This window comes from Rhinopithecus roxellana, chromosome 12, assembly GCF_007565055.1.
Source record: "Rhinopithecus roxellana isolate Shanxi Qingling chromosome 12, ASM756505v1, whole genome shotgun sequence".
Taxonomy (NCBI): domain Eukaryota; kingdom Metazoa; phylum Chordata; class Mammalia; order Primates; family Cercopithecidae; genus Rhinopithecus; species Rhinopithecus roxellana.
The window spans coordinates 118,707,505-118,767,189 of record NC_044560.1 but is presented as its reverse complement, the minus strand read 5'-3'; the positions used below and the strand labels follow the sequence as shown (position 1 = coordinate 118,767,189).

General features: G+C 47.5%; 2 protein-coding genes across 4 annotated transcripts; both read left to right on the top strand.

Annotated features, from left to right (window-relative positions):
* Positions 1-10,854: 10,854 nt before the first annotated feature.
* On the top strand, positions 10,855-20,467 carry TARM1 (T cell-interacting, activating receptor on myeloid cells 1). The gene is given in 6 exon segments (XM_010380697.2): positions 10,855-10,992; positions 14,754-14,789; positions 15,288-15,578; positions 16,158-16,454; positions 20,162-20,298; positions 20,300-20,467. Coding segments are annotated over 6 exon segments (819 nt in total). The 5' UTR covers positions 10,855-10,958; the 3' UTR covers positions 20,324-20,467.
* A 1,722-nt stretch (positions 20,468-22,189) lies between these two features.
* Positions 22,190-45,029, top strand: VSTM1 (V-set and transmembrane domain containing 1). Of its 3 annotated transcripts, none has more exons than XM_010380699.2 (9): positions 22,197-22,648; positions 28,003-28,038; positions 28,148-28,432; positions 36,040-36,078; positions 43,570-43,662; positions 43,743-43,770; positions 43,979-44,016; positions 44,117-44,154; positions 44,772-45,029. In XM_010380699.2, the coding sequence occupies exons 1-9, from the start codon at positions 22,615-22,617 to the stop codon at positions 44,889-44,891; spliced, it is 711 nt and encodes a 236-aa protein (XP_010379001.1). In that variant the 5' UTR covers positions 22,197-22,614; the 3' UTR covers positions 44,892-45,029. The 3 variants fall into 3 exon arrangements, with proteins under 3 accessions (XP_030769695.1, XP_010379001.1, XP_030769694.1); XM_030913834.1 differs by lacking the exon at positions 22,197-22,648 and adding an exon at positions 27,610-27,753; XM_030913835.1 differs by lacking the exon at positions 36,040-36,078 and having other exon boundaries at positions 22,190-22,648.
* Positions 45,030-59,685: the final 14,656 nt, after the last annotated feature.

Genomic DNA, 59,685 nt, shown 5'->3' with positions numbered 1-59,685 from the left:
TCCCCAAGCAGCTGGGATTACAGGCGCCTGCCACCACGCCTGGCTAATTTTTTGTATTTTTAGTAAAGATGGGGTTTCACCATGCGGGCCAGGCTGGTCTGGAACTCCTAATCTCAACGGATCTGCCCGCCTCTGCCTCCCAAAGTGCTGGGACTACAGGCGTGAGCCACCGCACCCGGCCTGAAGCAATATTCACTTCTATGTGGTTGCACATTGATCTATTTTATCTTATTAAAAATGCTTGTCTTGACTCACTTCATTGATTTAATGATCTTTCTGCCTAACACACGTAAATGATTTGGGGAGGAATGAGCAGTATTTGTTGGTGTGCTCTTTTGTTTCAGAGACTAAACTAACTCAGATCTTTTTTTTTCTTTTGAGACAGAGTTTGCCTCTCGTTGCCCAGGCTGGAGTGCAATGGCACGATCTCGGCTCACCGCAACCTCTGCCTCCCAGGTTCAAGCGATTCTTCTGCCTCAGTCCCCCGAGTAGCTGGGATTACAGGCGTGCGCCACCATGCCCAGCTAATTTTGTATTTGTAGTAGAGACGGGGTTTCTCCATGTTGATCAGGCTGGTCTCGAACTCCCAACCTCAGGTGATCCACTCACCTTGACCTCCCAAAGTGCTAGGATTACAGGTGTGAGCCACTGCGCCCGGCCCTAACTCACATCTTATATAAAGATTAGGAAATTCATTAGGCTGGTGCAAAACTAATTGTGGTGGGACTTAGTCGCATGGCCAGGTCTAGCCACAAAAGTGGCTGATGTAAATGTGGTCTCTAGCCTGTGCCCTTCTAAAAATGAGGGTGGGAGGGGGTGGGATAGGTGCAGTGGCTCACTCTTACAATCCCAGCACTTTGGGAGGCTGAGGCAGGAGGATAGCTTGAGGCCAGGAGTTTGAGACTCCCTTCTCTATTAAAAGCAAAAATAGGCCGCCTGTAATCCCAGCACTTTGGGAGCCGAGGTGGGCGGATCACGAGGTCAGGAAATCGAGACCATCCTGGCTAACACAGTGAAACCCCATCTCTACTAAAAATACAAAAAAACTAGCCGGGCACGGTGGCGGGCGCCTGTAGTCCCAGCTACTCGGGAGGTTGAGGCAGGAGAATGGCGTGAACCCGGGAGGCAGAGCTTGCAGTGAGCCGAGATCGCGCCACTGCACTCCAGCCTGGGGGCAGAGCAAGACTCCGTCTAAAAAAAAAAAAAAAAAAAAGGCCAGGCCTGGTGGCTCATGCCTATAATCCCAGCACTTTGGGAGGCCAAGGCAGGCAGATCTCCTGAGGTCAGGAGTTGGAGACCAGCCTGGCCAATATAGTGAAACCCCAACTCTACTAAAAATGCAAAAATTTGCTGGGCATAGTAGTGGTTGCCTGTAATCCCAGCTACTCGGGAGGCTAAGGCAGGAGAATCACTTGAACCCAGGAGGCAGAGGTTGCAGTGAGCTGATATTGCGCCATTGCACTCCAGCCTGGGCGACAGAGTGAGACTCTGTCTAAAAAAACCCAAAAAGGAACGTTTAATGATTTTTCTTCTCTCCAGGGGAAAATATGGAAGTAAAATGTTCAGTTTGAACAGGACCCATCTGAAGATCGTGTGTCTTCTGCTGATTTTAAATAGCCATGGAAAGTTAATGTCACCGCAAGGGGGCAGCCCTGCCCTGGCACTCTGGAAACCTGGTATTTATCCACGCAATCAGAGGCTTGAACCACAGCTAAGCTGTCTTGGCCGGACCTCTTCTGATCCTCCGGGCACACAAGAGGATGGGGGGCTGGGGAGGAGTTGCTTCAAGGGCACCTCCCTTTTACCTCCTGTGATATCGTGATATAGTAAGAAATATGTATTTGGTCTTCAGCTCTGGTTCCAAAGACACCCTTCTCACCCCATCACTCTGGAATTTCCAAAAACTCTTGGTGAGAAGGGTGTATATTTTTGTATTCATAAGGACCTCTTTTCCCTTTTTCCTTCTTTCCTTCAGGACTCCTTCTTCCTTCCTTCCTTCCTTCTTCCTAAGACGGATTTCCTTTTCATTCCTCTTTTTCTCTCTCATTTCTTCTTTCTTTCTTTCTCTCTCTTTCTTTCTCTTTCTTTCTTTCTCTCTTTTCTTCTTTCTCTCACTATTCCCTTTCTCTCCCTTTCCTTTCCTTTCTCTCCCTTCCCCTCCCCTCCCCCTCCCTTTTCCTTTCCGTTCTTTTTTTTTTTTTTTTTTTTTTTTTTTTTTTTTTTTTTTTTTTTTTTTTTTTTTTTTTGAGGCAGAGTCTCACTCTTCGCCGGGGCTGGAGTGCAGTGGCCGGATCTCAGCTCACTGCAAGCTCCGCCTCCCGGGTTTTACGCCCTTCTCCTGCCTCAGCCTCCCGAGTAGCTGGGACTACAGGCGCCCGCCACTTCGCCTGGCTAGTTTTTTTGTATTTTTAGTAGAGACGGGGTTTCACCGTGTTAGCCAGGATGGTCTCGATCTCCTGACCTTGTGATCCACCCGTCTCGGCCTCCCAAAGTGCTGGGATTACAGGCTTGAGCCACCGCGCCCGGCCTCCTTTCCTTTCTTTTCCTTTCCTTCCCTTCCTTTCCTTCTTTCCTCTAATCCCAGCACTTTGGGAGGCCAAGGTGGGCGGATCACTTGAGGTCAGGAGTTTCAGACCAGTCTGGCCAACATGGCAAAACCTCGTCTCTACTAAAAATACAAAAATTAGTCGGGCATGGTGGCAGGCACCTGTAGTTCCAGCTACTCTGGAGGCTGAGGCAGGAGAATCGCTTGAACTAGGAGGCAGAGGTTGCAGTGAACCGAGATTGCACCACTGCACTCCAGCCTGGGCTACAGAGTGAGACTCCATCTCAAGGAAAAATAAATAAAATAAAATAAAATAAAATAAAAATCTCCCAAAGAGACAAGTCAGATTAGCCTAAACCCAGGAATAACTACAGGCAGCTTGAGGGTCAAAGGCAAGGTAGGGGCTGGCCAGATCCGATCTCCTGCACTGCCATTGTTTTTTCACTCTCATAGTTTTTGCAAAGGAGGTTTCAATTGCATGGTTGTCAGCTAACATCCTATTCATCCATTTCTTGCTTTCTACCAGTAAAATTGAACTTTATAGGCCTGCTTTGTGCTTTTAAGGCTAACTAGCAAAATTCCAGAGTTTAGCCTTAAAAATTATTTATAATTGGCCAGGTGCGGTGGCTCACGTCTGTAATACCAGCACTTTGGGAGGCTGAGGCGGGCAGATCATGAGGTCAGGAGATCATCCTGGCTAACACGATGAAACCCCATCTCTACTAAAAATACAAACAAACAAACAAACAAAAAAATCCAGGGATAGTGGCACACATCTGTAGTCCCAGCTACTCAGGAGGCTGAGGCAGGAGAATCACTTGAACCCGGGAGGCGGAGGTTGCAGTGAGCTGAGATTTTGCCGTTGCACTCCAGCCTGGGTGACAGAGGGAGACTCCATCTAAAAAAAAAAAAATATTTATAATTAATCAAAAGAAGTTTAAGAAATGGATTAAGAAGATCTCTTCTTTGCAGCTGTAGGGGAGGAAAGGGAGCTAGAGAGAGAGAGAGAGGATTGAGAGAGGAGAAAAAGATATTCCGTGCCGTAAAACTAATTCAAGAATGTAGTTTAGGCCAGACGTGGTAGTTCACACCTGTAATCCCAGAATTTTGGGAGGCCGAAGCGGGCGGATCACTTGAGCCCAGAAGTTTGCGACCAGCCTGGCCAACATGGTGAAATGTTGTCTCTACTAAAAATACAAAAATTAGCCAGGCATGGTGGCACAACCCCGTAATTCCAGGTACTTGAGGGGGCTGGGGCAGGAGAATCACTTGAACCCAGGAGGCAGAGGTTGCAGTGAGTCGAGATCACACCACTGCACTCCAGCCTGGGTGACAGAGTGAGATCGTCTTAAAAAAAAAAAAAAAAAAAAAAAACAGAGGGGCTGGGGGAGGGATAGCATTAGGAGAAATACCTAATGTAAATGATAAGTTGATGGGTGCAGCAAACCAGCATGGCACATGTATCAAACCTTCACGTTGTACACATGTACACTAGAACTTAAAGTAAAACAAACAAACAAAACAGAATGTGGTTTGATAAGGTCATAAACTGAGAATATTCAAAAGGCTCTAAATGTGTTTTATAGTCTTGTGTAGTATGGAGATCTATGGATATTTATTACAGCAGCCAGTGTTCCATTCTCTGGTTGCATAAATCTGTCCTTTGAAGTGTAATTTGCACAAAATAACCTTGTAGGAGTCCGAAGACATTAGAAATTATTGCCAGTATTGCAATCATTATTATGAAGGAGAAACCTTGGTGCTATTTGGTGGTCTTACTTAATATTTTGTTGCCCTAGCAACAATCTTATGATTGACATCTGAATTTCCAAGCAGAATAAATGCTTGTAAAACTGATTCTGTTAAATGAGAAGCTGTGCATTGGTGTGTGTGTCTTAGTCCGTGTTCCGTTGCTTAGAACACTTGAAACCTTATAAAGAAAAGGAATTTATTTCCTGTAGTTATGGAGGTTGGGAAGTCCAAGGTGGAAGGGCTGCATCTGGTGAGGGCCTTCTTGCTGTTGGGGCAAGAAGACTCGGGACTCTCTGGAGGATCCTGAGGTGGCACGGGGAATCACAGGGCAAAGGAACTGAGCGTGCTACTCAAGTCTCTCTTCCTCTTCTGATAAAGCCACCCCTCACTCCCAGGCTAACCCATTAATCCATTAACTCACTAATCCATTAATCCATGAATGGATTAGTTCATTCATGAGAAAAGAGTCCTCATGACCCAATCACCTCTTAAAGTCCCCACCTCTCAGTACTGCCACACTGGGGATTCAATTTCATCATAAGTTCATTTGTTTATGTATTTTTTGAGACAGGGTCTTGCTGTGTCACCCAGGCTGGAGAGCAGTGGCATGATCTCAGCTCACTGTAACCTCCACCTCCCAGGTTCAAGTGATTTTCCTGCCTCAGCCTCCTGAGTAGCTCGCATTACAGGCACATGCCACCATGCCCAGGTAATTTTTGTATTTTTAGTAGAGATGCGGTTCCATCATGTTGGCCAGTTGTTCTCAAACTCCTGACTTCATGTGATCTGCCCACTTTGGCCTCCCAAAGTGCTGAGATTACAGGTGTGAGCCACCGCACTCAGCTTATTTATCTATTTATTTTATTTTATTTTATTTTATTTTTTTTGAGACAGAGTCTTGCTCTGTTGCCCAGGCTGGAGTGCAGTGGCCGGATCTCAGCTCACTGCAAGCTCCGCCTCCCGGGTTCCTGCCATTCTCCTGTCTCAGCCTCCGGAGTAGCTAGGACTACAGGTGCCCGCCACCTCGCCTGGCTAGTTTTTTGTATTTTTTATTAGAGACGGGGTTTCACCGTGTTAGCCAGGATGGTCTCGATCTCCTGACCTCGTGATCCGCCCGTCTCGGCCTCCCAAAGTGCTGGGATTACAGGCTTGAGCCACCGCGCCCGGCCTATTTATTTTTTGAGACAAGGTCTCACTCTGTTGCACAGGCTGGAGTGCAGTGGTGCAGTCACAGCTCACTGCATCCTCAGCTTTCTGGGCTCAGGTGATCCTCCCACTTCAGCCTCCTGAGTAGCTGGGATCACAGGCATGTGCCACCTCACCTGGCTAATTTTTAAATTATTTGTAGAGACAGGTCTGATGTTGCCCAGGCTGGTTCAACATGAGTTTTCAAGGGAACAGATATTCAAACCTTAGCAGCAGGTTAAATTATCTTTATCCCACATTTATGATCGGAAAAAAAAAAAATTAAAGCCCGAGACTCTGCTAGACTTCTTACTTTAACAAGAGTCTGAGGGTCTTGTTTCATTTCCATTACAGTATCTATTAATAGTTCTGACTGAGAGAAGAGCCATCCTTTACTTTGACTATTATGAAGAAAAGGGGAAAAGACATTAAAAAGACACAATTACACAACTGATGATTTTGTTGCAGCTGAGATAAGTGCTGTTGAAGAACATGCAGGGAAGTCTGTGCTAAAGAAAGGATTCTGAAGCTGGTTTCTGAGGGAAGAGTCCAAGTTAGCCAAGTAAAAATGGGGGGAAAACTCCAGATACAGGAAATAGCATGTTTCAGGGCCTGAGATGGGAAGGAGGTTATGTGTTCCAACCGAGTGGTTCTCCAACTTGACTGCACATGAGAATCTCCCAGGAACATTTAAAACACAGAATGAGACACCCAGGCTTCATCCTATACCCATTATAAAAATTAAAATCGGCCAGGCGCAGTGGCTCACACCTGTAATCCCAGCACATTGGGAGGCTAACACAGGTGGATCACGTGAGGTCAGGAGTTCAAGACCAGCCTGACCAACATGGAGAAACCCCATCTCCACTAAAAAATACAAAATTAGCCGGCCGTGGTGGCGCACGCCTGTAGTCCCAGCTACTCGGGAGGCTGAGGCAGGAAAATCGCTTGAACCTGGGAGGCGGAGGTTGTGGTGAGCCGAGATCGAGCCATTGCACTCCAGCCTGGGCAACAAGAGCAAAACTCCATCTGAAAAAAAAAAAAAAATTTAAAACCTCTGGGGGTGGGACTCAGGCACTCAGTATATATACATATATCTATTTCCATTGACCATAACACATGGCAGACTAAAGATGGCCCCCAATTCTATCACTGTCCCTATAGAGAGGTAGAGTTTATTTTCCCTCCCCTTGAACCTGGCCTTTCCTTAAGACTGTAGAAGAAGAGACACTGTGTCAGTTCCAGGCCTAGTCTTTAAAGGGACGAACAACTTTTGCCTTCTTTCTCTCTCTTTTTTTGTTTTTTTTAGACAGAGTCTCTTTCTGTTGCCCAGGCTGGAGTGCAGTGGTGTTATCTTGGCTCACTGCAACCTCTGCCTCCCAGGTTTAAGCAATTCACCTGCCTCGGCCTCCCGAGTAGCTGGGATTACAGGTGTGCACCAACATGCCCAGCTAATTTTTATTTTTAATTTTAGTAGAGACGGGGTTCCGCCTGGCTAATTTTTTTTTTTTTTTTTTTAGTAGAGATGATGTTTCCTCATGTTGGCCAGGCTGATGTTGAACTCCTGACCTCAAGTGATCCACCCACCTTGGCCTCCCAAAGTGCTGGGATTACAGGCGTGAGCCACTGTGCCTGGCCGCCTTCTCTATTTTAGAAAGCTCTCTTGTGACATCCCCTCTTGAAACCCAGATGATACCCTCCAAGAAGGCTGAATCAAATGGAGAGGCCGTGTGCAGGTACATCATTCAACAGTCCTAGCCGAGCTCTTAACCAACATCCAGCCATCAACAGCCAGCCATTTGCAAGCACCATCTTGGAGATTCCAGCTCAGTTGAGCCCCACTGATGACTGAAGCCCAGGAAGATATCACATTGAGCCAAAGAACCGCTCAACTGAGCCCAGTCATCTCACCAGATCAGGAATGATTTAAAAAAAAAAAAAAGATTGTTACCCTAAGTCACTCAGTTTTGGGGTGGTTTGTTACACGGTAATTGATAATCCATACCCAAGAGAGAATTAAATAATGATGACTTAAAACCAATACCAATTGATTTCTCCCCTATGTAGAATAAATCTAGCGATCCAGGGCTGGCACAATGACTCCAAAAAGCATTATGGACCTAAGTTACTTGTGGCTCACCCTCCACCATCTTGAACCTCATCTTCATGGTCCAAGATCATGCTAGAGTATCAGTCATCACATCCGCATTTTAGGCAGTTAAGTGAAGGAAGGAAAGTGTACTTCATTGAAGAACCTTTTGGAAGCTATCTACAATATTTATGCTTATATATCATTGTCCTAGATGAAGACTTACAGCTACATCTACCTGTAAGTGACACTGAAGAAAGTAGCTTTTTTACCTTGGTAGCAATGGGCCCAGCTAAAAATCAGAATTCTCAACAGCAAAAGGATGGCTTTGAGATAATAATGTAGATTATGTGCAGATAACTACAAGTAAGTCCCCTCCCCCAAGTCTGTTTTAAATTTTCTGCTGGAGTATTTTAGAGTAAACCTCAGATATAATATGATTTCATCTACAAGACTTTTTATTTTAGCAAGATATTCTTTTTTTTTGAAACAGAGTCTCGCTCTGTTGCCCAGGCTGGAGTGCAGTGGCTGGATCTCAGCTCACTGCAAGCTCCACCTGCTGGGTTTATGCCATTCTCCTGCCTCAGCCTCCCGAGTAGCTGGGACTACAGGCGCCCGCCACCTCGCCCAGCTAGTTTTTGTATTTTTAGTAGAGACGGGGTTTCACTATGTTAGCCAGGATGGTCTAGTAAGATATTCTTAAGGTTAGGTGTGATAAACACCTAACAAAGTGAATGATTATTTATTTATTTATTTAATTATTATTATTATTTTTTGAGATGGAGTTTCACTCTTGTTGCCCAGGCTGGAGTGCAACGGTGCAATCTCGGCTCCCTGCAACCTCCACATCCCAGGTTCAAGCGATTCTCCCACCTCAGCCTCCTGAGTAGCTGGGATTACAGGTGTGCACCACCATGCCTGGCTAATTTTTGTATTTTTTGTAGAGATGGGGCTAGGCCGGCTGGGCGCGGTGGCTCAAGCCTGTAATCCCAGCACTTTGGGAGGCCGAGACGGGCAGATCACGAGGTCAGGAGATCGAGACCATCCTGGCTACCATGGTGAAATCCCATCTCTACTAAAAAATACAAAAAAAAAAAAAAAAAAAACTAGCTGGGCGAGGTGGCAGACGCCTGTAGTCCCAGCTACTCGGGAGGCTGAGGCAGGAGAATGGCATAAACCCGGGAGGCGGAGCTTGCAGTGAGTTGAGATCCGGCCACTGCACTCCAGCCTGGGTGACAGAGTGAGACTCCATCTCAAAAAAAAAAAAAAAAAAAAAAGAGATGGGGCTAGGCCATGTTGCCCAGGCTGGTGTTGAACTCCTGGGATCAAGCCATCCACCTACCTCACCTCCCAAAATGTTAGGATTACAGGTGTGATCCACTTTGCCTGGCCCTAAGCTATTCATTATTCTTTCTTTTTTTGTTTTTTGAATCAGGGTCTCCTTTCTTCATTTCTAGGTGGAATGGAACTTTACCAGATTTCTCCTGTTGACTGATAAAATTCCAGAGCCTAGTTTTAAAATACGCATCTTCGGCTGGGCGCGGTGGCTCAAGCCTGTCATCCCAGCACTTTGGGAGGCCGAGACGGGCGGATCACGAGGTCAGGAGATCGAGACCATCCTGGCTAACATGGTGAAACCCCGTCTCTACTAAAAAATACAAAAACTACCCGGGCGAGGTGGCGGCGCCTGTAGTCCCAGCTACTCGGGAGGCTGAGGCAGGAGAATGGCGGGAACCCGGGAGGCGGAGCTTGCAGTGAGCTGAGATCTGGCCACTCCACTCCAGCCTCGGCGACAGAGCGAGACTCCGTCTCAAAAAAAAAAAAAAAAAAACCAACTTGCTTGATTTCTTATTTTAACACATCAAAAATTTTGTCTGATTTAAAATAACATATCTTTTTTTTTTTTTTTTTTTTTTTTTTTTTTTTTTTGAGATGGAGTCTCGCTCTGGTGCGATCTCGGCTCACTGCAACCTTCGCCTCCCAGGTTCAAGCAGTTCTTCTGCCTCAGCCTCACGACTAGCTGGGATTACAGGTGTGCACCACCACGCCCAGCTAATTTTTGTATTTTTAGTAGAGACGAGGTTTCACCATGTTGGCCAGGCTGGTCTCAAACTTCTGACCTCAGGTGATCTACCTGCCTCGGTCTCCCAAAGTGTTGGGATTACAGGCATGAGCCACTGCCCCAGGCTAAATTAACATAATTATCAAATTTAATCTGCAGACTTTGATTCTGATTTATTTTTTAAAAACCTGATAGAAATGACATTTTTGAGACAATCAGAGAAATTTGAATACTGAATGGGTATTAGCTGGTATCAAGGAAGTACTCTTAACTTTCCTGATGTGACAGTGCTATGGTGTTTATATTATTTTTAAAATGGTTCTTATTTGATAAAGATATGTATGTACTGAAATATTCTGAACTTAAAAAAATAAGCTCATGACTGGCTGGGCACAGTGGCTCACGCCTGTAATCGCAACACTTTGGGAGGCTGAGGTGGGTGGATCACTTGAGGTCAGGAGTTTGAGACCACCCTGGCCAACATGGTGAAACCTCGTCTCTACTAAAAAATACAAAAATTAACTGGGCATGTTGGAGGGCACCTGTAATCCCAGCAACTCGGGAGGCTGAGACAGGAGAATTACTTGAACCCGGGGGTTGGAGGTTTCAGCGAGCTGAGATTATGCCACTTCACTCCAGCCTGGGCGAAAGAGTGGAACTCCATCTCAAAAAAAAAAAAAAAAGTGGTGATGAAGGCCTGGCGCGGTGGCTCACACCTGTAATCCCAGCAGTTGGGGAGGCCGAGGCAGGTGGATCACTTGAGGTCAGGAATTCGAGACCAGCCCGGCCAACTTGGTGAAACCTCATCTTAACTAAAAATACAAACAGCTGGGTGTGGTGGCATGCGCCTGTAATCCCAGCTCCTTGGGAGCCTGAGGCAGGAGAATCACTTGAACCCAGGAGGCTGAAGCTGCAATGAACCGAGATTGCACCACTGGACTCCAGTCCAGGTGACAGAACCAGACTCCATCTCAAAAAAAAAAAAAAAAAAAAAAGAGTGAAGTGCTTTCATCTCTTCAATACTAACCCTTCAGGGCCAAGTCTGAAGCATTTTCAGGGTTACCTGTTTGATGCCTGAAATCTGCCTGAGACAGAGGAGCATTTCCTGTGAGTCAAGTACTCAAACGCTGGTATGTGAAAGGAGCATGTTGCAATCAGCAACGTCAACACGTTTCCTGAATGTGGATATGGGAGGGGCTGAAAGGCTAGGATGAGGATGTTACTACTTCCACTCCAGGGTGGGAGAGAGGCAGCGGCGACTCCAGCTCCTCCCGTCTGTGGACTGCAGAACCCAAGATGGACCCTGGGAGGGCTGAGAAGTCATCATGATCTCTAAGCTGCTTTCCCTCCTCTGTTTCAGTAAGTCTCACAGGGCTATCCACTGGGACTGCAGAAAATCATGGAACTGGTGGGATAGTTGGGCTGAGGATGGAAAAAATAACATCAACTTTGGCTTACTGAGAACACGGGAGGAGTGAGATGTCCTGCTAAATGCACTGCAGATATTCCCTGGAAATAAGTGCTCTGCAAGCTTCAACTCCTCTGGTTTCAACTTCATGAGTTTTGCTGAATGCCTCCACCACCTGGCTTCATTGGCTCACCCCTTTTCTCAGGATCAACTCTGACTTTTTGTGTGTAAATAAAAGTATTCAGAATAGAAACCTTATCTTTTTTTTTTTTTTTTTGAGACAGGGTTTCACTCTTGTTGCCCAAGCTGGAGTGCAATGGCGTGATCTCGACTCACTGCAACCCCCACCTCCCGGGTTCAAGAGATTCTCCTGCTTCAGCCTCCTGAGTAACTGGATTAAAGGGGTGCGCCACCATGCCTGGTTAACTTTTGTATTTTTAGTAGAGATGGGGTTTCACCATGTTGGCCAGTCTGGTCTCGAACTCCTGACCTCAGGTGATCTGCCAGCCTCAGCCTCCCAAAGTACTGGGATTACAGGCGTGAGCCACTGTGCCCGGCCCAGAAACCTTAACACCATAAATAAAAATTTAGTGCCAAATAGATAACTATAAAGTACATTGAGGCTGTTGTGTAACCATCACCACTATCTACAGTAAAACCTTTTTCTTTTTTTTTTTCTTTCCTTCTTTCTTTCTTTTCTTTCTTCTTTTCTTTTTCTTCTTTTTTCTTTTTTTGTCTTTGATTTTGTGCTGGCCGGTGCATGTGGATCTTTCTGGGCTTTTATCTTAGCTTGGACTTCCTGCATCTTTAATTGTTTTCACTCACCCCTCTCTCTCTTCTTTCTTTTCCTGTTCCTTCCCTCCTCCCTCCCTCCCTCTCTACTTTCTTTCTTTCTTTCTTTCTCTGTTCCCTCCCTCCCTCCCTTCCTTCCTTCCCTTTCCTTTTCTTGAGACAAAGTCTCACTCTGTCACCCAGGCTAGAATGCAGTGGCATGACCACAGCTCACTGCAGCCTTCACCCCCCCGGGCTCAGGCAATCCTCCCGCCTCAGCCCCCGCTAAGTGGGTGGGGTTATAGGCACATGCTACCATGCCTGGCTAAGTTTGGTATTTTTTTCTTTGTAGAGACAGGGTCTTGCTATGTTGCCCAGGCTAGACTCAAACTCCTGGGCTTAAGTGATCCACCTGCCTCTGCCTCTCAAAGTGCTGGGATTACAGGTCCCCCATGCCCCACCAAAACATTTTTCTTCACCCACTATTAGTCACAATTCTCCAGAGAGACAGAACCGATACAATATGCATCTCTGTATCCATATGTGATAGATACAGATATATAAATGCAGATACAGATATAAATGCAGATACAGATCTAGATCTGAAATGAGATTTGTTCTAAGGAATTGGCTCACACAGTTACAGAGGTTGAAAACTGAGACTCTGCCGTCTGTAAGCAGGAGACCCAGGAAAGCCAGTGGTTATAAATTCCAGTTCAAGAGCAGAAGACCAATGACTCAGCTCAGACAATTAGGCAGAGATAAACAATTCAACCTTCTTCTATCTTTAAAAAAACATTTTTTTTTTTGAGACAGGATCTTGCTCTGTTGCCCAGGCTGGGAGTGCAGTGGCATGATCTCAGCTCACTGCAGCGTCCATCTTCCTGGCTCAAGTAGTTGTCCCACCTCAGCTTCCTAAATAGTTGAACTACAGGTGTCCACCACTACACCCAGCTAATGTAAATTTTTTTTGTAAACAAACAAAACGATATGGAGTCTCACTCTTGTTACCCAGGCTGGAGTGCAATGGCGCGATCTCGGCTCACTGCAGCCTCCACCTCCTGGGTTCAAGCGATTCTCCTGCCTCAGCCTCCTGGGTAGCTGGGATTACAGGTGCCCGCCACACACCTGGCTGATTTTTTGTACTTTTTAGTAGAGACCTGGCCATCATGTTGGCCAGGCTGGTCTCGGGCTTCCGACCTCGAGTGATCTGCCCGCTTCGGCCTCCCAAAGTGCTGGGATTACAGGCATGAGCCACCGTGCCCAGCGCCAGTTGACTTTGAATATATGTGTCGTAGCCTTGAGAAATGTTTGCCCAGGCTCTCTCAGAGCAGTGGTCCTCCACCTTGGCTGCATTCTTGTATTAGAACTCTGAAAAGGAATGACACCGGAGCCCTTCTGACTCAGTGCTTCAGTGCTTGGTTCTGTGAACTGAGCTTTTACCAGCTCTCCAGGGGAGCCCAGGGCATAGCCAAGGTTAACAACCACAGATTTCAGGCTGGGTGTCCTGGCTCACGCCTATAATCCTAGCACTTTGGGAGGCTGAGGTGGGTGGGTCACCTGAGGTCTGGAGTTTTTTTTTTTTTGAAACGAAGTCCTACTCTGTCGCTCAGGCTGGAGTGCAGTGGCACAATCTCGGCTCACTGCAGCCTCTGCCTCTTGGGTTCAAGCGGTTCTCCTGCCTCAGCCTCCCGAGTAGCTGGGACTATAGGCGTGCACTGCCACGCCCGGGTGATTTTTTGTATTTTTAGTAGAGATGGGGTTCCGCCATGTTGGCCAGGCTGGCCTCGAACTCCTGACCTGGGGTGACCCGCCCACCTGGGCCTCCCAAAGTGCTGGGATTACATGCGTGAGCCACCATGCCTGGCATGGTCAAGAGTTCTTAACCAGCCTGGCCCTGTCTCTATCAAAAAAAAAAAAATTAAAAAGGAAGAAGAATAAACGCAGCTGTGTGTGGAACAGGGATGAATGTATGCTTTCCCCTTTCTGGAATGACCATTTGAATGTTTTGAGGCTTGTTACAGGACACCAAACAATAAATTTTGTCCCGTTTGGAGTCATGAAGAGATGAAAAGAGATCATGAGCCTGGGCAACATAGGGAGACTCTGTCTCTGCAAAAGACTAAAAAATCAGCCAGGTGTGGTGGTGCACACCTGTGATCCCAGCTACTCGGGAGGCTGAGGTGGGAGGATCACTTGAGCCCAGGAGGCTACAGTGAGCCATGATGGAGCCACTACACTTCAACCTGGGCAACAGAGAGAGACCCTGTCTCAAAACACAATAATAAAATAAAAAATTTAAAAATAAAAAGAAGAGGCTGGGCTCAAGGCTCATGCCTGTAGTCCCGGCACTTTGGGAGGCCGAAGTGGATGGATCACCTGAGGTCAGGAGTTTGAGACCAGCCTGGCCAACATGGTGAAACCCTGTCTCTACTAATAACACAAAACTCAGCCGGGCATGGTGACGCATGCTGTGATCCCAGCTGTTTGGGAGGCTGAGGCAGGAGAATCACTTGAACCGGAGAGGCAGAGGTTGCAGTGAGCCGAGATTGTGTCACTCTACTCCAGCCTGGACGACAGAGCGAGACTTTGTCTTGGGGGGAAAAAAAAAAGAAAGTAAGAAATGGTAAGAATGAGTGCCGTATTGAAACAGAAGATGAGAATAGAAGGATAGGTGGATTATGTGGAACCAGGAAAGGCCTGGAACAGGGGGAGGTGAGAGCCGCGCAGGACAGTCAAGGAGAATCTCTGGGAAACAACAGGGGAGCTGGAAGTCAAGCGGAAGCCACAGTCCAGTGTGGGGAGAATGAAAGCTCCTGAGCGGGTGACCTCCAAGGGTCTGCACTCAGCAGGAGACTCTGGGACCTGTCTCCAGGGGTCAGGGAAGGGGGTGACGTGGCTCCAGGCAGGGGCTTCTGTCTCACGGAGGCTTGTCTTTCAGGACTGTGCATGGGCCAAGGAGACACAAGGGGAGATGGTGAGTGTTTCTTCAATCACACCCTCCTTGGCCCGTCGTCCCAAATTCCCTCCCGTTCCCTTCCCCTTCTTTTTTTTTTTTTTTTTTTTTTTTGACGGAGTCTCACTCTTTTGCCAGGCTGGAGTGTGGTGGTGCGATCTCAGCTGACAGCAAGCTCCGCCTCCCGGGTTCACACCATTCTCCTCCCAAGTAGCTGGGACTACAGGTGCCTGCCACCACACCCAGCTAATTTTTGTATTTGTAGTAGATACTGAGTTTCACCATGTTGGCCAGGATGGTCTCGATCTTAAACCTCGTGATCTTCCCACCTCGGCCTCCCAAAGTGTTGGGATTACAGGCGTGAGCCACTGTGCCTGGCCCTTTTCCCTTCTTAAAATAGGCTTCCTGGTTGGGCACAGGAAATAATAATAATAATAATAATAATAATACATTTTAAAAAGGGCTTTCTGAGAGCAGGGAAGGGCGTCAGGCCCAGCACTGGGCTCTGCTTCCTTCCAGGGTCACTGCCCAAGCCGTCCCTCAGTGCCTGGCCCAGCTCGGTGGTGCCTGCCGACAGCAATGTGACGCTGCGATGTTGGACGCCTACCAGAGGTGTGAGCTTTGTTCTCAGGAAGGCAGGAATTATTCTGGAGTCTCCGAAGCCCCTTGATTCGACAGAGGGCCCGGCTGAATTTCACCTCAATAATCTAAAAATCAGAAACGCTGGAGAGTACACCTGCGAATACTACAGAAAAACGTCCCCCCACATCCCTTCACAGCGCAGTGATGTCCTTCTGCTGTTGGTGACAGGTGTGGACAGGGTGCCTGCCGATGACATACAGGGGACAGGGGATGAGGGAGGAAGCAGAGGAACAGAGGGAGAAAAGGAGTTCCACCTTCAGAGTAGCTGGGGGTGGTGGGAGAGGGAGACAGACAGGAATGAAATCGCATACCTTGGTTTTATGCTCTGTCACCCAGGCCGGAGTGCAGTGGTGCCATCTTGACTCACTGCAACTTCCGCCTCCTGGGCTCAAGCGATTCTCCTGCCTCAGCCTCCTCAGTAGCTGGGATTACAGGTGTGTGCCACCACGCCCGGCTAATTCTTGTATTTTCAGTAGAGACAGGCTTTCACCATGTTGGCCAGGCTGGTCTCAAACTCCTGACCTCAGTGCTGGGATTACAGGTGTGAGCCACCACGCCCGGCCTTATACAGGTCTTGCAGGAGGGAGCATCTCTGCCCTGAGATTGGAGTAGAAAGTGGAGGAAGGTAGAAGAGATCAGGAATCTCTGATTTCCCACACTCCATGAGAGCCTCCGGCCAGGAGAACAGGGGTGAGTAGGGGATTCCAGACTTCTCCCCAGGACCTCAGACCCTGACTTCTCTTACAGGACATTTATCTAAACCTTTCCTTCAAACCTACCAAAGGGGTACGGTGACCGCAGGTGGAAGGGTGACTCTGCAGTGCCGGCAGCCAGACCAACTGTTTCTGCCTATCATGTTTGCTCTACTGAAGGCAGGGACGTCATCTCCCATCCAGCTGCGGAGTCCAGCGGGGAAGGAGACAGACTTCTCCCTGGAAGACGTGACAGCCAGCGACGCTGGGAACTACAGCTGCGTGTACTACCAGACAAAGTCTCCCTTCTGGGCCTCAGAACGCAGTGATTGGCTTGAGATATTGGTGACAGGTAAGGATGTGTATGATTTTGAAGAACTGTGTGTGTTGTTTTTCATCAGAGGTTGTTTGGTTCTTCTGTGAATCTCATTTCTTCATTACTTGCAATATCATCGCTTTTTAAAAAATCTTCCCTTTCTGGCCGGGCGCGGTGGCTCATGCCTGTAATCTCGGTGCTTTGGGAGGCCGAGGCAGGCGGATCACCTGAGGTCAAGAATTCGAGACCAGCCTGGCTAACATGGTGAAACCCCATCTCTACTAAAAATAAAAAATTAGCCAGGTAGGGTGGGATGAACCTGTAGACCCAGCTCCTTTGGAGGCTGAAGCAGGAGAATTGCTTGAACATGGGAGGCGGAGGTTGCAGTGAGCCAAGATCGCGCCACTGCACTCCAACCTGGGTGACAGAGTGGCGCTCTGTCTCAAAAAAAAACAAAAAAAAACTTCCCTTTTACAATTTCTACTCCTTTGCCTTTTTTTTTTTTTTTTTTTTTTGAAATGGAGTCTCACTCTGTTGCCAGGATGGAGTGGTGCAGTGGTGCGATCTCGACTCACTGCCACCTCTACCTCCTGGTTCAAGTGATTCTCCTACCTCAACCTCCCGAGTAGCTAGGATTACAGGCCTGCACCACCCATCTGGCTTATTTTTCTATTTTTAGTGGAGATGAAGGTTTTGCCATGTTGACCAGGCTGGTCTTGAACTCCTGACATCATGATCTACCCACCTCGGCCTCCCAAAGTGCTGGGATTACAGGTGTGAGCCACCGTGCCCAGCCCTCCTTTGCCTTTTTGTTGTACTACATCCTTGGATAATTTCTAGGCTGTTTTTGAAAATTATGAATCCACCAGCACCAGATTCCTTCTACCATTCTTTGCATCTCTTAGCGTTTTGGTTTTTTGCTTTGTTTCATTTTGTTTTTGAGACAGAGTCTCGCTCTGTCGCCCAGGCTGGAGTGCAGTGGTGCGATCTCAGCTCACTGCAACCTCTGCCTCCCAAGTTTAAGCAGTTCTCCTGCCTCAGCCTCCTGAGTAGCTGGGATTACCACGCTCGGCTAATTTTTGTATTTTTAGTAGAGATGGGGTTCTCACCACGTTGAACAGGCTGGTCTTGAACCCCTGGCCTCAGGTGATCCGCTCACCTTGGCCTCCCAAAGTGCTGGGATTGCAGGTGTGAACCACTGTGCCTGGCGTGTTTTTTTTTTTTTTTCTTGGTGTTAATGATTTCACTCTCAATAATTCTTTCTCAGTCATGCGTGGTGGCTCAGGCCTGTAATCCCAGCACTTTGGAAGGCTGAGGCTGGAGGATTGCTTGAGCCCAGGAGTTTGAGACCAGCCTGGGCAACATAGTGAGACCCAGTTTCAAATTTAAAAAATTATCTCATCCTCAGAACATGGTGTTTGCACAGCCTCCTGCTTCTGTGCTGTGGATGCGATGTCTACCCATGTCTTTTAACACTGACTGCTAGAATTCTTCTGAAAGTATCTTGTTTCCTGCCAGAGTTCTGCCTTACTGGGTGCTAGCACTCTGCTTCCTCAACTCTGTAAATTATTTTTCATCTGTTGTAACTGTTGTAACGAGTTCCTCTTGCTGGCTGCCCGGATGAAGCCCATTCATCAGGACAGAGGAATTGCAAGAAGGAGTTCAACACGCGTTGAATCAGGTAAGCGGGAGACCAGAGTTGTTTTTTGTTTCTTTTTTGAGATGGAGTCTTACTCTGTCGCCCAGGCTGGAGTGCTGTGGCGTGATCTCGGCTCACTGAAACCTCTGCCTCCCAGGTTCAAGCGATTCTTCTGCCTCAGCCTCCCGAGTAGCTGGGACTACACGTGCGCCACCATGCCCAGCTAATTTTTATGTTTTTAGTAGAGATGGGGTTTTACCATATTGGCCAGGCTGGTCTCCTACTCCTGACCTCGTGATTCTGCCCACCTCGGCCTCCCAAAGTGCTGGGATTACAGGCGTGAGCCACCGCGCCTGGCCAATCAGAGTTTTATTATTACTCAAATCAGCCTCCCTGAAAATCTGCAGGCTAGGGTTTTGTTTGTTTTTCTTTGAGATGGAGTCTCACTCTATCGCCCAAGCTAGAGTGTAGTGGCACAATCTGGGCTCACTGCAGCCTCCACCCCCCAACCCCAGGCCCGGGTCAAGCGATTCTCCTGCCTCAGCCTCTGGAGTAGCTGGGATTACAGTCACTCGCCACCACACCCGGCTAATTTTTTTGTATTTTTAGTAGGCATGGGGTTTTGCCATGTTGCCCAGGCTGCTCTCGAACTCCTGGCCTCAAGCAATCCTCCCACTTCAGCCTCCCAAAGTGCTGAGATTACAGGTGTGAGCCACTGTGCCCGGCCTCAACTCAAACTTTCTCAAGTGCTCTGCCTGCACAGCAGTGTGTGCTGCAAGGATGCTGATCAGCCAGGGAATTTGGGGCTCTGTGGAGCTCCTTCTGTCTCATGTGCTGCCCCTAAGACTATTCCTTTGTATAAGGATGGGGAAGGAGAAAAGGCAATGTGGGAAGCTGGAAATGGGATAAACAGCAAATACACGAAGAAGCTAAGGTGGAGTGAATGTCAAGGAAGGAACGTAAAGGAACTCCCACTACAACTCATTAGGATTCCATGTTTTGGCCAGGTGCGGTGGCTCATACCTGTCATCCCAGCACTTTGGGAGGCCGAGGCAGGCGAATCACTTGAGGCCAGGACTTCGAAACCAGTTTGGCCAACATGGCGAAAACCCATCTCTATTAAAAATACCAAAATTAGCCGGGCATGGTGACAGGTGCCTGTAATCCCAGCTATTCGGGAGGCTGAGGCAGGAGAATCGCTTGAACCCGGGAGGTGGAGGTTGCAGTAAGCCAAGATTGTGCCACTGCACTCCAGCCTGAGCAACAGAGCGAGACTTGGTCTCAAAAACAACAACAACAAAGATTCCATCTTTTGTTTTCAGGGATTAAAATTTTAAAGAGTTCAATTATGGCCGGGCATGGTGGCTCAAGCCTGTAATCCCAGCACTTTGGGAGGCCAGGGCGGGCAGATCACCTGAGGTCAGGAGTTCGAGACCAGCCTGCCCAACATGGAGAAACCCCCCCCCCCTCTACTAAAAATACAGAAATTAGCTGGGCATGGTGGCTCATGCCTGTAATCCCAGCTACTCAGGAGGCTGAGGCAGGAGAATCGCTTGAACTCAGGAGGCAGAGGTTGCAGTGAGCTGAGATTGTGCCACTGAACTCTAGTCTGGGCAACAAGAGCAAAACTCCATCTCAAGAAAAAAAAAAGTTCAATTAAAACTTTAAAGTACAGTGGACGACTGGCTAGGAAACATTAAGTGGGTGGCCGGGTGTGGTGGCTCACACCTGTAATCCCAGCACTTTGGGAGGCTGAGGCGGGCAGATCACCTGAGGTTGGGAGTTCGAGACCAGCCTGACCAACATGGCAAAACCGTGTCTCTACTAAAAATATAAAATTAGCTGGGCTTGGTGGCACATGCCTGTAATCCCAGCTACTTGGGAGGCTGAGGCAGGAGAATTGCTTGAACCTGGGAGGCAGAGGTTGCGGTGAACCGAGATGGCACCATTGCACTCCAGCCTGGGCAACAAGAGCAAAACTCCGTCTCAAAAAAACCCCAAAACCAAAAACATTCAGTGGGTGATGACAGTCAGATTTGACGGGGCCATTTGAGAAGGAGGGGTACCCTCTGAGGGTCAGTGCTGAACCCCTTCTCTCTTTCAGTTCCCCCAGGTACCACATCAAGCAACTACACCCTGGGTAACTTCATACGACTGGGTCTGGCTGCCATAATTTTGGTTACCATGGGAGCTTTCCTGGTGGAGGCCTGGCACAGCCGAAAGGTGTCTCCAGGTGGATCTGTCAGAGGCCTTCAAACCAGAGTGACTCCATCTTGAACTGGGGCTGGGTAAACTGAGGCTGCAACCTGCTGGACAGCATTCCCAGGGGGTTAAGGCTTTCCAAGTCACAGGATGAGACAGGTCACAACATACAGGTCACAAAGACCCCGCTGATAAAAAAAAAAAAAAAGAGAGATGCAATAAAGAAGCCAGCCAAAACCTGCCAAAACCAAGATGGCAACAATAGTGACTTCTGGTTGTCCTCACTGCACATTATTTGCTAATTATAATGCATTTGCATGCTAAAAGACACTCCCACCACCACCAAGGCAGCTTACAGATGCCATGGCAACTTCCAGAAGGTAAAAGGGGGAGGAACTCTCAGTTCCAGGGAAATCCCCTCCTCTTTCCTGGAAAACTCATGAACAGTCCACCCCTTGTTTAGCATATGATCGAGAAATAACCACAAAAATAGCCGACCGACAGCCCTCTGGACTGCTCTGCCTATGGAGCAGCCATAGTCCTTGACTTTCTTAATAAACTTGCTTTCACTTTACTCCGTGGACTCGCCCTGAGTTCTTTCTTGTCTGAGATCCGAGAACCCTTTCATGGGGTCTGGACTGGGACCCCTTTCCAATAACAGATCCAAGTTAAAACACGGAGTCCCTCTGTCTTTCATGGGCTGCTGTAGAGACAGGGAATTCTCTTCAGCTCTAGATGTATTGAGATCTAATCGACAAATAAAAATGGAATTCTATTTGTGTACAACGTGATGTTTTCATATACTCCATTTTGATTTGTCAATTATACCCCCATAAACCTACAAGTGGGGAACCCTCCTACTAAATAATTTATTGTGTACCAAGGAAGAAATTTCACTAATTGTGACATGGTTATCACAATGTAGCTAATGAACCTTTCTGTTTAAGATCCATCTTCTGGGAACTTTCCTACTAACGAAGTAATTAATTGTGTACCAAGGAAGAAATTTCACTAATTGTGATGTGATTATCTCAATCTAGCTTATGGACCTTTCTGTTTAGGATCCACCTTCTTAGCAAATTGCAATTACCCAGTGCAGCCTTGTGAACTGTATCTGCCCTTGCTGTGCATTCAATCCATATGGGGTTCTGTAAACATCAGACTCTACCATGAGGACTTCACACATTTCTCCACATAGGCACAAATGGTATTTTTTGTTTGTTTGTTTGTTTTGAGACAGACTCTCTCTCTGTCGCCCAGGCCGGAGTACAGTGGCACAATCTGGGCTCATTGCAACCTCCGCCTCCTGGGTTCAAGTGATTCTCCTGCCTCAGCCTCCTGAGTAGCTGCAACTACAGGCACCTGCCACCATCAGGCCATTTTTTTTTTTTAAATTTTTAGTAGAGATGGGGTTTCGCCACATTGGCCAGGCTGGTCTCGACCTCCTGGCCTCAAGTGATCCACCTGCCTCAGACTCCCAAAGTGCTGGGATTACAGGCATGCGCCATTGCGCCTGACCACAAATCGTGTTTCAAGTGCAATAGTTCTTCACCATGTGAGACTATCTTGTCCATTATTGGAACACATAACTCGACATTGCTAATACTTCCTTTCCCACTGAATACCTGTTGAAGACCCAATTATTGTGAAACAAGAAAAAAAGCCACTACTGGCCGGGCGCGGTGGCTCATGCCTGTAATCCCAGCACTTTGGGAGGCTGAGGCAGGCAGATCACGAGGTCAGGAGATCCAGACCATCCTGGCCAACAAGGTGAAACCCTGCCTCTACTAAAAATAAAAAAACTAGCCGGGCGTGGTGGCGGGCGCCTGTGGTCCCAGCTGTTCGGGAGGCTGAGGCAGGAGAATGGCGTAAACCCCGGAGGCGGATCTTGCAGTGCGCTGAGATCCGGCCACTGCACTCCAGCCTGGGCGGCAGAGCGAGACTCTGTCTCAGAAAAAAAGAAAAGAGAGAGAAAGAGATTAACATTGTGGGGAGCTGGCTAGTGGGTACACAGGAAGCCATAGGTATTAATGCTTTAAAATAAAACATTACGTTTGCAGAAAGGTCTTGGCAGAACTTGAGATAAGGTGGGACAGAGCTCAGGCGCGTGGGGCCGCACACACACAGGATTCATGAGGAAGAAGTTGCCATCGCCGGCTTCTTGTTTCCTGAGTCGGTTTGAGAAGGAAACTGCAAGAGTGGGGCAGAGAACCAGAGCGTAAGGGCAAAACCTCCTCCATCTGCACATCCTGGGGAGGAACCGGGCAGCCGGAGAGCTGCGGCCGCCCCAGTCCCGCTCCGCCCTTGAAGTGGTAAAACCGAAGGCGGGGCCTTGGTTCTGGCAGAAGGGACGCTATGACCCCAGAAGTCCTCTCCCTGCTTTGCCTCGGTGAGTCTCCAGGACTGGGATGAACGGGCTTGGGCTGGTGCGAAAAACTCATGGGGGAGTGGAAGTCCGGGTGGAAACGCGGTGTGTGGAAGTAATGACTTCCACGCGTGGCACACCTGCGGTGGGTGGGTCTGGGCTGTGGGCGTCCCCTGCATGAGTTCTGCCGCCCACTTGCAAGCGACGAGGAGGCCGCGCTGCAGAGACATGGGGAGGCCTCTGCTTACTCCGCTGGGAAATGCAGAACTTCGGTGGGGTCTCCGAGTCTGCACCCGCTGAATACCACAGTATTGCCATGCATCCTCCGTCGGAATAGAGGAGGGCTGGGCGTAAGCATCTACAGGGTGCAAGGCTGTGGGCAAAAAGACAATTTATTTTCTCTCTCTCTCTCTCCTTATTTATGAGACAGAGTCTCACTCTATGGCCTAGGCTGGAGTGCAATGGCATGATCTTGGCTCACTGCAACCTCCGCCTCCCAGGTTCAAGCGATTCTCCTGCCTCAGCCTCCCGAGTAGCTGGGACTACAGGTGCATGCCACCACACCCGGCTAACTTTTGTATTTTAAGTAGAGACACGGTGTCACCATGTTGGTCAGGCTGCTCTCAAGCCCCTGAACTCAGGTGATCCGTCCGCCTCAGCCTCCCAAAGTGCTGGGATTATAGGCATAAGCCACCACACCTCCCCAAGAAGATAATTTTCTGACCAGCCCGATTCTTAGGCTGATTTTAAACATCCTCAAATTGAAGCTGATGTATTCAGACAGAGCTCAGACTGTGAAAAGGAAGACCTGGGTTACAATGTCGGCTTCACTATCTAGGAGCTCTAGGCTTGACCCAGCACAGCTCCACCTCCCTAAGGCCTCAGTTCCTCCCTGGTGCATGGGGGGGTGTGGTGGACATCAATGCGCTTCATCTGCCTCAGTTCCTTCCCCCTTTTCTGGGTGCAGCCCTTCCCTGTGGGGTAATGCTCCTCTCCTACACACATTTGCACCTTATATGAGGTTTTTTGTTTTTTTTTTTTGAAACACAGTCTTGCTTTGTCTCCCAGGCTGGAGTGCAGTGGTGTGATCTCGGCTCACTGCAACCTCCACCTCCTAGGTTCAAGCGATTCTCCCGCCTCAGCCTCCTGAGAAGCTGGGATAAGCTGGGATTACAGGTGCGCACCACCACACCTGGCTAATTTTTTGTATTTTTAGTAGAGACAGGGTTTCACCATGTTGGCCAGGCTGGTCTAAAACTCCTGACCTCAGATGATCCATCCACTTCAACCTCCTAAAGTGTTGGGATTACAGGCGTGAGCCACTGCACCTGGCTATTTGTGCCTTACAGATGACCATCGGGCTCATACCCAAACCTCCAGCTTCTGAGCACTGTAAGCTGGGCAACCAGGAGGCTGACCTCATCCCCCAGTGGCTGCCATACCAAAGTACTACAAGCCTGGTGGCTTAAAGCAATTAAAATGCACTCTCTCGCAGTTGGGGAGATGAGAAGTCTGAAACCAAGGTGCTGGCAATGTTGACTCCTTCTGAGGGCTACGAGGGAGAGTCTGTTTTATGCCCCTCTTCTAGGGATGGCTGACAATTCTTGGCATTCTTTTTTTTTTTTTTTTTTTTTTTTTTTTGAGGCAGAGTCTCCCTCTGTCACCCAGGCTAGAGTGCAGTGTCATAATCTTGGCTCACTGCAACCTCCACCTCCCAGGTTCAAGCAATTCTCCTGGCTTAGCCTCCTGAGTAGCCTGGATTACAGGCATGGACCACCATGCCTGGCTAATTTTTGTATTTTCAGTAGAGACAGGGTTTCACCCTGTTGGCCAGGCTGGTCTAGAACTCCTGACCTCAGGTGATCCACCCCCCCCCCGCCCCCCGCCCAGCCTCCCAAAGTGTTGAGATTACAGGCTTGAGCCACCATGCCCAGCCTCTTGGCATTCTTTAACTTGTAGATGCATCACTCAAATTCCTGGCTCTGTATTTTTTTTTTTGGTTTGTTTTAGACAGGGTCTCACTCAGTCACCCAGGCCGGAGTGCAGTGGTACCACCATAGCTCACTGCAGCCTCAACCTCCTGAGCTCAAGCAATCCTCCCCGCAGCCTTCTGAGCCACTAGAACTACGGGTGCACACCACCATGTTGGACTAATTAAAGTAATTTCTGTTTTAGAGATGGGGTCTTGCTAGATTGCCCAGGCTAGTCTCCAATTCCTGGGCTCAAGCAATCCTCCCCACTAGCCTTCTGAGTAGCTAGAACTACAAGTGTGCACCACCATCTTGGGCTAAGTAAAATAATTTCTTTTTTAGAGATGGGGTCTTGCTATATTGCCCAGGCTAGTCTTCAGCTCCTGGGCTCAAGCAATCCTCCCCGTTAGCCTTCTGAGCAGCTACAACTACAGGTGCACACCACCACATTGGGCTAATTAAAATAATTTTTTTTTTTTTTTTTTTTTTTGCAGAGATGGGGTCTCTCTATAGTGCCCAGGCTAGTCTCCAAGTCGTGAGCTCAAGCAGTTCTCCTATCTCGGCCTCCCAAAGCATTGTGATTGCAGCCTGGCCTCTCTGCCTCTGTCTTTGCATAGCCACCTTCTTTCTGCGTGTGTCTCTTTTTCTCTTCTCTTAAGTTATATTGGACCAGATGCCCAGCCTACTCCAGTATGACCTCATCTTAGCTTAACTAATTACCTCTGCAAAGATCAGATAATGGTATTTCCAAATAAGGTCACATTCAGAGGTCCTGGGAGTTACAACTTGAACTTCTCTTTTCAAGAAATGCAAATCAGCTGGGTGTGGTGGCTCACGCTTGTAATCTCAGGACTTTGGGAGGCCCAGGTGGGCAGATCTCTCGAGGTCAGGAGTTTGAGGCCAGCCTGGCCAACATGGTGAAGCCCCGTCTCTACTAAAAATACAAAAAATCAGCTGGGCATGGTGGCAGGTGCCTGTAATCCCAGCTACTCAGGAGGCTGAGGCAGGAAAATCGCTGGAACCTGAGAGGCAGAGGTTACAGTGAGCTGAGAGAGCACCACAGCACTCCAGCATGGGTGACAGAGGGAGATTCCATGTCAAAAAAAGAAAAAGAATATGGGAATTGGGCTGGGTGCAGGTAGCTCATGCCTGTAATCCCAGCATGCTGGGAGGCCGAGGTGGGAGAATCGCTTGAGCTCAGGTGTTCGAGACCAGCCTGGGCAACACAGTGAGTCCTCATCTCTACAAAAAAAAAAAAAAAAAAAAAAAAAAAAAAAAAAAAAAAAAAAAAAATTTAAATTAGCCAGGCCTGGTGGCACGTGCCTGTAGTCCCAGTTATTTGGGAGGCTGAGACAGGCAGATCACTTGAGCCCAGGAGGTCGAGGCTGCAGTGAGCTGTGACTATACTCCAGCACTCCAGCCTGGGCCAGAGTGAGACCCTGTCTCAAAAAGAAAAAGAATATAGGAATCACCGTTTGAACAGACGATGGATGGATAGCAGAGATGAGATGACATGAGTCTAAAAGCGGGATTTGGGGAGGGTCTCAAAAGAGGGCCTGAGTCCTGGGATGCCCTGCTATCCAGAGGCTGTTTCCTACCTGCCAATCCCAGCCAATCTCGCTGCCAACGCAGCCTCGGTCCATCGTGAGGCCTCCACCTCATTCCTTTGCGGTGAAGCTTGGTGTGGGGTCACGTTCTGCATCGGTACCTGCGTCAACAGGGAACCAATGTCCTGAGACACTCGTGGCTCTAGAGAAATTCTACCTAAATTCTACCTAACTTCACCCTGAAACAAGCCCCATGACTGACGTCCCATTTTCCACGCAAGTTTATGATGCTCCCTCCCCCGCAGGGAATACAGAGAACAGAACACAGAAGAGGGAGGGGATGATGTAAGTGGAAACCAAAGCTAAAGTGAGGGGAGTATTTGGAACCAGAAGACACGGGGAAGGGGGAGCAGATTCTCTCTATTGGAATTGAGCAAGAAAACCCTCCCCTTTCCACGGGAAAATGACGTTTGCATTATTTAAGTGGCAAGGGTAAAAACTGCAATCAGGTCGGGCACGGTGGCTCATGCCTGTAATCGCAGCACTTTGGGAGGCCGAGGCAGACAGATCACTTGAGGTCAGAAGTTTGAGACCAGCCTGGGCAACATGGCGAAACCCCATCTCTACAACAACAACAACAATTAGCTGGGCATGGTGGTGTACACCTGTAGTCCCAGCTACTCTGGAGACTGAGGTACGAGAATCACTTGAACCCAGCGGGTGTAGGAGGTTGCAGTGAGCTGAGATTGCACCACTGCACTCCAGCCTGGGTGACACAGCGAGACTCTGTCTCAAAACAAAACAAAGCAAACAAAATACTGCAATCACAGAAAATACAAGAAAAAAGCATAGGTGAATGTTGAACAATTTCTAGATGGTGAAAGAATGATTACTCGTGAAAGCAATTCAATACATCAGGCCGGGTGCGGTAGCTCATGCCTGTAATCCCAGCACTTTGGGAGGCCGAGGCAGGCGGATCACCTGAGGCCAGGAGTTCAAGACCAGCCTGGCCAATATGGTGTGAGATTCTTGTCTTTACTAAAAATACAAAAATTAGCCAGGTGTGGTGGTGGGCGCCTGTAGTCCCAGCTACTTGGGAGGCTAAGGCAGGAGAATCACTTGAACCTGGGAGGTGGAGGTTGCAGTGAACTGAGATCATGCCATTGCACTCCAGCCTGGGCAACAGAGCAAGACTACATCTCAAAAAGAAAAAAAAAAAAAAAAAGAAGTTGCTGGAATTTTCTTTTTTTTCTTTTCTTTTTTTTTTTTTTTGAGACAGAGTCTCGCTCTGTCGCCCAGGCTGGAGTGCAGTGGCCGGATCTCAGCTCACTGCAAACTCTGCCTCCCGGGTTTACGCCATTCTCCTGCCTCAGCCTCCCAAGTAGCTGGGACTACAAGCGCCCGCCAACTCGCCCGGCTAGTTTTTTGTATTTTTTAGTGGAGACGGGGTTTCGCCGTGTTAGCCAGGATGGTCTCGATCTCCTGACCTCGCAATCCACCCGTCTCGGCCTCCCAAAGTGCTAGGATTACAGGCTTGAGCCATCGCGCCCGGCCTGGAATTTTCTACATACACGCAGCTTCTGAATGACAAACAATAGAACAAAAGTAAGAGGTAAGTCTGGGGATATATCTGCCAAAAATATATACATACATGTAATACATACATTTAATAGATGTATTATATTTATATATGTATTATATGTAATATGTGTACATATACTTAATATATGTATTATGTATAATACATATATACAGAATACATATATATATTAGACCTATAATGAGCTAGTCATTGTTCTCTGCTGGATTTGTACTCAAAGACAAGCACATAATTTTCCTCTCATTGAGATTTCTCTTCCAGGACTGTGTCTGGGCTATGAAGATGAGAAAAAGAATGGTGAGTTTTCTCCCACTTAAACTTTATTTATTCCTGCATCCCACACTTCATGACCTTTTCCTTTAATCGTCTGAATTCTAGACTCAAATTAACTCTGAATTCTTTCCAGAGAAACTGCCCAAGCCCTCCCTCCACGCCTGGCCCAGCTCGGTGGTTGAAGCCCAGAGCAATGTGACCCTGAAGTGTCAGGCTCCTTTCCAGAATGTGACACTCATGCTGTACAAGGTGAATGACTCTGGGTACAAGCAGGAACAGATCTCGACAGAAAACGAAGCTGAATTCCTCTTCACGGACCTGAAGCTTAAGGATGCTGGGAGCTACTTTTGTGCCTACAAGACAACAGCCTCCCATGAGTGGTCAGAAAGCAGTGAACACTTGCAGCTGGTGATCACAGGTGAGAAGGGTAGCCTCAGATGTGCTCCTTGATGCACACATTTCTTCAGTTTTGCTTTGATTTTTTTTTTTTTTTTTTTTTAAGACAGAGTCTTGCTCTGTCGTCCAGGCTGGAGTGCAGTGGCACAATCTCGGCTCACTGCAACCTCTGCCTCCTGGGTTCAAGCAATTCTTCCTCCCCAGCCTCCCGAGTAGCTGGGACTACAGGCTCCTGCCACCATGCCTGGCTAATTTTTGTGTTTTTAGTAGAGATGGGGTTTCACTGTGTTAGCCAGGATGGTCTCCATCTCCTGACCTCGTGATCCACCTGCCTCGGCCTCCCAAAGTGCTGGGATTACAGGTGTGAGCCACCGCGCCTGGCCTAACTTTTGTGTTTTTAGTAAAGATGCGGTTGTACTATATTGGTTAGGTTGATCTCAAACTCCTGATCTCAGGTGATCCATCTGCCTTGGCCTCCCAAAGGGCTGGAATTACAAACGTGAAGCACCATGCCTGGCGGTTTTTTTTGTTTTGTTTTGTTTTTGTTTTTTGTTTTTTGAGAGGCAGTCTTGCTCTGTTGCCTAGGCTGGAGTGCAGTGGCATGATCTCAGCTCATTGCAATCTCCACCTCCTGGGTTCATGTAATTCACCTGCCTCAGCCTCCTGAGTAGCTGAAACTACAGGGGTGCACAACCATACCAGGCTAATTTTTGTATTTTAGTTGAGACAGAGTTTTACCATGTTGGTCAGGCTGATCTCGAACTGCTGACCTCAAGTGATCTGCCCACCTCAGCCTCCCGAAGTGCTGGGATTACGGGAGTAAGCCACTGCACTTGGCTGCTTTTTTTTTTTTTTTTTTTTTTTTGACAGAATCTTGCTCTGTCGCCCAGGCAGGAGTGCAGTGGCATGAACACAATTCACTGCAGCCTCGACCTCCCAGGCTCAAGCAATTTTCCCACATCAGCCTCCCAGGTAGCTGGGAGTACAGGCAGGTACCACCACACCTGGCTAATTTTTAAATTATTTGTTGAGACAGGATCTATGTTGCCCAGGCTGGTCTTGAACTCCTGAGCTCAGGTGATTCTCCTGCCTTGGCCTCCCAGGGTGCTGGGATTACAGGCGTGAGTCACCGAAGCCTGCCTGATGCACGTATTTCTTTTCCTGTTGTGGGACGTGGCTGGGGAAGAAGGAACCCAGGAGACAAAAAGATAGATGCAGGCCAGGCAGGGTGCGGTGGCTCACGCCTGTAATCCCAGCACTTTGGGAGGCAGAGGTGGGTGGATCACTTGAGGTCAGGCGTTCAAGACCAGTCTGGCCAACATGGTGAAACCTCAACTCTACTAAAAATACAAAAATTAGCTGGGTGTGGTGGCGGGCACCTGTAATCCCAGCTACTAGGGAGGCTGAGGCAGGAGGAGAATCACTTGAACCCGGGAGGCAGAGGTTGTAATGAGCCGAGATTGTGCCACTATATTCCAGCCTGGATCAAAGAGCAAGGCTCCATCTCAAAAAAAAAAAAAAAAAAAAAAGGATAGATGCGACACCTTCAGTGTGGAAATGGGAACCCGAACGTGGGACAAGATTCTCATCGGGGATTCAGAGAGGGTCCCAATGATGTGGATGTGGGAGGGTGGTGTAGAATATGGTCAGTTAATAGAAAATTGGGGTACGGTAAGACTGACAAACCAAGTGAGATTGCCATGGAAAAGATGATCTGTTACAGTTCCCAAGAGGAGAGGGAAGGCTATATTATGGGGGTGGGGGTATGGGGGAAGCACCAGGGTCAATCAGGGGCAGAGAGAGGAGGAAGAACTGTGGGCCAGAGCTTTGATTGTATTTTGTGGGGAGAACAAGACTAGAGTTGGCCAGGTGTGGTGGTTCATGCCTGTAATCCTAGCACTTTGGGAGGCCAAGGAGGGCGGTGAACACACCTGAGGTCAGGAGTTTGACATCAGCCTGGGTAACATGGCGAAACTCCATCTCTACAAAAATACAATAATTACCTGGGTGTGGTGGTGTGCACTTGTGCTTTCAGTTACTTGGGAGACTGAGGCACGAGAATTGCTTGAACCCAGGAGGCAGAGGCTGTGGTGAGCCCAGATCGTGCCACTGCACTCAAGCCTGGGTGATAGAATGAGAACCTGTCTCAAAAAAAAAAAAAAGAAAGAAAGAAAGAAAGAAAATAAAGAAAGAAAGAAAAAAGAAAAGAAAAAGAAAAAAAAAAAAGAGAATTGGCTTTGGGGTATAGAGACTGTCCCTGGTTGTCTAGTTCTTGGACCTGGGGTGATTAGGAGAGGACAACATTAACCTTGAGTGGGAGAGCCTCATAATGAAGGTGGTTGGGAGTGAGGGCTCTGGATCTATTGGCTTGCATTTGAGGGACATATTGAGGACAAGTGGTTTACTGGCTCTAGAAATTAACTAACCCTGGGAGGGGTGGTCCCACAAGGGCAGCAAGGCCCCAAGATGTCAAAGCATCAAATGCAGAAAATGAAAGACATGGTGGTTAATACAGAGAGATGGATGAGATAGTCCCCAAGTGCAGTAGAAAATGGAAAAGCGGGCCCGACACAGTGGCTCACACCTGTAATCCCAGCTCTTTGGGAGGCCGAGGCGGGCAGATCACAAGGTCAGGAGATCGAGACCATCCTGGCTAACATGGTGAAACCCCGCCTCTATTAAAAATATATAAAAAATTAGCCGGGCGAGGTGGCGGCGCCTGTAGTCCCAGCTACTCGGGAGGCTTAGGCAGGAGAATGGCATGAACCCAGGAGGCGGAGCTTGCAGTGAGCCGAGATCGCGCCACTGCACTCCAGCCTGGGCGACAGAGCGAGACTCCGTGTCAAAAAAAAAAAAAAAAAAAAAAAAGAGGGAAAAAAGAAAATGGAAAAGTCTTAGCCCTTCTCCTTACCTCCATTGCCTTGTTCTCTTCAGGGTCACTCCCAGAACCTTTGCTCTCAGTCAATGTAGACCCTGGGATGACTCCAGGTCTCAGGACACTTTGATGTCTTACTCCATACAATGGAACTGAATGTATTGTAATTGCTCTGCTGAAAATGGGGATCCCAGAACCATTACAAGTCAGGCAAGTAAGAAAAAAACAGACAGATTTCATGCTCTGGAATGTGACAAGTAATGGCAGTGGAAACTACAGCTGTGTGTATTACCTGAGTGACTCATCACACTTGGCCTCCTTCCCCAGCAACAAGTTGGAGATCTGGGTGACAGGTGAGCATAGAGTGATAACACTGGCATTTGACATATATCCAGCATTTTCTATGTTCCTGTCTCCACGACAGTTAACTTGCCTCCACTAACTCATTCAGTCTTCACTTCCTGTGAGGGTGGTTGTATTACTAATTTTGCTTATAGAGACTAGGTGACCTCCCCGATGTCACAAAGACAACGAGCTTCACAGTTGCTGTTCAGACATAAATGAAAATTTATATTTCTTTATGCCAGAGAAGAAAAGCCAGAAAGAATGTCCAGTGCTCTATGAGGGATGCAGGAATGGCAAATAATGGAGGATGGGGCTAAGAGATACCATTGTGTGGGAAAATATGGCACGCATGGTGCAGGTAACTGAAAAAAGAAATGATGAGGACCACAGTGAGAAGATGCACATGGGAGGATTGTAACATAAGTGACTTGAGATCCCAAGGAAGAGGGATAAAGAATAATTTTGCATCACTTTCATCTACCCATTTATCTACCCACCCATCCGTCTATCAATCCACCTACCTATCTATCAACCCACCCACCCATCTACCCACCTACCAACCCATCCACCCTCCCACCCACTCATTCACCCATCCATCCACTCACTTATCCATGTATCCATCCATCCATCCATCCATCCATCCATCCATCCATCTATCCTTCCATCCAGCCATCCATCCTTCCATCCTCCCACACCTTCATCCATTCACATACCCACCCAATCCAACTTTCCACCCACCCTTCCATCCATCCACTCATTCACCCCTTTGTCCATCCATTCACCCTCCCACCCATCCATCCATTCATCCATTCATCTATCCATTAATCCATCCAACCACCAACCCTTCCATTCATTCATCCACCCACTCATCCACCCATTCACCCTTTCACCCATTCACTCACCCCCTACCCACCTACCCATATATCCATCCATGCATCCATCCATCCATCCATCTATTCATTTATTAGTCACTCAACAATACCTCTCAATTGACTACAGTTGCTGCCAGTAGGTCAATCTGGTCATATCATGGGAAATCCCTGGAGAGACCTCCATAGTCATCAGTGTAGTGCAGAAGTAGCCATGGGTCCACACCAATGACTTAGCCTGGGCTTGGGGCATGATGAGTAACTGAGTACTTAATGTTTCACCTCTGATTTACCCTCTTTCTGAGGCTCTTGATCAGTGATGCTCCAACAAGGTGCTCATCACTTTGATGTTGATTTCAAATTGTATTCCCAATAACTTTTTTTTGTAGTCTTAAGAATTTTCGTACCCACACTTTAGCTCTAAAAGCCTGGCAATTATTTGCCATTTCCCAATTATGTTCTCTGGCAGATCATCTACTATTTCCTGATTTCTTCATCTCTATCGCAGCTATACCATTACATCACAAGACAGGTTATAGTATCAATTTAAAGTGGTTGATTTTCCAGGTCAGCCTTCCATATACAATCTGTTTGCTGCTTTGCAAATCGCTTGATTATACTACTTTTTACTTATTACAAAATGGGCATATAAATGCTTGTATTACAAAAAAAATTAATGCAAAATACCTGGCACAAAAATAGCTGCCCTTTCAGCCTACAAATTCAGATACTTTGGTAGATCCTGAGTATATTGTCGGAACTGAGACAGACAAGGTCTCTGGCCCACAGGAGCTCACATTTTTCTTTGGAAGAAAGAAAGAAATAACAGATATCAGAGTAATTAAAAAACACATTATAGATGGAGAATAACTGTGAGAGGCATCGTATTAGTGATCTATGGCTGCATAACAAATTACCCCTAATTTAGCAGCCTGAAACACCTATTTATTATCTCACAGTTGATGTGGGTCAGGAGTCCAGGCACAGCTTAGCCGAGTCCTCTGCTTTGGTTCTCATAAGGATGCAATCAAGGTCTCAAACAGGGCTGGGTTCTCATCTGGAGGCTTGATTGGGGAAGGGTTCATTTCTCCACTCCTGTGGTTGCTAGCAATATCTGGTTCTTTGCAGCTGTAGGATTCATGCTAGACTGATTCTGCAGCACTTACAAGAAGACAGATTGAGAGAGAGAGGAGAGAGAGAGAGAGAGAGCAAATGCCCTAGCAAACAGTTTTATGTAATGTAGCATAATCAAGAGCATAACATCCCATCACCTTTGCCATATCTATCGGTGAGAAGAAAGTCACAGGTCTCCACACTCAAGGTGAGGGGATTAGACAAAGGCATGAACACCAGAAAGCAGGGCTCCTGAGTCTCCTGAGTGCCCCCTTAAGGTCTATCTGTCACAGGCATGAAATATGAGAATGACCCAACCACATCGATGTCTGGAGAAGAGCCCTTCAGGGAGAGAGAGCAGCAAAAGCAAAGTCCCAGAAGTGTGAGTGTTCCTGGAATGACTGAGACACAGAAAGGAGGACAGAGAAAAGAACAGCAGAATAAAAGGTGTGGATAGAAGGCAGGGCCTAGAGCATCTAGGGTCTTGTGGGTGTTTGAACTGGTCCTAGAGTCTGCTTTGAAAAAACAGGAACCCACTGATGAAGTTGAGCTGGAGAATGGCATGATTTTATTTATATGCTTGAAGGGTCACTGGCTGCTTTTTTTTTTTTTTCTGAGACAGAGTCTCACTCTGTTGCCTAGGCTGGAGTGCAGTGGTGCAATCACAGCTCACTGCAGCCTTGACCTCCCAGGCCCAGGTAATCCTCCCACCTCAGCCTCCCAAGCAGCTGAGATTACAGGCACATGCCATCATGCCCGGCCTCTGGCTGCTTTTGGAAAATAAGGGATTAGATGTGGTAAGAGTTGGTGCATTTCAGGCAATATGACTTTTTAAATTTAAAAATATCAAATTGACAAATGAAGATTGTATATATTCAAGGTATACAATCTGATGATTTGATCCACCTGTACATTATGTAACGATGATCACAGTCAGATTAATTAGCACATCCATTGCCACCATGCTGTGCACCTGAACTTCTTCATCTTAGAACTGGAAATTTAGGGCTGGGTGTGGTGGCTCACGCCTGTAATCCCAGCACTTTGGGAGGCCAAGGCAGGTGGATTACGAGGTCAGAAGATTGAGACTGTCCTGGCTAACATGGTGAAACTCCGTCTCTACTAAAAATACAAAAAATTACCCGGGCGTGGTGGCAGGCGCCTGTAGTCCCAGCTACTCAGGAGGCTGAGGCAGGAGAATGGCGTGAACCCGGGAGGCGGAGCTTGCAGTGAGCCGAGATCGCGCCACTGCACTCCAGCCTGGGCGACACAGCCAGACTCTGTCTCAAAAAAAAAAAAAAAAAACTGGAAATTTATAACTTTCATCAACATCTCCCCATACATTATGTTAAACAAAATAAGCCAGACTCAGAAAGACAAATTCTGCATGATCTCACTCACATGTGTAGCCTGAAAAAGCCAAACTCACAGAAGCAGAGAGTCTACTGGTGATTGCCAGGGACTGGTGAGTAGGTGATACTTTATTTATTATTTTTGAGACGGAGTCTCGCTCTGTCGCCCAGGCTGGAGTGCAGTGGTGCGATCTCAGCTCACTGCAAGCTCGGCCTCCCGGGTTCACGCCATTCTCCTGCCTCAGCCTCCCAAGTAGCTGGGACTAAAGGCACCCACCACCACACCTGGCTAATTTTTGTATTTTTAGTAGAGACAGGGTTTTACCATGTTATCCAGGATGGTCTCAATCTCTTGATCTCGTGATCTGCCTGCCTCGGCCTCCCAAAGTGCTGGGATTATAGGCCTGAGCCACCGCACCTGGCTGAGTAGGTGATATTTTAACTTAGACTAAATGGTGCCACTGGGGAGATAGAAATATAGGCCGAGTGCAGTGGCTCATGCCTGGAATCCCAGCATTTTGAGTGGCCAAGGCAGGTTGATCACTTGAGGCCAGGAGTTCGAGACCAGCCTGGCCAACATGGTGAAACCCCATCTCTACTAAAAATACAAAAATTAGCAGGGTGTGGTGGCAGGTGCCTATAATCCCAGCTACTTGGAAGGCTGAGGCAGGAGAGTCTCTTAAACCCAGGAGGCGGAGGTTGCAGTGGGCTGAGATCACGCCACTGCGCTCCAGCCTGGGTAACAGTGCAAGACTCAAAAAAAAAAAAAAAAAAATAAAGAGAAAGAAAGAATTTGGGTGAATGGTGTTCTTTGTCAAGATAAAGACGACTGGCAAGGAATCATACTGGAGGGGGCATTAGCAGTGTCATTCATAAATACTAGCAAACTCCATGAGTATTAGGAAGAGTAATCTGAGGCTCTGTCCATGCTCTGAGGACCCAGGAAGCATCTAGGGATTGGAGAAGCCATTCTCTTTTCTGCTTCCCAAAGAAGACAGGAAGTCTATAAGTAGGACGAGAGGACTCCTGCCCCCAAGGATTAGCATAATTCCTTTTCTTCCCTCCTATTTTCTAGATAAACACGATGAACTTGAAGCTTTCTCAATGAAAACAGGTAAGATAATTAGAAAGGAGATGTTTTTTCCAATTAGATCTGCTTCATAAGACGTGGGATCACCTTTGCTTAAAGTGCACAGGAGAACTTTATTTTTATTATTTATTTATTTATTTATTTATTGAGATGGAGACTCGCTCTGTCACCCAGGCTGGAGTGCAGTGGTGCAGTCTCAACTCACTGCAACCTTCGTCTCCCGGGTTCAAGTGATTCTCCTGCCTCAGCCTCCGGAGTAGCTGGGACTACAGGCACACGCCACCATGCCCAGCTAATGTTTGTATTTTTATTTATTTTATTTTATTTTATTTTATTTTATTTTATTTTATTTTATTTTTGAGACGGAGTCTCGCTCTGTCGCCCGGGATGGAGTGCAGTGGCCAGATCTCAGCTCACTGCAAGCTCTGCCTCCCGGGTTTATGCCATTCTCCTGCCTCAGCCTCCCGAATAGCTGGGACTACAGGCGCCCGCCACCGCGCCCGGCTAGTTTTTTGTATTTTTAGTAGAGACGAGGTTTCACCGTGTTAGCCAGGATGGTCTCGATCTCCTGACCTCGTGATCCGCCCGTCTCGGCCTCCCAAAGTGCTGGGATTACAGGCTTGAGCCACCGCGCCTGGCCATGTTTGTATTTTTAGTAGAGATATTCCTCCTGAATAACTGGGATTACAGGCACCCACCACTAAACCCAGCTCTTTTTTTTTTTTTTTTTTAGTAGAGATGGGGTTTTACCATGTTGGCCAAGCTGGTATCAAACTCCTGACCTCAGGCAATTCCCCTGCCTTGGCCTCTCAAAATGTTGGGATTACAGGTGTGAGCCACCGTACCCGGCCTACAAGAAGAACTTTAATGCCCATTTCCTCAATGTTATTGGGGAAACCGCTGTGTTTTTGGGGGTGAGGCATGAGGGGAAATAACCTCTAAAGTACTTCTGGTTTCTGAAGAAGTTGGCGTGTGAAACAGCACAGAGTGCGTCGTTTGCCATATTACATGATGAAAAACTAGGGTGGGATTTGGGGAATAATGGGGGTGAATTTTTGGATGACCTGTTTGGGGAGTAGGACCAGGACCTACGCAGAGTAGGTACTTCAGGAATATGTATAATCAAGAGTTTGTTATAACTCCGAAATTCTCAACAATAGGTGAATATTGAATTTTTTCCCCTAATGTTGCTTATTCATTAACAATTGACTAAGATTCTGTCCTCAGAGGTTCTCATAAAAATTAGAGCTCCCCAGGTGAGGTGGCTCACGCCTGTAATCCCAGCACTTTGGGAGGCCGAGGTGGGCGGATCACCTGAGGTCAGGAGTTTGAGACCAGCCTGGCCAACATGGTGAAACCCTGTCTCTACTAAAAGTACAAAAATTTGCCAGGCATTGTGGTGGGCACCTGTATTCCCAGCTACTCAAGTGACTGAAGCAGGAGAATTGCTTGAACCTGGGAGGTAGAGGTTGCAGTGAGCCGAGTGAGACTCTGTCTCAAAAAAAAAAAAAAAAAAAAAAAAAAATTAAAAAAAGAGCTTTTGGCAGCATTAGGCTGAAACAGAAGCTCATCCAGACTTTAAGGGCCAAATTCAGAATATAAATTGGCATCTAGATGCTTAATCATCCTTCCTTTCAGCAAGTCATAATCTTCCTGCAACCTACTCTGAAGAGCTAAAGTTGCTGAAAGTTGTTGCTAGCAGTCTGTGCTGGTATAATCAGTTTTTGAAAAGGTATCCTCCAAAGTGTTCTTGCAAGATAACTATTTGAAATGTTTTTATTCCATGATAGTAGGCTTGGGAAATGACTGCTACCCTAGGACTGTGAACACAATTCACATCAGGAATGTTTTCTAAGAAAGATATGAAATCTAACGGGAGAGAGGAACACAGAAGTATCAGAAATGAGGTGGGAGATCTAGTGAGGTGTGAGGGGGAGGAGGAAGAGAAACTACTATTTTGAGCTCTTGTGTCATTTATTTTCTTTCTTTTTTTATTGATATATAATTCGCATGCCAAAAATTCACCCTTGTAAAGTGTACAATTCACTGGCATTTCGTATATTCACAAGGTAGTATAACCATCACCACTACATAATTCCAGATCATTCTCATCACCCCAAAAGAAAATCTTGTACCCATTAAGCAGTCACTTCTCATTTCCCACTCTCCCACCAGGCCCTGCCAACCATTCATATGCTTCTTTGTGTCTATGATTTCGTCTATTCTAGACATTTTGTGTAAGTGGATTCATATACTATGTGGTCCTTTGTGACTAGCTCCTTTCACTTTAGCATGATGTTTTCAAAGTTTATCCATACTATAGCACGTATCAATGTTTCATTTCTTGTCATGGTGAAAAGCATCATACTGTATGGACAGACCACATTTTGCTTATCCATTCCTTTTTTTTTTTTTTTTTTTTTTTGAGACGGAGTCTTGCTCTGTCGCCCAGGCTGGAGTGCAGTGGCACGATCTCAGCTCACTGCAACCTCCGCCTCCCAGGTTCAAGTGATTCTTCTGCCTCAACCTCCTGAGTAGCTGGAACTACAGGCGCCCGCCACCATGCCCAGCTAAGTTTTGTATTTTTAGTAGAGAGGGGGTTTCACCATGTTGGTCAGGCTGGTCTCAAACTCCTGACCTCAAGTGATCCACCTGCCTCGGCTTCCCAAAGTGCTGGGATTACAGACTTGAGCTCCTGTGCCTGGCCCCATTCTTCTTTTGATGGACATTTGTGTTGTCTGCACCTCTTGGCTAAAGTGAGTAATGGTGCTTGAACACTGTGGTAGGAGTATCTGTTTGCCTCCCTGCTGTAAATTATCTTGGGTATGTACCTAGAAGTGGATTTGCTAGGACATATGGTGACTATTATGTTCAACTTTTTGAGGAACTGCCAAATCATTTTCCATTATGGCTGTATCATGTTATATTCCTTCCAGTAATCTATGTGGGTTCCAATATCTCCACATCCTTGTCAACACTTACTTTTCTTTTTTTAAATTATAGCCATCTCAGCTCACTGCAAGCTCCGCCTCCCGGGTTCACGCCATTCTCCTGTCTCAGCCTCCCGCGTAGCTGGGACTACAGGCGCCCGCCTCGTCGCCCAGCTAGTTTTTTGTATTTTTAGTAGAGACGGGGTTTCACCGTATTAGCCAGGATGGTCTCGATCTCCTGACCTCGTGATCCGCCCATCTCGGCCTCCCAAAGTGCTGGGATTACAGGCTTGAGCCACTGCGCCCGGCCTATATAATTTCTTAAATTTTATTTGAGTTCAAATTTGTATCATCACAATTCAAAACAGAACAAAATATCTTTGCCGGGCGCAGTGGTTCACGTCTGTAATCCCAGGACTTTGGGAAGATGAGGCAGGAGGATCACTTGAGCCCAGGGGTTCAAGACCAGCCTGGGCAACCTAGTGAGATCCCATCTCTACAAAAAATACAAAAATTAGCCAGGCATGGTGGTGTGCGCCTTTAGTCCCAGCTACTTGGGAGGCTCAGGCAGGAAGATCGTTTGAGCCCAGGAGATTGAGGCTTCAGTGAACTGTGATTGTGCCACAGCACTCCAGCCTGAGTGACAGAGTGAGACCCTGTCTCAATAAATAAAAGTAAAATACCTTTAAGCACAGGTATAATGTCCCTAGCCTGTATTTACATGCCTCAAACACACCAGAAAAGGACCCTATATTCGATTGCTATGTAGAGAATGAAGATGAATTTTATCACACAAGACTCGACTTTCTTTCTGGTGCCTGTGGCTCCATTTGTGCCCTGTGTCAGGCTGTATTTTGTTGCTCAGTCTGATTCTAGTAGCATAGCAACTTATAATTTATTCTGGCAATTTGTAAATACTGATGTGAAATTTGGCCAGGATATGTGGACATCTCAGGGTGAACCCAGTCCAGCTGATTATGGGGGTCATGGGAAGATGAGAATTTTGCAATAATGTACTTCTCATTTCTAGTGAATTGCTGCGTGAAAGATACTATAGGCTGGAAACGGGGAGAACAGAAAGGATGAGGCAAGGCTGCTGTTTCTCTGCTTCCATCTGGGGATACTGAAGAGTCCAGGAGCAGCTCTTCCTGCCCTGTTTTCATCAGTCCTTGGAAATGCACTGATAGAATTGTTGCTTATGGCCAGGCACAGTGGCTCATGCCTATAATCCCAGCACTTTGGGAGGCCAAGGTGGGTGATCACTTGAGCTCAGGAGTTCGAGACCAGCCCGGCTAACATGGTGAAACCTCATCTCTACTAGAAATATAAAAAATTATCAGAGTGTGGTGGCAGGCACCTGTAATCCCAGCTCCTTGGGAGGTTGAGGCAGGAGAATTGCTTGAACCCCGGAGGCGGAGATTGCAAAGCCAAGATTATGCCCCTGCACTCCAGCCAGGGTAACGGAGTGAGACTCTGTCTCAAAAAAAAAAAAAAAAAAAAAAAGAATTGTTGCTTTTGAGGGGTTCTCTGATTCAGCTCCACCAGAAGCAGGCTCTTAGAAAGCATTAGTGTGAAAGTGACATTTTATTTTATTTTATTCATTATTTATTTTTGAGAGAGAATTTTGCTCTTGTTGCCCAGGCTGGAGTACAGTGGCGTGATCTTGGCTCACTGCAACCTCCGCCTCCCGAGTAGCTGGGATTACAGGCGTGCACCACCACACCTGGCTAATTTTGTATTTTTAGTAGAGATGGGGTTTCTCCGTGTTGGTCAGGCTGGTCTTGAACTCCCGACCTTAGGTGATCCGCCCACCTCAGCCTCCCACAGTGCTGAGATTACAGGCCTGAGCCGCCATGCCCAGCATGAAAATGACATTTTAGGGAGTGGGGAAGAAGGGCCGGGAGGAAAAGAGATTAAACAAGGGTGGGATATCCGTGTCCCTCAGATGGTATCTTTGGCTCAATCCTGCAGAAAAGCAGTGGAGACAGGGAAGGTCAAAGACCGGAGGCTAGGGAGTTGGGGTCTTCACAGCAGTCAGTGGCAGTTTGTTCCGGGCATGTGAATTCCAAGGCATTTGGAGCTCTCCCAGGCAGTCCCCCAAAGAAGAGATGCAAATGTTCACTTTGGAAAGGGAAAGAAGCCACGATCTAGAATGCATAAAAATGGGAAAGGGATCTGGGGAACATGGGTTGAGGAACATTGACAGAATCTGTTACAGAGAGAGATGGGCGTGGGTGGAATATTGGGTGAAAAAAAATCATCATTATACCTACAATCCCATTATCCTACACAATGAGTCAGTTTCTAGACTGAGTGCTTTAAAGCCAGGATTTTTCATCATTACCTAACTCTTCAAGTTAGGTATTATTGGCTCTCTGCCCCCTCCTTATATTTAACCAAAAAATAATGTATTCCAGAAAGGGAAGGGAACATTTACAAAGTCGGGAGATGGGAGACCTAGTACTAGAACTCAAGTATGTCTTGTTTCAAACTCTCCACTCCTTTTGCTGCTCCCTGATGATCAGCTCAGAAAAAGCCTTATTTCAGGAAGGGGGATAAATAGATAATTAGATATGATAGACAGATGATAGGTAAGTAGGTAGATAAATAGATAACTAGACATGATAGATAAGATAGATACATAGATGACAGGTAGATAGGTAGCTAGATATGATGGATGGATTAGATAGACAGATGATAGGTAAGTAGGCAGATAGGTACAGATGATTAGCTAGCTAGCTAGATGATAAATAACTAGATATAGTAGATAAAATAGATAGATGTAGATCTATCATCTACAGATCCCTGTCGTTCTGGTGTCTCGGAGAATCATGTCTCCTTCAGAGAGCCCCACCCCTCCCTACTCCAAACGCCTTCCATGCCCATGTCACTGCTGTTCGTTACCTGGCGTCAACGAGCTCATTGAAGTGTGTTTGAAGTTGGCTGGGCGTGGTGATCTGTACTCCCAGCTACCCTGGAGGCTGAGTGAGGAGGACCGTTTGAGCCCAAGAATTCGAGTATGGTTGCGCCAGTGCACTCCAGCCTGGGCAACAGAGTGACACTCTGTCTCTTTAAAAAAAAAAAAAGAAAAAGAAATGTGTTTGAAGTTAAGAGCTGAGATCATGTCTGTGTTAGCCAGGGTTTTCCAGAAAAACAGAACCAATAGAACATATATATATATATATAAGCTGGGTGTGGTGGCTCACGCCTGTAATCCTAGCACTTTGGGAGGCCGACGTGGGTGGATTACCTGAGGTCAGGAGTTCAAGATCAGCCTGGTCAACAGGGCGAAACCCCGTCTCTACTAAAAATACAAAAATCAGTCGGGCGTGGTGGTGGGTACCTGTAATCCCAGCTACTCAGGAGGCTGAGGCAGGAGAATTGCTTGAACCCAGGAGGCGGAGCTTGCAGTGAGCCAAGATTGCGCTATTGCACTCCAGCCTGGATGACAAGAGTGAAACTTTGTCTCAAAAAACAAACAAATAAACAAAAAAACCCACATACACATGTGTGTGTATAGATATAGATATAGATATAGATATAGATATAGATATAGATATATAGAGAGATTTATTTTAATGGATTGGTTCATGTGATTGTCGGGGGCTGGTAAGTCTGAAATCTGCAGGGCAGGCAGGAGATCCAGGGGAGACTTGATATTGCAGCTTGAGTCTGGAGGCAGAATTCCTTCCACCTTGGGGTACCTCAGTCTTTTCTCTTAAAGCCTTCAACTGATTGGATGAGGCCCACCCATATGACAGTGGGTCATCTGCTTTACTCAAAGTCTGTTGGTTGAAATGTCCAGCTCCAAGGCGGGAGATCCAGGCTTGGAAGCCAGGCTGTCTGTCCGGCTCCTCTTAGCATTTCTGCTCACCCCTATCAGTGCATTTCAGACAGTGATTACACAGACAGACATGGTGGCTCACACCTGTAATCCCAGCACTTTGGGAAGCCAAGATGGGAGGATCACTTGAAGTCAGGAGTTTGAAACCAGCCTGGCCAATGTAGTGAAACCCCGTCTCCACTAAAAATACAAAAATTAGCTGGGCATGATGGTGCACACCTGTAATCCCAGCTACTCAGGAGGCTGAGTCAGAATTGTTTGAACCAGAGAGGTGGAGGTTGCAGTGAGCCAAGATCACACTCCAGCCTTGATGACAGAGTGAGGTTCCGTCTCAAAAAAAAAAAAAAAAAATATATATATATATATATATATACACACACACACACACACACACGTATATAAAGCACTGGCTCACAATAAATGATCAATATCATTGCTATGCACCAAACATTCCCTGGGAATTTCCTATGTGCCAAGCAGTGTTCCAGTCCTCTCTATAGGTACTGACCCACCAGCCAATAAAATAGGTACTGCTGCTATCCTCACTTTACAGATGGGGAAACAGAAGCTTGGAGAAGATTAAGGAAATTCCCCAAAGCAATAGGAAGTTTCACCTCCAAGGTGGGAGATCCAGGCTTGGAAGCCAGGCCGTCTGTCTGGCTCCTCTGAGCTTTTCTGCTCACCCCTATCGGTGGATTTCAGGAGCCAGGCTGATTCCCTGACCTGCTCTTCCCCTTCCAGACACCAGAACCATCTTTGTTGCCATCTTCAGCTGCATCTCCATCCTTCTTCTCTTCCTCTCAGTCTTCATCATCTACAGATGCAGCCAGCACGGTGAGCTCAGAGAACGCAAAGGGAGAGAGGGGGAGTGAAGGATTTTCTCGGTAGGTAAATTCCTCCTGCATTTTTTGTAGGTTCGTCGCCTGAAGAATCCACCAAAAGGTAGGTACTTGGCATAGCTCATGCTCCCCTTAATTCCCATGTCATTCTCCAGGGAACCCATTGGCACATTCAGGATTGGCACCCTGAGCCCCCACCCCAGCCCATTCTGTGACCTCCCTCCACTCCCCTCCTCTCCCCTCCATTGCCCTCACCCTCTCCCCGAAATCTTCACATCCCATCCTTTCACGTGTCTCTCTCTCTCTCTCAGAATCAGCCATTCTAAACGTTCGGAGCAGGAGGCTGCTGGTAAGGGACAGGGAAAATTGAAGGGAATCACCAGATAGAAAGACTAAGTTCTGACTCCTACAGCTGAAAACTGATTTTCTTTTTTTCCTCTCTCACTCAGAGGCAGATTTATCCAGGATGGAAAGGGTATCTGTCTCGGTGAGTCCTCCCGCTTAGGAGTCCCACAAGAGCTCCCCCACCACAACGGGCTGGTCATGTCTGCTTCCTGGTTAAGCCCACACAGAAACGTCTACTATTTACCACCCGTGTGGTCTTAGACAACTCCCCAAAGAGGAACCAAAATCTCCATTTAAAAGGTGTATGCACGGGGCTCACGCCTGTAATCCCAGCACTTTGGGAGGCCGAGGCAGGCAGATCACAAGGTCGGGAGATCGAGACCACCCTGGCTAACACAGTGAAACCTCGTCTCTACAAAAGATACTAAAAATTAGCTGGGCGTGGTGGTGGGCGCCTGTAATCCCAGCTACTTGGGATTCTGAGCCAGGAAAATGACTTGAACCCAGGAGGTGGAGGTTACAGTGAGCCGAGATCACGGCACCACACTCCAGCCTGGGCAACAGACCTACAGATCCATTGATGTCACACACATAAAGGGTTATAAAAACAGAAAAGAAAAAGAAATGCATCTGGTGTGACCGAGGACCTGGATTTTGAATTTAATTTAATTGTAATTACTTTAAATGTCAATAGCCACGTGTAGCTAGTGGCTGCCATATGGACCACTCAGTTCTAATATTCATCTATTTTCTCCAAAGACGGCAGACCCCCAAGAAGTGACGTATACTGAGCTAAACATCAATGCCCTGTCTGAGGCAGCTTCTGACACCACCCACGAGCCCCCAGGATCTCATGAATATGCGGCAGTGAAAGTGTAGCAAGAAGACAGCCCGGGCCACTAAAGGAGGGGGGATTGTGCTGGCCAAGGTTATCAGAAATGTGGAGACGCGGATGATTCTGTGTCCCTTGCTCCTCATCCGTATCAATAAAATTAAGTTTCTCATCTTAAAAAGAAATTTGATTTATTTATGGATTATTCATGCCCAAGAACCCCACCATACTCTTTCTACCCCACATTTCCTCCTAGAACAATTCAAGGAAATAATAAATAATTATTGATCAGCTATCCAGCAAAGAATGTAAGAATTATGGAGCATCTGCTGGAAGCACAACAAGCGAAAAAGAAAATGGTCAGGCTCATGCTTGTCATCCCAGCACTTTGGGAGGCCGAGGCGGGTGGATCATCTGAGATCAGAGTTCATGACCAGCCTGACCAACACAGTGAAATCCCATCTCTACTAAAAATACAAAATTAGCGGGACACGGTGGTGGGCGCCTGTAATCCCAGCTACTTGGGAGGCTGAGGCAAGAGAATCGCTTGAACCCAGGAGGCAGAGGTTGCAGTGAGCCGAGATGACACCATTGCACTCCAACCTGGGCAACAGAGTGAGATCCATCTCAAAAAACAAACACGCCCAGACCTGCAAACTCCTAGACCAGAGGGCAGAAAACAAAAGGACCAGAGAGTAACATTTCCAGCTTTGTGGGCTGTAGGATCTCTGCTAAGACTACCCCATTCTGCTGTTGTACCATGAAAGCAGCCATCGTTGATATGTAAACAAGTAGATGTGGCGGTGTTCGAATAAAACTTTATTTACAACCTCATGTTCTCATTCATGTGGGAGCTAAAAAAGTGGCTCTTATGAAGGTAAAGAAAGAGAGTTATCACAGGCTAGAAGGGGTGGGTTAGTTAACAGGCACAAACACAGTTAAACAGAAGGAACAAGTTCAAGTGTTCAACAGCACAGAAGGGTGACTATAGTTAACAACAGTACATTGTATATTTCAAAATAGCTAGAAGAGAAGATTTGAAACTTTCCCAACACAAATGATAAATGAGCCGGGTGCAGTGGCTCACTCCTGTAATCCCAACACTTTGGGAGGCCAAGACGGGTGGATCACCTGAGGTCAGGAGTTTAAGACCAGCCTGGCCAACATGATGAAACCCTGTCTCTACTAAAAATACAAAAATTAGCTGGGTGTGGTGGTGCATGCCCATAATCCCAGCTACTTGGGAGACTGAGACAGAAGAATCACTTGAACCCAGGAGGCGGAGGTTGCAGTGAGGCAAAATCACACCACTGCACTCCAACCTGGGCGACAGAGACTCTGTCTCAAAAGGAAAAAAAAAAAAGATAAATGTTTGAGGTAGCAGAATATCCTAAATACCCTGATTTGAGTATTATACATTCTGTGCATGTATCAAACTGTCACATGTATGTCATAAATATGCATAAATATTATGTATCTATAGAAAGTTTTTTTTTTTTTTTTAGATGGAGTCTTGCTCTGTCACCCAGGCGCCAGAGTGTGGTGGCATGATCTCAGCTCGCTGCAACCTCCCCCGGCAGGTTCAAATGATTCTCTCAGCCTTCCGAGTAGCTGGGATTACAGGCGTCTGCCACCACGCCCAGCTAATTTTTTTTGTATTTTTAGTAGAGATGGGGTTTCACCATGTTGGCCAGGCTGGTCTCGAGCTCCTGACCTCAAGTGATCCACCCACCTCAGCCTCCCAAAGAGCTGGGATTACAGGCGTGAGCCACTGCGCCCAGCCCAGAAAGTTGTTTTAAAAACAAAAATTTTGTTTTCAAAAACAAGCTATGGGCTGTAGTGTTCCAACCCTTGTGCGAGGCCAGTGCTTTTACAAGTCTGCTTGGGCCATCACCCCAACCACTTCTGGCCCTGATGAGGGTCCAGGGCATGAGAGGGAGGAGGGAGTGTCTTAGTCCATCCAGGCTGCTATCAAAGTACCAAAGACCAGGCAGCTTCCAGACAACACAGAGTTATTTCTCACCGTTCTGAAGGCTAGAAGTCCAAGACCAAAGCACTGGTAGATTCAGTCTGCTGAGGGCTTTTTTCCTGGTTCATCGCTGGCACCTTCTTGCTGTGTCCTCACGTAGTGAAAGAGACTGGGCAGGGCGCCGTGGCTCACGCCTGTAATCTCCGCAATTTGGGAGGTCGAGGCAGGGAGGATCAACTGAGGTCAGGAGTTCCAGCCTGAATGACAGAGTGAGACTCCTGCTCAAAAATAAAATTTAAAAAAAGTGAAGGCTTAATAAACAAAAGAAAGAGAAAAGAGAATAGCTCTCTCTTGTATAGATAGAGAGGGGCTCCCGAGTGGGACACCTGGTTTCGTGGTGAAATGCATGGGGTTTAATAGACAAGCTTGAGCAGGTGGTGTCTGATTTACATAGGGCCTGAGAGATGAGTCCGACCAGGTGTGACATTTGCATAGCCCACGAAGAAGCTGGTTATCCTACCCTAATCTTTCATTACGTAGGTGGGGTCTCTGCCTGGCTGGGGCCACGTTACCTGCTTTTTTACTGCACATGTGGGGACAAACAAAAGGGAAGAGGGAACCTCCATGTTGAATATACCCGGCCTCCAGGCATCCCTTTTCTATTGGCACAGCTGCCAGCATTTACCTATGCAAGCTTTCAGCTTGCTTGTCTAGGCCTGCACCTTGATGCTTCTGGCTGCTTTCTGTTAGAAAAGAAATGATTGACCAGGTGCGGTGGCTCAAGCCTGTAATCCCAGCACTTTGGGAGGCCGAGACGGGCGGATCACGAGGTCAGGAGATCGAGACCATCCTGGCTAACCCGGTGAAACCCCGTCTCTACTAAAAAATACAAAAAACTAGCCGGGCGACGAGGCGGGCGCCTGTAGTCCCAGCTACTCGGGAGGCTGAGGCAGGAGAATGGCGTGAACCCGGGAGGCGGAGCTTGCAGTGAGCTGAGATCCGGCCACTGTACTCCAGCCTGGGTGACAGACCGAGACTCCGTCTCAAAAAAAAAAAAAAAAAAAAGAAAAGAAATGATTTGGGGACTGCTCTTTATTCATAGGAAACCTTACTGAGGACTCTCTTACCCTCACTGTCTGCCTAAATCATTTCTTTTTAGCTCCTGTATTACAAATACCATCACCTTGGGGTTAAGTGCCAACAGCTGAATTTTGTCGGGACACAAACATTGAATTTACAATACCCATGAAGCTGTCTCTGCTTGTATCTTGTCCTAACCAGAAGCTCCCAGGAATATTGCATCTGAAGGAACAACCTTGATAAGGCTTGTGTCTGCGTCCCCACCCAAATCTCATCTTCAATGGTAGCTCCCATAATTCCCATGTGTTGTGGGATGGACCCAGTGGGAGATAATTCAATCATGGGGGCGGATTCCTGTAGGGTCCAGCCCTAAGGGGCTTTGCAGGTGTTCTCCCCATGTGCGGAGACGAGAGATTGTAAGAAATAAAGACACAGGCCGGGCGTGGTGGCTCAAGCCTGTAATCCCAGCACTTTGGGAGGCTGAGGCGGGTGGATCACGAGGTCAGGAGATCGAGACCATCCTGGCTAACCCGGTGAAACCCCGTCTCTACTAAAAAAATACAAAAAACTAGCCAGGCGAGGTGGCGGGCGCCTGTAGTCCCAGCTACTGGGGAGGCTGAGGCAGGAGAATGGCGTGAACCCGGGAGGCGGAGCTTGCAGTGAGCTGAGATCCGGCCACTGTACTCCAGCCTGGGCGACAGAGCAAGACTCCGTCTCAAAAAAAAAAAAAAAAAAAAAAAAAAGAAATAAAGACACAAGACAAAGAAATAAAGAGAAAGCAGCTGGGCCGTGGGGACCACTACCACCAAGACGTGGAGACTGGTAGTGGCCCTGAACGGCTAGACGTGTTGATATTTACTGCATACAAGACAAGGGGACAGGGTAAGGAGGGTGAGTTGTCCAGGTGATTGATAAGGTGAAGCAAATCACGTGATCATGGGACAGGAGGCCCTACCCTTATAGGTAGCCGAAGCAGAGACAGCAGGCAGCAAAAGTCAATATTTTCTTCTATGGACTTATAAGAAAGATCAAAGACTTTAAGACTCTCACTATTTCTTCTACCGCTCTCTACTACGAACTTCAAAGAGGAACCAGGAGTACCAGAGGAACTTGAAAGTGGACAAGGAGTGTGCCCATTGAAGCATAGGACCACAGGGCGGGGTTTAGACCTCCAGATGACTGCGGGCAGGCCTGGATCATATCCAGCCTTCCACAAGAAGCTGGTGGAGCAGAGCGTGCCCTGACTTCTCCAAGGAAAGGAGACTCCCTTTCGTGGTCTGCTAAGTAACGGGGGCCTTCCCAGACACTGGCGGTATCGCCTGACCAAGCAGCCCTCAAGCAGCCCTTATGCGGGCGTGACAGAAGGCTCACCTCTTGCCTTCTAGGTCACTTCTCACAATGTCCCTTCCGCACCTGACCCTCTACCCACCCGTTATTCCTAGGTTATATTAGTAATGCAACAAAGACTAATATTAAAACTAATGATTAATAATGTTTATAATAATGATTGATAATGTCCACGATCACCTCTATATCTAATTTGTATTATGACTACTCTTATTCTAACTATTTTCTTTATTATACTGAAACAGTTTGTACCTTCAGTCTTCTGCCTCCGCACCTGGGCAATCCTCTGCCCACAGATTCCCCCATGCTATTCTTGCGGTAGTGAACAAGTCTCAGGAGAGCTGATGTGTTTCTAAGGGGTTTCCCCTTGCGCTTAGCTCTCTCATTTCTCTCTTGTCTGCCACCATGTAAGATGTGCCTTTCACCTTCCGCCATGATTGTGAGGCCTCCCCAGCCATGTGGAACTGTGAGTCCATTATACCTCTTTCAAAAAAAAAATAAATTATCGGCTGGGCGCGGTGGCTCACGCCTGTAATCCCAGCACTTTGGGAGGCCGAGGCAGGCAGATCACAAGGTCAGGAGATCGAGACCATCCTGGCTAACACGGTGAAACCCTGTCTCTACTAAAAATGCAAAAAACTAGCCGGGTGCGGTGGCAGGTGCCTGTAGTCCCAGCTACTCGGGAGGCTGAGGCAGGAGAATGGCGTGAACCCGGGAGGCGGAGCTTGCAGTGAGCCGAGATCGCGCCACTACACTCCAGCCTGGAGGACAGAGCCAGACTCCGTCGCAAAAAAATAAATAAATAAATAAATAAATAAATAAATAAAATAAATAAATTATCCAGTCTCAGGTATGTCTTTATCAGCGGTGTGAAAACGGACTAATGCAAACCTCTTTGCTCCCCTCCCCTCACTACACAGCCCCAGGTTGCTGTGTGGAAGCCACATGGGGAGTAGCAAGGTGGGGGAGGAGCGTCTTTCTGTTTTCTTGCCACCGAGACTCATTCTTTTTAAAGCTCGGGAGTTCTTGGTGACCATCTGTCCCGCCATGTGGAGGAAGCCAGTCTTTATGGAGAAACACAAAGATGATTCAGGGAGCATCCGGGAAGCGGGAGTGAGTAACAGGGCTTTCAGCTTTTGTTTTCTTGGTTCTAATTGCTTCCAAAGCTCAGTATTCCTTCACTCCCTGCAGTATTCTTGCTCAATCATTCTTGAACAAAAAAAAAAAAAAAAACCAAAAAGTCCTCCTTTGATTCTAAGCTATTCTGAGAATGGATTTTGTTTTGATTGAAGAGTCCTGGCAAACACTATGAAAATGGGTGACCCTAATGGACATCCTTTATGGACATCTATGCTGGTAGTCACACTCATTGAATTGCCACAGTGAGGACTCAGCTCTGATTATTATTATTATTTTTTAATCTTGCCCAGATTCTTCTCTAAGGGGTCTGGGGACTCATGCCCTACAAACCATAAATTCTCATCAGATGGGTTTTATTTAGCCCTATGTATCGTGACGTACTTTCCAATCCGACTCTGGCATAACATTACCTAACGAAGAAGAAAATAAAAATATTTTACCCCAAAACATGTTTCTTTGCCATATTTTTAAACGACCCTACAAAGCTGTCCTTTGTTGGGGGGGAACATTTGCATATGTAAAGGATCTCTGTTAACCTAGCTAGATCTTTTTCTTCCAGGACCTCCCAATCCTGAGGAGAGTAACTGAGAATCCAGCACCTTTTGAAGGTCTGAGTGGGAAACATTTGTCATCTATTGCCTCTAAGGGCAGCCGCTATAAGACTTCAACAGAACCTTGATCTCCACAGTCTTTTATCTTAACTTGACTATTTCCTGTCTATTAATCCCAGGTCTTTAGACAAACTCAACCAATTGTCAACCAGACAATGTTTTAATTTACCTAAAGCCTGGAAGCCCCTGCCTCCTTCAAATTGTCCAGGCTTTCTGGACCAAACCAATGTATTTCTCAAATGTGTGTTTGATTGATGTCTCATGCCTCCCTAAAATGTATAAAACCAAGATGCCCCCCGACCACCTTGGGTACATGTTCTCAGGACCTCCTGAGCGCTGTGTCACGGGGCACGGTCCTTATCATATTTGACTCAGAATAAATCTCTTCAAATATTTTATAGAGTTTGAGTCTTCTTCTCGACAAGCGTAAGTCTTGATATGTGATTGTTTTCTTTTGGTTAGTGTTTGCATTACGTATCTTTTCTGTGTTCATTTTCTTTCTTTCTTTTCTTTTTTTTGTTTTTTGTTTTTGAGATAGAGTCTCACTCTGTTGCCCAGGCTGGAGTACAGTGGCATGATCTTAGCTCACTGCAACCTCTGCCTTCCAGGTTCAAGCAATTCTCCTGCCTCAGTCTCCTGAGTAGCTGGGATTACAGGCATGCACCATCATGCCCAGCTAATTTTTGTATTTTTAGTAGAGATGGGGTTTCATCATGTTGGCGAGGCTGGTCTCAAACTCCTGACCTCAAGCGATCCACCTGCCTCAGCCTCCCAAAGTGCTGGGATTACAAGCGTAAGCCACCACGCCCAGCCTATTCATTTACTTTCAACCTTTCCACGCCTTTGTGTCTCTTGGAAACAAAACATTAATTTTTTTAGTTCAACCAAACGTTTTCTTTGTTTTTTTTTTTGAGATGGAGTCTCGCTCTGTCACCCAGGCTGGAGTGCAGTGGCCGGATCTCAGCTCACTGCAAGCTCCGCCTCCCGGGTTTACGTCATTCTCCTGCTTCAGCCTCCCGAGTAGCTGGGACTACAGGCGCCCGCCACCTCGCCCGGCTAGTTTCTTGTATTTTTTTAGTAGAGACAGGGTTTCACCGTGTTAGCCAGGATGGTCTCGATCTCCTGACCTCGTGATCCGCCCGTCTCGGCCTCCCAAAGTGCTGGGATTACAGGCTTGAGCCACCGCGCCCGGCCCAACCAAACGTTTTCTTCTAACCTGATCCTTTAGTTCATTCACATATAATATTTGTTATTTTCAACGAGTACAACATTCTAGGTTGGGAAGTTCTTCCTTGCAGTATATTGCAGCCATAATACACTGTTTACTATTTTTGGCTGTTATTTTGATGCTCTAGATCCGCGGTCTCCAACCTTTTTGGCACCAGGGGCTGATTTTGTGGAAGACGTGGAGGGGTGCGTGGATGTTTTAGGGATAAAACTGTTCCATCTCAGGTCATCAGGCATCAGAGTCTCATAAGGAGTGCACAAACTAGATCCCTTGCATGTGCAGTTCACAGTAGGGTTCACGCTCCTATGAGAATCTGATGCCGCCACTGATCCGACAGGAGGCAGAGCTCAGGTGGTAATGTGAGCAATGGGGAGTGGCTGTAAATACAGATGAAGCTTTGCTCACTCACCCCCCACTCACCTCCTGCTGTGCAGCCTGGTTCCTAACAGGCCAGGGACGGGTAACCCTGCTCTATATAACTGCTATTTCTTTTTTTTTTTGAGGCGGAGTCTCACTCTGTCGCCCAGGCTGGAGTGCAGTGGCGCGATCTCGGCTCACTGCAAGCTCCGCCTCCCGGGTTCCCGCCATTCTCCTGCCTCAGCCTCCGGAGTAGCTGGGACTACAGGCGCCGCCACCTCGCCCGGCCTGTAACTGCTATTTCTTTGAATGTAATCTGTCTTTTTCCCTTGGGCTGCTTTACTCTTTTTTCACTGTTTTGGATTTTTTTCTTTTTTTTTCAGATGGAGTTTCGCTCTTGTTGCCCAGGCTGGAGTGCGATGGTAAGATCTTGGCTCACCGCAGCCTCCACCTCCCGGGTTCAAGCGATTCTCCTGCCTCACCTCCTAAATAGCTATGGGCAGCCATAGGTGGTCCCAGAAAAAGCACCACAAGAAAAGGCGGGTCTGCGGAACTGGAACCGGCAGCCCGGCCCCCAGCCTTCAGGCCCTCCCTGGCCTGAAGGTGGGGCCTTATTGGGAACCCACCCCCTTCTGCCCAGGAACCTGTCTGCCTCCTGTTGCCATTAACGGTGCCCAGGCTCAGGCCCTAACTTCTTTGAGATAGGAGCAGTCACCAAACAACAGATAGAAGCCAGGCAGCAGGAGGAGGAACTTCCCAGCCTTCACGAGCCTTCCCAGGCCCCTAAGAGTGCAGGGATGCCTGAGTCTGAAGATGTGGTTTGGGCAGCTGCAGCTACCAGGGGGTGGAGCTTGTGCCTGCTCCAAGGAGCAGGAGGCCTGGGCCCCCATGGAGAATGAGTAGCGGTTTGGGTGGCTGCAGCTGCACCCAGGAGGGTAGGGCTTCTGGCTGCTTCCAGAGCCCCAAGAGCACAGGGAAGCTCAGATCCACAGCTGGGGTTTGGACAGCTGAAGCAGCACCCTGGGAGCTCCTGCCCCAACTCGGAAGGGGCAGGACTCCCTGCGGCTCCATTGAGTGTATAGTCCCAGCCGGGTCTCCCTGTGGCAGTTGGCGTCATGGCAGCGGCAAGCCATCTGGAGTGACTGCTGCCATCACCAAAGGCCCAACCTCTATGATCACATCGGGTGTTAAGATTTAACATGTGGCCGGGTGCGGTGGCTCATTCCTGTCATCCCAGCACTTTGGGAGGCCGAGGCAGGTGGATCACGAGGTCAGGGGATTGAGACCATCCTGGCTAACACGGTGAAACCCCGTCTCTACTACAAATACAAAAAATTAGCCGGGCATGGTGGCAGGCGCCTGTAGTCCCAGCTACTCAGGAGGCTGAGGCAGGAGAATGGTGTGAACCTGGGAGGCGGAGCTTGCAGGGAGCCGAGATCCCTCATTGCACTCCAGTTAGGGTGACAGAGTGAGACTCCGTCTCAAAAAAAAAAAAAAAAAGATTTAACATGTGGCCGGGCGCGGTGGCTCATTCCTGTCATCCCAGCACTTTGGGAGGCCGAGGCAGGTGGATCATGAGGTCAGGGGATTGAGACTATCCTCGCTAACACAGTGAAACCCTGTCTCTACTACAAATACAAAAAATTAGCCGGGCATGGTGGCGGGCGCCTGTAGTCCCAGCTACTCAGGAGGCTGAGGCAGGAGAATGGCGTGCACCCGGGAGGCGGAGCTTGCAGGGAGCGGAGATCCCTCATTGCACTCCAGTTAGGGTGACAGAGCGAGACTCCATCTCAAAAAAAAAAAAAAAAAAAGAAGATTTAACATGTGGCCGGGCGCAGTGGCTCACATCTGTAATCCCAGCACTTCGGGAGGTTGAAGCGGGAGGATCATGAGGTCAAGAGATCGAGACCAGCCTGGCCAATATGGTGAAAAGCTCTCTCTACTACAAATACAAAGATTCGTTGGGCGAGGCGGCGCCCATCTGTAGTCCCAGCTACTCGGGAGGCTGAGGCAGGAGAATCGCTTGAACCCGGGAGGCGGAGCTTGCAGTGAGCTGAGATCTGGCCACTGCACTCCAGCCCGGGCCACAGAGCAAAACTCCGTCTCAAAAAAAAAAAAAAAAAAAAATAGAAAAGATCTAACATGAATCTGTGGGAAGCACAGCCATGCAGCACAGGCCCAGGATTTGAAAGAAAACTGAAGAGGCTCAACACATGTGGAGGTGGCTTTGTAAGTGACTTCAGGAAACTAACTGAGGGTCATGTACCAGCAGGAACAACTTCATAAAGGGGCCATGGAGAACCTGAGTTCCTTGCTGTCCAAAAGGAATATATAAATCTCCGTTAGTTCAGAGAAAGCACAGATCATCAGTCTGACGAGGACAGGGCTTAATTACGGGCTGAATTACATCTTAAAATTCATGTGCTGAATCCTAACTCGCAGTAACTCAGAATGTGACTGTATTTGGAGACAAGAGGCCCTTGTGAAAAAAGGAAATTTGGACATAAAAAAGACACTAGGGGCTACATGCGGTGGCTCACGCCTGTAATCTCAGCACTTCGGGAAGCCCAGGTGGGCGGATCGCCTGAGGTCAGGAATTCGAGACCAGTCTGGCCAACACGGCCAAGCCCCATCTCTACTAAAAATACAAAAATTAACCGGGCCTGGTGGCAGGCGCCTGTAATCCTGGCTACTCGAGAGACTGAGGCAGGAGAATCGCTTGAACCCAGGAGGCGTTGACTGCAGTGAGCTGAGATCATGCCATTGCACTCCAGCCTGGGCAACAGAGCAAGATTCCATCTCAAAACAAACAAACAAAAAGAGACACTAAGATGTGTACATCCAGAGGAAAGACCACGTGGAGACACAGCAAGAAGGTGGCCATCTGCATACAAAGCAGAGAGGCCTCAGGAGAAACTGACCCTACTGGCACCTCCATTTTGGATTTCCAGCCTGCAGAACTGTGAGAAAATCCATTTTTGTACCATAAGCCCCCCAGTGGGGGGTATTTTGTTACGGCTTCCCTAGCACACTACTGCAGGTGGTAAACATATTTTAAATATAATAGTGAGGCCGGGCGCGGTGGCTCATGCCTGTAATCTCAGCACTTTGGGAGGCCGAGGCGGGTGGATCACGAGGTCAGGAGATCAAGACCATCTTGCCTAACACGGTGAAACCCCGTCTCTACTAAAAATACAAGAAAAAAAAAAAAGCCAGGCGTGGTGGCGGGTACCTGTAGTCCCAGCTGCTCGGGAGGCTGAGGCAGGAGAATGGCGTGAACCCAGGAGGCAGAGGTTGCAGTGAGCCGAGATTGCGCCAATGCACTCCAGCCTGGGTGGGTGACAGAGCGAGACTCTGTCTCAAAAAAATAAAAATTAAAAAAAAAACATAATAGTGATCATTTGTAAAAAAAAAAAAAAAAAAAAAAAAAATTCAAAGAAATGTATTTTCTACAGCTTCTCTATATAATACCCTATGTTCCAAAGGCTACCTAGTTTACTTTCTAGAAGACTATAAAAATTTTTCACATACACTGGGGCCTGTCAGAGGGTGGAGGGTGGTAGGAGAGAGAGGATCGGGAAAAATAACTAGTGGGTACTAGGCTTAATACCTGGGCGATAAAATAATCTGTATATCAGGAAGTAGTAACTACACTAGAAAAAAAAAAAGAAAGAATCTGCACAACAAACCCCCATGACACACGTTTACCTGTGTAACAAACCTGCACATCCTGCACATGTACCCCTGAACTTGTAAGTTTAAAAAAAAAAAAAAAAGAATTTTTCTAGTACCATACCAGGCGCAGTGGTTCATGCCTGTAATCCCAGCATTTTGGGAGACTGAGGCAGGTAGATTGCTTGAGCCTAGGAGTTCGAGACCAGCCTGGGGAAAATGGCAAAACCCTGTCTCTACTAAAAATACAAAAATTAGCTGGGCGTGGTGGTGCACGCTTGTAGTCTGGGCTACTGTAGAGGCTGAGGCAGGAGGATCGCTGGCGCCCAGGAGGTGGAGGCTGCAGTGAGCCATCATTGCACTGCTCACTGCACTCCAGCCTGGGTGACACAGTGAGACCCTGTCTCCAAAAAAAAAAAAAAACTCTAGTGCTATACATTTAATACTTTTTCTATTGTGGACATAGGTTTCTTTGCCTTTTGTTTCAAATTCTTTGGAAGCATTGTTCAACCAATCACGTGAGCACAATAGTTGGTACAAAAAACGGTCGTTATTTTGAAAGAGTACCTGATATGAACAGTTCGTTCCTAAACTTGAGGCTTTTTTTGCTTTTGATTTTGTTTTTTTGAGACAGAGTCTTGCTCTGTTGCCCAGGCTGGAGTTCAGTGGCACCATCTCAGGTCACTGCAACCTCCGCCTCCTGCGCTCAAGTGATTCTTCTGCCTCAGCTTCCCGAGTAGCTGGGATTACAGGTGCCTGCCACCACGCCCAGCTAAATATTTATTTATTTAATTTATTTTTTGAGATGGAGTCTCACTCTTGTCACCCAGGCTGGAGTGCAGTGGCACGGTCTCGGCTCACTGAAACCTCCACCTCCTGGGTTCAAGCCATTCTCCTGCCTCAGCCTCCTGAGTAGCTAGCTGGGATTTCAGGTGCTCACCACCACGCCCGACTAATTTTTGTATTTTTCGTAGAGACAGGGTTTCACCGTGTTAGCCAGGCTCCAACTCCTGGCCTCAGGTGATCCGCCCCCCTCGGCCTCCCAAAGCGCTGGGATTACAGGCCTGAGCCGCTGTGCCTGGATGAGTTTTGGGTTTTTTTGTTTGTTTGTTTTTAAGAACTCAGGGATGTACACTAATTGACACTACATCACATTAATCAACAGCTGTACTTTTTGCAAACTGTGGCTATGACAGTCCTGAACAAGAAGGGTTTCCTGCTTCAGCAGCAGTAACTTTTCTGACTATGGATCATCGTTCCTTCTGTGGCAGATTTTTACAGCTCCTCTAATACATTTGGGACGACTGTCTCCAAGTAACCTGCAGCTTTCCTCACAACTCCTCCCTGTCTCTCCTGCTAAGAACCATAGCCCTTTTCTGTTGTTTTTAGAACCTTCTGTTTATTCTGGGGAGGGGGGAGGGATGGCATTGGGAGTTACACCTGATGTAAATGACGAGTTGATGGGTGCTGACGAGTTGATGGGTGCAGCACACCAACATGGCACAAGTATACATATGTAACAAACCTGCACGTTATGCACATGTACCCTAGAACTTAAAGAATAATAAAAAAAAAATAAATAAATAAATAAATAAATAAACAAACAAACAAATAAATAGAAACCTTCTGTTACCGTATCCACCACTTCCACTGCCAGATCCGTAAGGACCACCAGAGGGACGGCCTGAGTTTCTTCCACCAAAACTGCCCCCCATAAACTTGAGCTTTTAAGCAGCATTATATTTAAGCCCCATACAAGTTTAACGTGATCATGTTAAGGTAAACAATCCGTTCAGTCTCCCTTTCTTTTTGCATTGATAATGTGAATACTGTCTGATCCTTTACTTTCTAAAATCACAAATGCAGTAGCAAGTTTTGGCCAGTTTCATTTTCTTAACTTTCATCTTCCACCTGGGACATGCTGGGGGAAGAGGCTTAGAATCGTGGGAAGAGGAGGGTTGTCTGCTTTCAGTGTTGGATATAAGGGCAGGTTGGATGACCTTGGGAACACGTGCTAAAATCTCCAGAACTCCCGTGCCTTTCCTCATCGTGGAGACACAGATCTCGAATAGGGTTGTTGCAGATAGTATGACCAACTGTCTCTGCTTTACCAGGATTGGTGTGTGCAGGGGCATGTGTGCATGTGTCTTAGGATGTGGGACTTTCGGGTTTAAAATAGAAATGAGGAATTTCCCAGGACACAGACATTTCAGGGCTAAACCAGAGAAAATCCTGGGCGAACCAGAACAATTTGGTTGCCCTAGTTGTAAGCACATGAGTTGTAAAGATGTAGGTGTGATTATTCCCTTGATTTCAGTAAACAGTGTTTTTCTTTTCCCCCATTGCCCTGTCATACCCAACTCCTAGATCTAATTCTTTACCTGTGCCCTTGGGTGACATCTAAAGCAAGTCTCATAAATTTTCTTTTTTCTCTTCTTTTCTTTTTATTTTTTTTGAGACAGTCTTGCTCTGTCGCCCAGGCTGCAGTGCAGTGGTGCAGTCATGGCTCACTGCAACCTCTGCCTCCCAGGTTCAAGAGATTCTCCTGCCTCAGTCTCCCAAGCAGCTGGGATTACAGGCATGTGCTACCACACCCAGCTAATTTTTGTATTTTTAGTAGAGACAGGGTTTTGCCATGTTGGCCAGGCTGGTCTTGAACTCCTGACCTTAAGTGATCCGCCCACCTTGGCCTCCCAAAGTGCTGGGATTATAGGCGTGAGCCACCGCGCCTGGCCTTCTCATAATTTTTATAGTCATCTTAGGTCATAAAGACTTCCAGCTGCTTCTTTAAAAAGTCACATACAAGAAAAAAATATAGTGTCAGCTCAGTAATTAAAATCCTTTTGGCAGGTTGCCTGCAACGTGGAGGGAGCGTGGTCAGCTTTTCCTTTATTTCCCCATGTGGAGCTTCTCCCGCTTCCCCCACTCTCTCGCAAGGCTGCAGATCTCTCACCTGCAGTTCCCCTGATGCCTGTAAACGCAGCTCCTCTGCTTGGTCACATTACTGAATCCTTGGGGATCCATCAGTGCATTTCCAGGTTCTCTCTGCAGACTTCACCTCCTACCTCCAGGTGGCGCTCCTGCAAAGGATAAAAGACAGCTCCTGGTACATTCATTCTCTGTCCCCCTCCCTCTCTCTCCCTCTCTCTCCCTCTCTCTCCCTCCCTCCCTCTCCCTCCCTCTCTCTGTCCCTCTCTCCCTCTCTGTCCCTCTCTCTTCCTGTCTCTCTCCCTGTCTCTCCCTCTCTCTCCCTCTCTCTCTCCCTGTCTCTCCCTCTCTCTCTCCCTGTCTCTCCCTCTCTCTCTCCCTGTCTCTCCCTCTCTCTCTTTCCATCTCTCCCTCCCTCTCTTTCCCTCCTTCTCTCTCCCTCTCTCTCCCCCACTCCCCTCTCTTCTCTCTCTCCCTTCTCTCCCCTCTCTCCTCTCTCTTCGGTCCCA

What these genes read in the sequence shown, in the direction of transcription:
- VSTM1 (XM_010380699.2), top strand. Translation starts at nt 22,615, where the DNA reads ATGACCCCAGAAGTCCTCTCCCTGCTTTGCCTCG. An exon ending in AGCTTTCTCAATGAAAACAG is followed by an intron (nt 36,079 to 43,569) that starts GTAAGATAATTA and finishes TTCCCCTTCCAG; the next exon opens with ACACCAGAACCATCTTTGTT. An exon ending in CCTGAAGAATCCACCAAAAG is followed by an intron (nt 43,771 to 43,978) that starts GTAGGTACTTGG and finishes TCTCTCTCTCAG; the next exon opens with AATCAGCCATTCTAAACGTT.